Source organism: Equus caballus, chromosome 12 (assembly GCF_041296265.1).
Source record: "Equus caballus isolate H_3958 breed thoroughbred chromosome 12, TB-T2T, whole genome shotgun sequence".
NCBI classification, from domain to species: Eukaryota; Metazoa; Chordata; class Mammalia; order Perissodactyla; family Equidae; genus Equus; species Equus caballus.
In genome coordinates, this window is record NC_091695.1 from 47,393,162 (window position 1) to 47,462,904 (window position 69,743).

Here is a 69,743-nt window from a genome sequence, read left to right on the forward strand (position 1 = left end):
GCTCTGGGCCCAAGAGAGTCCACACCTGACCCTCCCTTCTCTACCTGCTCCTCTGACCTGCTCCACCCTCAACCCACCAGAACCATGGGCTGCTGTGGCTGTGGCTCCAGCTGTGGGGGCTGTGGCTCCAGCTGCTGTGTGCCAGCCTGTTCCTGCTCGAGCTGTGGCAAAGGGGGCTGTGTCTCCTGTGGGGGCTGCAAGGGGGGCTGTGTCTCCTGTGGGGGCTGCAAGGGGGGCTGTGTCTCCTGTGGGGGCTGCAATGGGGGCTGTGGCTCCGGTGGGGGCTGCAAAGGGGGCTGTGGCTCCTGTGGGGGCTGCAAGGGGGGCTGTGGCTCCTGTGGGGGCTCCAAGGGGGGCTGTGGCTCCTGTGGGGGCTCCAAAGGGGGCTGTGGCTCCTATGGAGGCTCTGGCTCCAGCTGTGGGGGCTGTGGCTCCAGCTGTGGGGGCTGCGGCTCCAGCTGCTGTGTGCCCGTGTGCTGCTGCAAGCCTGTGTGCTGCTGTGTGCCAGCCTGTTCCTGCTCCAGCTGTGGCAAAGGGGGCTGTGGCTCCTGTGGGGGCTGCAAGGGGGACTGTGGCTCATGTGGGGGCTGTAGCTCCTGTGGCTGCTCCCTGTCCAGCTGCTGTGTCCCCGTTTGCTGCCAGTGCAAGATCTGAGGCTCGGTCTTAGACCTCAGGTGAGCCCAGGCTCCCCTGGAAGTGGACAGAGCCCCACCCCCATCTTCCAGACCTGGGAGTCGTATTCCCTAAGTCCTGAGGAAGGAAATGAGCCCATCACAGTCCTTGACCTGTCCTGTGACCCCCCTTTCCATGGCTTACCACAGGGAGTCTCCATCTCGCCCCGGAGCTCCCAGAGCCCTGGAATCTTCTCCAACAAGCCCTTTGCCAGATCCAGCCCAGGAAGGGCCCATCCCTGTCCATGGGCTCCGACTGTTCCTCCCTCTTGTCCCCTCTCCCTCCAACCCCCCATCGAGCCTGCCCTGCAGCCAAGATCAGAACTGGGGGGGTGGGGGGAGGAGGGGCGGGATGGAGCGAAGCTGAGACTCTCAATGTCCAGCTGGCCCTGTGAGCCCTTTAAGTTAAAGTGCTCCGCACCCCAATCCTCGATGCCCTGTGGCTCTTCTCCGGTGCTCTTTGTCATTGGGTTCAGCTCGTCTGCTGTCTCCATCCCTGTTTCTGGAGCACCGACCATGTCTCTGGCTTGCTGCTCCACCCTAAAGACTCGGCCGTGAGCAAAACGCAGACCCTTGCCGGGTCTCGATCTGGGTGTGAGGGCTCCTCCAGGCCTCCAGCGGCCAGACGAGGTCGCTCCTGTTGTTTCCTGCATTTCCAGCAGCCGAGCCCCAGGCACCCAGCGGGCACACACCAGCACAAGGTCCCTGGTGCAGGTGGCGCAGGTGGAATTCTAACCTTGCCGTCTGACTAACCCTCCATCATGCCAGCACCGAAGGCCTCGATTTATAAGAGACACCAGAGGGCAAAGGACAGGCAGAGCATGGAGAGCGCACACTCTCCAGACTGGGGCAGCTGGCGTGCACACACACACCCCACGGCCTCTCCACTCGGGGACCCCGATGGCCGGGGAGGTGGCTGTGCTGGGTGCACAGGCTTGGTGTGGCTGCATTCTGGGCTTACCAGGAGGTACAGCATCCTGAGAGTGGGGCTGGGGGTTCAGCTTCCTTCCTGGGCCCCCAAGGCCTGCCTGGTCTGGGGAAGATCAGGTCCCTGGTAGCTGTTGGACATGGCCCTGGGACGCCCCATGCCTCCTCTGGGCTGACCACAGGCTCCCTTCCCTGCCCAGAGGCCGCATAGGTGCCACATGGCAAGAAACGCCTGGCATCCCCAGAGTTGCAAGGCTCCGAGGCCCCTCGTTGTGCTGGACACCAGCGGCTTGGAGAAGGTCCCAGGCTGAGACCTCAGCTCTGCCAAGGCCACTGCCCACGTAAGCCACCCCACCAAGAGGCAGCCAGAGGGGTCAGAGGGCCAGGAGCCCGTCTCCCCAAACCCCTCCTGGCTGCCCCCAGGCTGCCTGCTACTCGCGCCCACCCGGAGCCTCCACTCTCCTCTCAGGAGACCCACACAGTTCTGGGGTCACCAGGATAAAGACCTGCATTACCCCAGACTCATGCTCATCGTGGCTCCTTCTCTCTGACCCCAGAGCCGGCAAAGGGCAGGCGGGGCGGGGGCAGCGTCCGCAGGATCCCCAGAGAGCACCTCGGCAAGGCAGGGGACCCCCTCCCAGGCCCTCCCTGGCAGGCCTCTGCCCTTGGCCCTCTGAGTCCCAGGCTGTCAGCACCTCTGCCTCCTAGGGACCAGCTGCTGGCCCCAGAAAGGCCTGGCACCTTTCTGCCCAGCTGTGCTTGGCCAGGAGTGCTCCCTGCCGGCCGAAGGTGCCCACTCCTTTTGGAGCTAATTTAGTGTTTCCCTTAACACAGAAACACCATGACTAAAAAGTAGTTATAATGAGAGCTCACTTTTATTGTGTATTTGTCATGTGACAGGCCCTGAGTTAAATGTTTTATATAGTCTGTCCCAAATATATAATTTAAAAACAGGGGACCAAGATGTAAAGTCATTTGCCCCAAGCCACAGATCCAGTAAGTCCAGACCCAGGATCTAAACCAGTGTCCCCACAGCCTGATGCTGCCCTGCCTTGAATGTTGGCTCATTCACCCAGAAGGTGCAGATTATCTTAGAGCAAAAGTCCAGCATGAATATGACACCCAGAAAAGAAAGAAGGAGTAGAAGAGACAATGATGTCCTGGCACCTTGGTCCAGCAAAGGACACCACAGAGCTCAGCTTTTGCTGTGAGTTCCCTAGCAGCCAGGGCAAAAAAGGAAAGAGAAGCTACATAGGCCCTATCACCTGGGGGAGGGCACAAAGTGATTTACAGGACTACCTCTGTCCCATCTCAGAGTGAAGAGTCACATAGGGTGATGGGCCCCAAGATAGAGGATGCCCTCCAGGTCAGAGGGTCCCCACTGCTGCCTCCAGGAGACTCCAGGGACCAATTCTCAGGCCTGATTTGGCAGTTGTGCAGCCAAGTCTAAGAGCTCGATTAATTTGTGCAGTGACAGTGGATTTGAAATTAACGTTCAGAGAAAGCATGACTGGCCCAACGTGGAGCAAGGATGTGACTTACTGCATTCCCAACTGCGATGGTTAATTTTATGTGTCAACTTGGCTGGACCATGGTGCCAAGATATTTGGTCAAACTTTATTCTAGGTGTTTCTGTGAGGATGTTTTTGGATGAGATTAACATTTAAATTGGTGGATTTTGAGTAAAGCAGATGGCCCTCCATAATGTGGTGGGCCTCATCCAATCAGTTGAAGGCCTGAGTAGAACAAAAGACTGACCTCCCCCAGGCAAGAGGGAATTCTGCCAGCAGATGCCCTTTGGATTTCAGGTACAGCGCCGCTCCTTCCTGGATCTCCAGCAGACGGCTTTCGGACTCAGCCTGCAACTCTCTCCTGAGTCTCCAGCCAGCCAGCCTCCCATGTCAGATTTTAGACTCACCAAGCCTCCACAAGGGCATGGCAGTTCCTTAAAATAAATCTCCTTCTCTACAAACACGTCCTGCTGGTTCTGTTGCCCTGGCGAAGCCTCGCTAACATGCTGATCAGTGGCTGCAGGGACGCGACCCTCAGTCATGTCTGGTCCACAGCCAGCGGTCCCAGGCCCACCCCCCGGGGAGCCCCTTTAGCATGAAACCATGGTAGGACAATGAGGGCAGAGTTCAGCAAAGACCTCAACTAACCAGTCCTGGGAAAGGACCTCCCCCTCAGGAAGGTTCCAGCACTTAACCTGACGAGTCTGCACACATCCTGGGGACGACGCTGGGGCCTGGACCGAGCCGAGCCTTCGGCTGTGTGCATGGGCCTCCTTCTGGGAGAAGAGGCTGCCGGGCCCGCGGGGGAGGTGAGAGATCCTGTTAAACAATCAAAGCCCGCAGTAAAGGCAGGCGACCTCACTTCAAAGGCGCAGGGCCACGCGGTGAGACGTGGGAAACAGTCAGTCTGTCTGGTCCCCAGGAGTCCCGTCTCCCCCGCATCCCAGGCCTCTGTCTTCCTGGCCCTGCCCATCGGCCGGACCAGTCCCGTGACGTCCCAGGGAGGGGACTCCGGCCAGCCCTCCCCTGAGAAGATGGGGCATTTCCAACATGGAATCCATCATCAGAGGTCTGCTGGGTCTAGAAACTCAAGAAGATGCACAACCTGGAAAATCCCTCTGGCTTAAAAAAAAATCTAATTGCTGGGTGGGATAAGAAAAATCCTTTTAAATCCTTAGCTGAGCTTATAACCTGACCCTACCCCTAACCCTGCTCGCTTTTGCTGTGCTGTGTTCTCTTGTGTGGACATACAACATACTCACGCATTCTGAGACTTAGGTGTTACCAGCCATGTGGGGCGGGGGACAGAGGGGGCGTCTGGGGCTGCCCAGTGGACAGTGGGGGCTGAGGGCTCCTGCAGGGGGCCGAGACTCCCACGGCCTCCACACCCTCAGTGCGGGTGGCTGGAGAAGACCCCACTGTCTAAAGGAGCGAGCCAGGACATCTCTCTTTTCTGAGTCTGAGATATGGTGATCAGAATGTCCCTCTGAGAAGTGACAACCCTTACGCAGTTTGAGGCCCAATTTTACATGAGCTTTGTAGCCCAGAAGACCCCAAGTGAGAAAGTCACATCAAGTGGTCTTGGAGTGGTGGGGGCCAGAGCGGCCCAGCAGAGTCGAAGCCAAACTTCAGAGAAAGGACGTGTCCCCACCCTGGGCCTCCGGGTCTCCACCAGCGCCTGGTGCGCCTGAGCCGCCCGCAGAAAACCCCAGGCGAGAGGAAGAGGAAGGAAGTAGCGTGGGAGCGAGGCAGCGGACACGCCCGGAGACAAGGGTGGACCCCCGGACCTCGAATGTGCCACGAGAAAAGCTCGGTACACTATGTTACACAGAGGGGGTTCACCCACAGGCCTTCTCCTCAGAGAGGACACCTCCTCCCCTCCGAGTTTTAGGCAAACACGTGCGTGTTGCATATAATGGGCTATCCTCTCCGGTTCTTTAAAACGTTGACAGTTGTAAACAAAACTCATGCCATTGTCTGCTGGGGTTTTCAGTGTCTCTGTGCATAATTTATGAGGCAAATGCAACACGAAGGGGGGTGGAGGGGTGTGTATTTGGTAAGATTTCCACATTCCACTTGACATAAATGTTGATTGGAATTAGACAGTGAAAAGGTGAGTGGATAGACCACAAGGGCCAGAATGACCACTAAAAATGTATATACGAAGAATATTGTCTGTGAAAAGGTCCAAAGATTTGATAAAATTCTAGCCAGATGGACAAGATGAAAAAAAGAGCGGATCCCAGTGACCCACGTGGGGAGTGACGGGAGGGACATCCCGTCAGGCCCTGCAGGCAACGTGTCTGTCCACACACATCGGACAACTGAGATGAAGGGGACCAATTTCCCGAAAGGGGAGCCACCAAGCTCACTCGAGAAGAAATAGACAGGGTGAATATTCTTATATTTACCAAAGAAATTGAAATCACAGTAAAAAACAAAAAAAACCTTCCCTCACACACTAAAAAACCCCATGTCTGGATGGCATCGCGGGGGAATTATGCAGAACCTTTAAGGAAGAAATAATACGAACTGCACACAGCTGTTTCCAAAAAAATAGAAGAGCAAGGAGCATGTCCCAGCTCTCTTTGGGAGGCCCAGCATAATCTCGAAACCAGAACCAAGAAAGACACTCAAGAAGATTACAGACCTGTGTTCACTGTGAACACAGATACACAGCTCCTCAACGCCGAGTAAGTGTTTGCACAGCAAATGCAGCTCTTTTATCTGTACAGAAGATGTAAGATATAAATATTTGCCTATATATAAAATATTGCTCTATATTCTCTCTCTCCGTCCCTGCACCCATCCCCGGCCCACCTTCCCTGGGAAGCACCGGCGCCCCGCGTCCACCCAGCAGAGCCGCGCTCCGGCCGCCGCCAACCAGACAGGGTTGCAGTGCGTCTTGAGGGCCGACCGGCCGCTGTCACTTTTCATGAGGACCGTTGTTTTATATTTTCTTCTGCTGCGTGACTTGCATTTTGGAGAGGATGGCGGTTGAGGTTTTCCTCTGGTGCGTATAGGATTGAATCAGCGCCCTGCACCCCGGGAGCCCCAGCTGCATAGACCACAGGCAAGCTTTGCCTGGAGCGCAGGGGCACACGGGGTGCCTCGCCTGTTTCCTCGCTTTGGGGCGATGCCCAGAGGGGCTCGTTTCCCTCTGGACAGGAAGGGGCCGGAGGAGAAGTGCCCCCCACAGGGACTTTCTAAGAGTTCCCAGCGTGAGGGGAGGAGGGGACAGGTGCCTTGCCCATCCCCAACCCTCCTCCTGGGACAAGAAATGTGTGTGGGGGACAGAATCAGCCTGGGGAATGGACTGCTCTTGGCCCAACCCTCAGCGGCCCTGGGGCTGCGTAGCCCAGGGTTCTTCAGCAGGAAGGGGAAGGTGGTCTTCCATTTGGTGGCTGGGAGACAGTCCTGGATGCGGTGTGGACGGCTACAATGGAAAGTTGACCTTTTTTCAAAAAAAAGAAAAAAAACGCACAACACCAAAAGTGAACCCTCGGGTAAACTGTGGGCTTTGGGTGATAATGAGGTGTCACCGCAGGGCCACGTCCATCAGCATCAGTTGTAACAGGTGTCCCGTCTGATGGGCGTGCCCGTGTGGGGGAGACCCTGCCCGTGTGGGGTAGGGGGTACAGGGAACTGTCTCTACTTTCCGCCCAATTTTTCTGTAAACCTGAAACTGCTCTAAAAAATAAAGTCTATTTTAAAATAAATAAATGAATAAAGTCTGTTTTTCAACAGACTTGTCCTACTGTGGCGGCTGAGTGAAATATATGTGGGAAGGCAAAAGAAAATTAGAGTAGCCAAAACAATTTTGAAAGAAAGAAAGAAAGCTGGAGGAATGACGTCCCCTGACGTTCGGGCTTCGTGCACAGCTACAGGGCTCTGCACGGGGTGCCATCGGCAAAGGAGTGGACACACTGATCAGGGGAAAGAAGTGAGTCTGGACATGGACAAACCAAAATAACACCAACTGGTTTCTGACAAAGGCGCAGAGACAACCAAATGGAGAAGGGAGTCTTTTCCGACAAATGGCGTGGGAGCAATTGAAGAGCCAAATTAAAAAAAAAAAAAAAAAAACACCTTGACCTAAACCTCACATTTTTTACAAAATTAATTCTAAGTCCATCACAGATCTAAACGTAAAATATAAAACTAGAAAACGTTACGAATAGAACACAGGAGAAAATCTTTGTGACCTTGAGGAATAAAAACAAGTGTCTATAAGAAATAAACAATAATGTGAGTGGAATTTACATTTTGAACACAAAGGGTGAGATAACAAGATCCCACCGGATTGCCAGAGGAAGCGGGAAACGGACAGTGGGTCGTGGCTGCTGGAGGAGAGCCAGGTGAACCCAGGTGAAATGTTCCTTTGGAAGCCATATGTTTTCTGCACCATTTTCTTCACCAGACATTTAGCCTCTGGGGGCTCATGATTATCCCATATTCAAATTTCTCTTAATAATGAAGCTGCAGGAGAATTCTACTTTCAGCATGACAGATGGCATGGGGAGCTCCACTCCCACGGGAAGCTGGAGAACATCACTCAAAAAAAATACTAATGACCATTCGGTGTCTGGAAATGGTCCTAGGGCCATTTAAATGAAGAAACATTTATCCAATAAAATCTACTAGAACTTGATGAGAACGGTGAGAGTCGTGGTGTTGGAACCAAGATGTGTGCCCTCCCTCCCTCATCCTAGCTCCAGAGGATAGAGACTCCACTGCAGGCTGGTCAGCCAGAACACGGGGGTCCCTCTCCCCCCAGCCTCCAGTTGAGGGCTGTCTGCCCAGGCAGTGTGTCTGGTGGGCAGTGTGTCAGCCTTTCTCATCCGCCCCCAGCTGCCTGTTTCTGAAGCTCAATCTTGAGTGAGTGTGGCTGAGACAGAGGCTCCACCTTGGGCTCAGAGCATTGTTTCTTTATTGTCCTTCTAAAGTGGGAAGCATGGCTCCTGTCCCCAGCATCAGAGCTGTGGCTCAGAGATTTCTCCTGGGGGGCGAGGCAGGCAGTGGAAGAGAGAGCCCCAAATCCCTCTGCACAGGACCCGACTTCACTGGCGACAGAGTGTGGAGAAGGTCAAGCCTAAGGGTGCTCTCGAGAACAGTGCCAGCGACTGGGAGGAGACCAACAGATTCACTAGAGACATGGGGTAAACTCTGGGCTGGCTGGAGAGAACCGGAGAAAGAGACCGCTGGAAAGAGCCTTCCTGGGGTCGTGACAAATCTCAAACACTGGTCTCAGCAGTGGAGAATAATTAGTCCAACCCTAAGCCTCGCCCCTGCATGCTTGACAGAACGGCAGACAGAAACGAAACAAGAATACGGAAGACTTGAACCACACTATCGACCAACAGGCTCTGATCGGCATTTGTAGCACGCTCAGCCCAAGGACAGCAGAATGCTCATTCTTTTCAAGTGCACATGGGACGTTTACCAAGACAGACTGTATTCTGGGCCGGAAAACACATCTCAACAAATTTTAAAATTTTCAAGTCATACAAAGTATGTTATCTCACCATATGGAATTAAACTAGCTATTAATAACAGAAAGATCTTTTGAAAATACCCATGTATTGGGGCCGGCCCGGTGGCGCAGCGGTTAAGTGCAGACGTTCCACTTTGGCGGCCCGGGGTTCACCGGCCCGGATCCCGGGTGTGGACTTGGCACAGCTCAGAAGGCCATGCTGTGGTAGGCGTCCCGCATATAAAGTAGAGTAAGGTGGGCATGCATGGTAGCTCAGGGCCAGTCTTCCTCGGCAAAAAGAGGATTGCCAGCAGATGTTAGCTCAGGGCTAATCTTCCTCAAAAAAAACCCAAAAAAACCTGTGTATTTGGAAAGGAAATGACGTATTGCTAAGTAATCCACAGATCAAAGAGTAAGTCAGAAGGTAGGTTAGAAATTCTTTCAAACTGAAATAAAGTGAAACACATCCTCTCTGAATTTGCGTTTTCACAAATGTATAGAGCATTAAATGTCCACATAGAGAAGACCTTCTCAAATAAACGGCCTCAGTTTCCACCTGAAGGACCCCGAGAAAGCAAATTCAACTTAAAGAAAACAGAAGAAAGTAAATTTAAAAGATCAGAGTGGAAATCGGTGACATAGAAAACAGAAAAAAACAGAGAAAATCAACAAAATCAAAAGACGGTTCTTTGAGAAGATCAATGAAATTGACAAACTCTTAGTAGACTGATCAAGAAAAAGAGAGAAGACACGAACGACCAGTGCCAGGGGTGACAGGAGCACGTCACTACACACCCTGCAGACAGGAAAAGAACAGAGAGGGAATAAGGGGAACAACCTTACGTCGGCAAATCAGCAAAGTGGACAGAATGGGTGAAGGACACAACTTCCCAAAGTCCGCTTGAGAAGAAATGCGGAACCAGAGCAATCAGGATTTATTTAAAGGCTTAAAAAACTTCCCACAAAGAAAACTCTGGATGCCGATGGCTTCACGGTGATTCTACTGAACAAGCAGGGAAGAACTCACACCAATTCTGCACAAACGCTTCCAGAAAATTGAAGAGGAGAGAATTCTTCCAACTCATTCTAAAATAGACGCAGAAATGAAAAAGACCGAGAATAGCCAAACAGCTTCGGAAAAGAGGAGGACTTACGCCACTTGATTTCAAGGCTTATTATAAATCTGCGAAACCAAGACAGACCAGTGGTTCTCAGCTGGGGGTGACATTGTTCCATGGGGGACATTTGCGTGTGGTAGTTGCTATGAGCTGAAATTTATAAGTTGCACCCCCCAAAATTTATAAGTTGCCGTCTTAAACCCTAGCATCCCAGAATGTGACCGAATTTGGAGATGGGGTCTTTAAAGAGGTGATTAAGGTGAAATGAGGTCATTAGAGGGCCCTAATCCAGTGTGACGGGGGTCCTTATAAGAAAAGGAGATGAGGACACAGACACACAGAGGGACGACCGTGTGAGGACACAGGGAGAAGACAGCCTCTGCACGCCAAGGAGAGAGGCCTCAGGGGGAACCAGCCCTGTGACACCTGGATCTCAGATGTCCAGCCTCCAGACCACGAGAAAATAAATTTCTGTTGTTTAAACCGCGGGGTCTGCGGGACGCTGTTACGGCAGCCCTGGCAATGAATCCGGTAGTGTCCCCAGACATTTTCAGTTGTTACACTGGGGATGGGGCTGCAGGGGGAGCCGCTCCTGACGTCCAGCAGGCAGAGGCCAGGGATGCAGCTGAACACTTGACAATGTGCAGGGCAGCCCCCCAACAGCAAAGAGGTGTCTGGCCCCAAATGCTAATAGTATCAAGGTTGAGAAACCATGAGACAGATAAATAAATCCAGGGAAAGAAAATAGAGTCCAGAAATAAACTCAGATATAAATGGACAGCTAATAGTCTTCTCAACAGATGGAACGGCTGGATGTCCTCATACAGATGGTGAACTCTGGCTCATCCTTCACTCCATAGACCAAAATTACATCCGAGTGAATCATAGATCTAAATGTAACACATAGGAGAAAAGCTCTGTGACTTTGGGCTGGGCAAAAATGTCTTAGATATCATATCAATAAGCGAAAAATTTGATAAATTAGACTTCTTCAAAATTAAGAGATTATATATTCAGAAAGGCACTGTTAAGAGAATGAAGACATAAGCCACAGATGGGAAGAAAACATTTGAAAACAAATACAATTGTATGTATAAAAGATAAGGAATTCTCAAAAGTCAATAAAAACAACTAGATAGCAAAAATGGGCAAAAGATTTGAAAAGACCAAGGGAGATATAGAGATGGCAGAAAGCATACGAAAAGATGTCACCTAACCAATAATTGGGGAAATGTAAATTAAAACCACGATGGGGTCCCACCACGTCCCTTCTAGAATGGCGAGGACTAAAGAACAGACCATACCAAGTGCTGGAAGGATGGGAGCCCCGGAATCTCATGCACCACTGGCAGGAACGCAAAATGGGCCAGCAGCTTGGGACTACATAATTCAGTAGTTTCTTATGAAAATAGGCATGCACTTACCACATGACTCAGCAATCCTACTCAAAGACATTGATTCAAGTGAAATAAAGAGCCATGTTCACACAAAAACCTGCATGCAAACATTTATTTGTGATCACCCAAAGTCAGACACCGCCCGTCTCCTGGGAATGGCTAAACCGTGGCACGTCCACACACGGGAACGCCGCTTAGCTGTCTGAAGAAACCAGCTCTGGTGCGTGCAGCAATGCACGTGAATCTCAAACGCGTTATCACAAGAGAAGGAAACAGACTTGAAAGGTCACATGCTGTGCATTGGATTTGCCCAACTCCAAGAACTGTGATTTTTACAATATGTAAATTATAGCAATTTTTTTTTAATGGAAAAAGCAAGTCCAACCCCAAGAGCGGTCCCCCGGCCCTGCCAAGACGCGCCAGCTGGCTCTTATGGTTCTGCAGGCGTGTGGTATCTTTCCTGCTTTCTCAGGCCCCACACGTCCCTGACCGGATTGCGCTGGGCAAGGCCTTCGGGAAATCCTTAAGCCCCATCTTCGCCCCAGGGACGGAGCCTGCCTTGGCACCCCAGTCACCGGCCTGCAGCTTCCTTGAAGATGTGACATTAGATTCCAGAGCACAGCTGCTGGGGTCTTTGATCGATTACTCTCCCCACAGCAAAGCCAACAAGTAAACAGAAGATTTGACATCACGATGAATAAGTTTTACCTACAAGTCATATAAAGAACCCGACGCTGACACTGTGAAACAAATATTTTTTTCCGAGGACATAGGATATGTTAACAAAAGATTGGCCGTAAAGTAAGTATGGAAACATTTCAAAAGATTGAAGTCGTACAGAGAATATTTTCTCCTCACAGTGCAATTCCGCTACAATTCCGTGAAAAAAAAACTTAACTAGAAAATTCACATAGGTTTGGGTATTAAAAACTGTCATTATAAATATTCTATGGTTGAAAGAAATACAGTGTAATATGAAAAATATTTTTAACTGAAACTAGTAATGTTACTAACACATTCTTAGGCTGAAAGTAAGAAATTGTTACTATTTGACTGTTTTTACCCGTGAAAGCAGCAATTTCAAATGGTTCAAATATGATGAAAACATTACACATCAAAACTAGGAGTATGACTTTAATAGTACTGAAGGGAAAAGCACGTATGGCTTAAATGCAAGTAGACCTGACCCATGACAGCTTGATTTTGTCCTGAAAACCCTGATGCTAGTAGAAAAACCTGTAGACAAAATAATATTTCCATGAACTTTAATGTGCAAAATTATGATGTGCTCCATTTGGTATCATAGTTTGATATCAGAAACATTGTTTAATTGAACAATGAGAACAATTAGGAATGAACGCCATTTGTGCATAAAATGTAATGTCACAGAAGCACATTTTACCCCTTCATTTTTCTGCACCATTTCCCTCACCAATTTGTCACCCAGCCAATTTGTCACAGTTATCTCACCCTCAAACCGCACTTAAAAATAAAATGATAGCACAGAAAACAGCTGAAGGGCAAAATGGAAGCTCGGCTCAGCGGGAGCGCGGTTTGGAAGGCGCGTGCACGAGAGCTGGACAGACGGGCTGTCGACCACGCTCCCTCTCTGCCCTCTTGCCTTGTGCATGCACAAAACAAAGCATCTTAGGTTCACGCAAACGTGGCCCACAATTCAAATCTTATAATGTAATATCCTCTGACTAAACACTGTTGTGTTGAGTAAAAAAAAAAAAAGATGCATCTTTGTCTAAAGCCATAATGACATAATATCATTTCTTATATTTATTTATTTAATGTATTTGGGGATGAAGATGTCACTATACTGAATAAGAAGAAATGATTGCACTGAAGGTCGGACAGGTTTCCAGTAGATTCTATGGTGAAGAGTCATAAACCGAATAAACCAAACAGTCGTTATGTCTGTATTTGAACATGAGAAAAGATAAAAGTTAATGAGTTTCACAATGAAAGAGAAAGTCCTGGAGGTTGAAGAGCTCCAGGAAAAGCGGAAAACCTTCTGCAGATATCGGAGATGGGAGATATCGGAGATGGGAGCAAATAAACAGAACAACAAATAAAACAATAACTATTAAAGGAATTGAAGCTCAAATTAAAACCTTCCTACAAAGAAAACCAGGGCCACGCGGCTTCACCAGCTACCGCACCAAAAGTAAAGCGCAAATAAAAACCCTTCGAAGTAATTCAAGACTAACACAGCCTCGACACCAACACCTCACAGGAATGATGCGAGAAAGGGAAATTGCGAGTCTGCCACATTCCTGAACACAGAGGCAAAAGAAAAATCACAACAAACACAGCAGTGTTTTAAAATAATGGTACAAAATGAACACTTCAGATTTAGTCCAGGCATGCAAAGTTGTTTTAATATTAAGGGGGAAAAATCAAATAATATAATTTGTGACATTAACTTATTACAGGTGGAAAATCACATAATCAAATCAAAAGATGCAGAAACATCATTCCATAATATTCAATGTTAATTTAATAAAATTGAGCCAATTCCGCCGCCATGCATGCTCATAAAATGCAAATTAGCTCAAAAGCAATTGGTGACAGAAAGGGAATCTCGGTATGGCAAAAGAATTATGCTTATTCAGACACATCTTCCCCCAGCATATTAATGATTTAAAATGATTGAGGGGAGCATCTTCACAATGAAAGAGAAAGTCCTGGGGGTTGAAGAGCTCCAGGAAAAGCGGAAAACCTTCTGCAGGCGGCTTCTGGAAGCATAGCTCCCTGTGGGTTGCTTGCCTCCGAGGACCAGCTCGCACCCACCGTGTCAAGCTATCTGGAGAAGCTAAGGCACGAGTGAAAAAGCTGGGAAGACACTCTCCCCTGTGTTAACAAAAAAGTGCTGAAAATGTCTGCGCTCTGGGTCAGATGTTTAAATTTCGTGAAATCGGAGTGAATGCCTTTAAGGACCCAGTTGTCGAAATAAGAACTGCGAGCCAGGCCGAAGACGCCAAAGGGCCGGTTGACGGACGTGCTGGGTGGACGTGATCGTGCAACCGGACTTGGCTTCTGTTCCTTATTTCCTCCAGGCACACGGTTCCATAGGTTTTGAGTAATCTGCCCTCTAAACCTATTTTCCTGTTAGCTCTGTTATTTTCAGTCCACGATTTTGCAGAATGCAAAGTTTTTCATACTTATGGCATTATAGCAAAAATGTCAGTATTAGCATATTTTGAATAATAGGGAAGTTCCTGAAACTAATAAAGGATGTCTACAAATACCCAGAGCAAATATCACCTGAGCTTGCGCAGCCCGGAAAGATTTATATTTGAGAGAAGGATTATAAAAGGAAGTCCTGCGAACGTACCCTGATTCCACGCTGTAACTGAGGTTCTAGAAAATGCAGTAAGTCAAGAAAAGCAAGTACAATGCATGTGGATTAGAAGGAAGAAGTAAAAGTGTGGGGATTCGCGTGATCATATGCCATGATTGTGTCTGTAGAAAATCCAGAAGTCACAAAATAACGTCATGAGAATAAAAACAGTGTCAGTAGGGATACTGAACACAGGACCACTCCTGCAAAGGCTACTGCATTCATTTACCTCAGCAACAAACGCTTAGAAGAGAAAATATTTCCAACCATGACATTTATAATAGCCTAAAAATCAAATATCTAGAAATAAATCTAACAAGCGCGGTGCAAGACCTCTACAGAGAAAACCATAAAGCATTTTTGGGAGAAATTCAAGAAGGCTTAAATAAGTGGAAGGAATAGCACATTTAGTGGTTTGGAGAACTCAACAGTGTAAAAACGTAAATCCTTCCCAAATGTATCTATAGAGTTCATCAAAATCTCAATAGCTCTTTTTTCTACTTGACCCGTTGATTCTAAAATTAAATGAATATTGAAAGTAGAATAGTCAAGAAATTATTTGAGAAGAACAGTAAGAGAGGACTAGTAGGTATTGGGCTTTATTATAAAGCTGCAGAGATTAAGATTAAGATTATGATTAAGATTACAATTAATTAAGAGATTAAGATTGTGTGGTATCGGTGAAAGATGGACAAAGAGACCAGATAGAGAGCCTAGAAACAAACCCCTCATAAATGGACACTAGATGCATGACAGAGATGGCACTGCAAAATGATAAAGGACGGCTTTTCAAAAATTAGAGAAAGAGATGAAACTTAGCTCTGTCTTTCTCCATACAGGTGGATTATTTATCAAAATAGGAAGAGCAAAATGATAAAGATTGTAGAAGATAATACAGGGTAATAGCTTTTAAAAGTTGGTAAAATAGTAATTATTAATAAAGAAAAAGGTGGCCCTGAAGATACTTGCTTCATTGAGATGGAGTGTGTCATGTAAGGTAGACATGCCACCACCAGTGGGAAAAACATAGATTACAAATATACAGATGGCATTAGAGAGCCATGAAAGCAAGGTGGACGAGAGGAACTCAGATTTCAGGGAGGGACAACCGTTTTCTAGGCAGCCGACACAACCGGCCAAGTTTCTCTTGGGTCCCATTCTCAGGGAGGGCCAAGGATGGGACCCGGGTACTGGGGCTGTCCTGGGAAAGAGAAACCGTGGAGATTTTTGGTCTCGTGGGCTAGGTGATAGGTGGAATGTAGACAGGCTCAAGTGTAGAGCTGGTTTTGGTTGTTGGACCCTTGCTGAGTTCTGGGGGGGCACACACAGCTTGGTAATGGGGTGGGAACCCCTTAGAGGCTGAACAAAATCTCTCAAAGTCTCTCAGCACATAGGGGACAAAGTCCCACAGAGAGAGTGGGCCTGCCTCAAACGCTGGAGAGCACCACCCTCAGGACTTCTGGCAAGAACGTCGGGTTGTGTGGAGACAGAAGCTAAAGTGCTAAGTTCAAAGTCTCTGAAAGGAAACACGGAACCTCCTGACTCTTTTAGGGGTCGGGAGAAACGAGCTGTCAGATCTCCAGGCGTAGGCTCAGGAGGGTCCTGCCCCAATCAGGGACAAACCCAAAGCGGACTGAGTCTTACAAGACCCAAAACCCAATCCTAAACAAATTCGAACTAATTCCTCAAACAAACGAATCTGGTTGAAATGATCAGTCCCCCCACACTATCCACCCAACAGAAGAAAGAGGGAACCCCAGCTAGGAGAAAATTGTATAGTCTTCAGCCTCTATGGTTCTTTTATGCACAATGTATGGAATGCAATAAAAGATAAGCAGAGATGAAAAGAAGCAGACAGTGTACCCAATAATCAAGAGACAATTGGCCAGACACTAAAAGCCAATCCACTGATAATGTACTTGCTGGAGTTAGAAGATGTACGTGAAAGTAACCATTGGACCAGCCCTGGCGGCCTAGTGGTTAAGTTCGGCACACTCTGCTTTGGCGGCCCTAGGCTCAGTTCCCAGGCGTGGACCCACACCACTCCTCTAGCAGTGGCCACGTCATGGTAGCGGCTCACACACAACAAGAGGAAGGTTGGCAGTGGATTTTAGCTCAGGGCCAATCTTCCTCAGCAAAATAAATAAATAAATATTAAAAATACTAGAGAGAATAAAGGAAAAGATGAACAAAATGGGTGAGAAGATAAAGAATTTCAGCAGAAAACTGGAATCTCTATCAAGATCGAATAAACACTCTTGAACTGAAATTAAGAAGGCGTGGGGCGGGTTCAACCGCAGCCTGAACACAACAGAAGACAGAACTAGTGAACTCGAAGGGAGGTGACTAGGAAATATCAAAAACAAAGCACAAAGAGAAAAAACGCAAAATTCGCAACAGACTGTACCATAGGAGGGGAAAGAAGTCAAAATGTTCAACACACACAAAATTCAAGTCTGAGGAGAGAGAGAAGTAAGAACGAGGCAGGAGCAAGATTGAGACGAAACTGGTTGAGAGGACCAGTTTTGAGAATCTAAAGAAGAATCAATAAGTAGGAATTGAAAGCCACAGTGGCAGCCTCACCAACAACGGGGGCACATTGGAGTCAAACTGCTGAAGCCAAAGACAAAGAGAAAATCTTACAAGGAGCCAGAAAAAAAGACCTTCTTTCCGTAAGGGAAAAAGTCTTTGCTTTGACCCCTGTGTTGGTTCCGCTTCTGCAGAAACAGAACCTGAGGTGGGAAGACCCATGTGCACATAACTCCCCTGGAAATGGGGGGGTGGGGGGGGAGTGTGGGAGGTTGGCTGGAAGCGGGAGAATGGAAGGGCTGGGGTCTCAGGGAAGGCCTGGCTCAGGCCTCCTGGTGGGCGCTCTGGATCATCAATTATGTGTTTGTCTTCACTCGGACATGAGAGTTTGGCTTTGGAACTCCAGCAAGGAATGGTGGTGCGCTAAGGGCCCACCTTATGGGATGGGAGGTAAACTCTAGAAACATTGGGCTCTCTGTGCGTGCAGCCCCCACAGAACTGTCTCGTCTGTGGGCTCTTTCGAAGCTGGTGGATGAGCACAAAGAAATGGAAGGGGCAATGCAAGGGGATCGGAGGGCGGGGCACCTCCAGCGTGCCCTACAACCCCAGCCTCCCACCATACACAAGGATTAATTTGAGACGGATCATAGACCTGAAGGCGGGAGAAGAACCACAGAGCTGCCACAGCAAAATGAGGGGAAAACGTCAGGACCTTGGAGGCGGGAAAAAATAGAAAGTGAAAAATTAGCAGGCCATTAGTCATATTAGCAGAAACATTAATCATACAAGAAAAATTATAAATGGGACTTAAGGAAAAGTAATAACATAGGTTTATCAAAAGATGACGGGAAGAGAGTGGAAAGGCAGCCTGTCAAGTGGGAATAGATATATTTTCTTCAGTTGTCATGGCTCTTTCATCTGCAACAGTTTCTCAGTCTTCCTTGCCTTCCACGACCTTGACACTTCTGAAGGTTACAGGACAGTTATATTTTCAGTGTCCCTCCGTTTGGGTCTGTCTGTGCTTGATGCGGCCTTTCTGGCCAGGGCTCAGGCAGCTCAGCCTGGCACGGAGCTCCTGAAGCCTCGTCAGCTCCTCCTCAGTGATCAGAGCACGGGCAACTTCTCCCGTTCTAAGATGCGGTCTCCGACCCGGTTCCTGACGCCGGGCTCCTGAGTCCCTGGGAATTTCCTGGGAGATAGGACTGTCTTTTGTTCTAATGAGGTGACTCTGGATGGGCTCCTTGATGGGGGCTGGTCACCAGAAAGATCAAGCCGTGATTAGAATCTTGGAATTTTCATTCCCATCCACCATTCTCCGGAGAGGGGCTGCAGATGGAGTTAATGATGGATCGTGCCAACCTGAGCAAGCCTCCATAAAAATCCCCGGAGTATGAGGTTTGGAGAGTTTCTGGGCTGGTGAACAGGTGGAGGTGCCGGGAGAGTGGTGTGTCCAGAGAGGGCGTGGGAACCCTGCACCCCTCCCCGCACTCCTCGCCCCCGTGTCCTTTCTCCGGGTGTTCATCTGAATCCTTTATCATATCCTTTTACAATAAACTGGTGAGCAGTAAGTAAACTGTTTTCCTGAGTTCTGTGAGCCACAACTTAATGGGACCAAAGGAGGGGGTCATGGGAACTTCTGATCCATAACCGGCCCATCAGAAGTGCAGGCGACAACCTGGACTTGCAACGGGCACCTGTCAGCCAGTCTTGTGGGACTGAGCCCTTAACCTGTGGGGTCTGACGCTCTCTCCAGGTGGATGGTGTCAGGATAGAGCAAAATTGTACGCCACCCAGGTTGAGGCAGAGAAAACCCCACACACATCTGATGTCAGAAATGTTGTGCCTGTGCTGGTTGTGTCTGAATAAAGGAGACAAACAGGAGGAAGTGGGTTTTCTTTACAGGCTGGGATAACAAAATACCACAGACTCGGCGGCCGAAACCACAGAAATTTATTCTCACAGTTCGGGAGGCTGGACGTCCCGGATCAAGGTGCCGACAGATTCGGTTCCTGCTGTGAGCCCACTTCCTGGTTGACGGGCGGCCACCTTGTCGCTGGGTCCTCTTGTGGTGGAGAGCGCCTGCTCTGGTGTCCTGCCTCTTCTTGTCAGGATCCCACCCACCTGACCTCATCTGACCCTAACTACCTCCCTAAGGCCACATCTCCAAATGCCATCCCACTGGGCGCTGGGGCTTCAGCAGAGGAATTTTAGGCAACGCAGATGTTCAATCCGCCGCAGGCAGGAAAACCACAGAAGTGACGCTGTGTTCTTCTCGGTGCATCCTCTCAGGAGGCGGATAATTCTGATTGATCCCCTCCTGGTCGTGTTGACTTTGATCACTAGGTCGAGGTGGGGCCTCCCGGGCTCTCCTTCGGTAAGGTTACTCAATTTTCCCTTTGTAATTATAATTGTTCTTCAAGATAGTTCTTTGAAACTAAAGATCTCAGTATTCACGAAACCTCCAGTTTATTTACTCATTAATCTCAGGGTGGACTGGCGGTTTCCTGTTTTATTCAATGGGCTATAGTCTTTACTAACTTTGCTAACTTTGATGCTCAGATTGTCCTGGATTCGGTCAGTGGAGGGAGCTCCTGCGTCCTTTGGACGTGTCCTCGTTCCTTCGGCACTTCTTTGGTTCCCCGTACAAGATGGTCCAGGTCATCTTGTACTTTACAGTCCCAGCCCTGGACGTTCCCTGGAGTCAGCCATTTCCCCCAGGAGCCCAGTTGCTGTGAGCGTGAACGACATTTAGGAGCCAATATCCGGGCGCTGGGCGAGCTTGTTGCTGTTGGGGCCCTGCGGGTTGTAGACGCCCCCGCTGGAGAGGGCCAGAGGGGATGCGCGCTCCTCCAAGCCCGTCCAGCACCGCGGTGTGGGCTCGCTTTAGTACATTTCCTATTTGCCCAGTTCTTTTGTAACCAGCCTCCCGTCATGGTGACCGTCCCCGCCCGTGCAGACGCCCTCCTCGCCACACTCCACGCGGACCCCGTGGTGCCCTCCTTGCCCACCGCAGCTCGGGCCCTCCTCCCCACGGCCCGTCCCACTCTGCTCTGTGTGCGCTTTAGTTCACGATGAAATCAGCCATTTCCTCTTTACCTGTTTCCCTTCCCAGAGATAGTCTGTTCTACGCGTTGTGGTTATTTATGAATAAATATAAGGACAGTCTCCCCACGGAAATTACTTAAATCCACACAAAGATGTACGCATTCATCACTTTATTTTCATATGTATATGAAAAGATACGTTAACAGACGTTTGCTGTTCCTCCCTGATGACATTTATGAATGATACTTTTATAAATATACGTGTTTATTTGTATAAATACATATACATCATCCAGAAAGCTACTTGAGGCATCATTGAACACCTGAATAATTCTAATAAAGCAAATACTCATGGAACCACCACCAGCGTCAAAAAGTAGGCCCTCCTGGCTCCGTGGCCGAGTGGTTAAGTTCGCGCGCTCCGTTGTGGCGGCCCAGGGTTCGGATCGTGGGCGCGGACATGGCACCGCTCGTCAGGCCACCTTGAGGCGGCGTCCCACATCCCACAACCAGAAGGACCTGCAACTAAGATATACAGCTATGTATCAGGGGGGTTTGGGAAATAAAGCAGAGAAAACAAAAAAAAGATTGGCAACAGTTGTTAGCCCAGGTGCCAATCTTAAGAAGAAAAAAAAAAAAATAGGCTCTCCTCAGCACTAGAGGACCCCATGTGCACCCTGATTTGGCAAATGCATCCATGTGTCTCTATGTGTTGACTTCTGTTTGTGTCCTGCGGAGAAAAGCCCTAACCAATTGGTAATTGTGACTATATTGAAATTGGAGACTTCTGTTTGTAAAGATGCCGCTAAGAGAGTGAAGTTCAGAGCCTCGGGTGGGAGAAGTCATCCAGCACACAGGGACCCGCCAACGGGCAGGGACACCACGGAAGAGCTCCCACAAATCACGAAGACAGCAAGATAGAAAAGAGATAATCCAGGTAATAACATAGGCCTTTCACGAAAGAGGACGTCCACGTGGCAATGAACACGTGAGTCAGCCTCATGACTCATCAGGGAAGCATAGACTAAAACCTCAAGGACGCACCGCTATACCTTCTCCAGACGGCTACCACGAAGGATGGACGACAAGAAGCCCTGGAGAGGGTACGGAGCATGGACACGTGAGCTCTGCTCAAGGGGCAGAGCGGCACCCCTTCGGAAACCTGTTTGGCATTATCTAAAGGTGGAAGGTCTGCAAACCTTCCAACCCAGCCATTCCACTCCTGCATAAATGCCCAAGAGGAACGGGTGCCCACGTGCCCCAGGGGGCACGCACGGGGATGCTCCCAGAGTGCTCCCATAAATCCAGGTGGGAAACACCCGAATGTCTGCCGACAGGGGCACGAATATATAAACTGGGGTACATTCGTACAATGGGGTATTAGTCAGCGATGAGGACTCATGAGCCACAGCATACACAGTGTGGACGAGCTCTGCAGTGAGCCAAGAGGCCAGGCACCAGGCAGCAAGTGCCGTTTGAATCCGTTTATGAAAAGTTCCCCCAGCAGGAACGGTTTTCACAAATGATGGTGCTCCGGGATCCAAGCTCAGGTCATAAAAACATTCATAAACCACGGAAGCGACTGCAGAATGTCGGGGGTGGCGGGTCCCATTTGGGAAGTGAAGGGTCAGCAGAAGGGGCCACAGGGCTTCAGGGGTCTCGGCAACGTGCTCCTTCTTGACGTCTTATGGGTGTCTGCTTTGTCAAAATTCATCCAGCCGTACGATTTTTTGTTTAGTGTACTTTCCTGTGTGTTATGTTTCACATTCAAGAAGTTTTTATTAAAGAAATATTTTCTTTCCCACGGGTCATGAGGACATCCCATTATTTTGGGTGAAAAATCGTTTGTCAGACTGTCAGTCTGTGGGTTGCTGCTTTGAAGGGAATCTGTCTTTTTTCTCTGGCTGCTTTATGTGGGTTTTTTTTTCCCTCCTTGTCTTTGGTGTTTTGCATTTCACTGGGATTTGTCGTCATTTCTGCTGTTCGGGCTCCACTGGAGTTTTGGGATTAATGGATTCCATCCTGGTGGGAAGTGTTCAGACATTCTCTCTGAGGGCAGGGGGCAGGGGGGGACCACACTGAGGGCCAGAAGGTCAGGGATGAGCCGAGAGAGGCCAAGACACAGACCTGGAAGCCAGAGACCAATGCAGGAGGCTGTGCCCTCTGGCCTGCTGGGGTGAGGGGTACACCTGATCCCGTCATGGTCACCCCACCAGGGCAGCGCCCCTACCTCTCCTGAGCCTGATGGTGTGGCAGCCGGCACCTCTGGGGTGCAGCTGTGCACCCCACGCTGCCCGGGAGCAGATACAAACATCCTGAGCTGAGGGGGCCTTTGCTGGCTGCAAGGCGACAGCCACGTTTCTCCTGCTTGAGCCCTGAGGCCTCAGCTGGGCCGGGCAAGTCCCAGGGAAAACACAGAGGCCTCAACTCAGATGCATTTCATCCCTGGACCAGACCCGCAGTCAGCCAGCTGCTGGTGTCAAAGGCTTAAGGAAAAGAGCAAAAGACCAGTCCCCTCTAATTTCCCCAACGCCCACCACCCATCAGGCATAAGCAAGCTGCTTGGACTCCAGAGTGGGCCGAAGCTGATCTCTGATCCACGAACCCAGCTCCCCCAGGGACTGGGGAGGCTAAAAGTCGGGACCCTCTCCCGTCAGCCTCTCCCATCTTATGCCGACCCTCTCTCCTCCAAGAAGCCTTCCTTGGCTTGTTGGGGGCGCCCACCTGGGCCTGACTGTGGGAGTGTTGGAAGTGTCTACCACTGAGCTGGCCACAGACCTCCGCAGGGTGTCCAGGTGCTCTGTGCCCCTCCAGCGCCACCACACCCCCTCCCGGCTTCAGCCCTCCCTCTGTAGGGGCCACCTGGAAGGCTCACTGCTCCCCTCTGAGAGCTGGCAACTTGTGATAAATCTGTGCAACCCTGCGGGGCCCCAGCCCACCCCCTCCCCCCCCCACGCTGCCACTGCTGGGGTTCAGGGGCCAGCACCCCCGTGCACCCTGCCTCCTCCCCGGCCCCAGTCCCCAGCCCTCCAGCCTCTCCTTTGTAGGCTTCTGGTCAGGCCTGCGCCAGAGTCCTGCTCGCTCACCCCGTCTGTCTCCCCACCGCCCGGCCTGGAGGTCACTTGAAGCTTCCACACCCAGCTCAAGTCTTCTCTCCCCTCCACGCCCTGGGCCTGTATCCACGGGGGCGGCCTGTCCACATGAGGGGCTTCCAACACCGGTTTCCTGACATCCTCATCTGGGAAGCACTTTTCCAGATCCAGGGGTTGGTAACTACCCAGCACTGCTGCCCCCCCGTGAAGTCCCTGCCTCAACCTCCCCGTCTCTCACAGGGACTCCTGCCCTTCCAGCTCCCTGGTTACCCAGCACACAATGCCCAGGGACCTACTAGGATTATGGGCCCCGGACCCCTCAGCTGGCCTTCCTCAGCCTCCTCCTGTGCTCACCTGTGGGGATCCCATACCCACCCTCGCTCACCAACCTCGAAACCCTTCCCCAGCCCCGTCCTCAATTATCTCCTCTAAGCACAGCTTGAGAAAGCCACAGGGCCACAGGACGTGTTCCCCCAGAGAGTCACGACCACACAGCTCAGCTGGGCGGCCGCGCCTCTCCAGAGACCAGGCACACAGCCACAAAGCCACACAGCCACACAGCCCCACTGACCCACTTCCCCAATAAATTCACGCTTCCCCCTAGACTCCAAACACCTGAGTCCTCCACTGAGCCCCCCGCTTGCCCCCTCTCTCAGGGACATCAGAGGGCAGCCCCCAATTCCTGGCCCCACATCCACAGGCCGACCACTATTGCCCCGCCTCTGCCTCCCGCCTCGGGCTTGGATGAGGTCTCTCCTGCCGTCTGGATGCAGCCCGGGGCTCCTCCTGTGCCCTCCGCCCTTCTCCAGACACCATGTCACAATCATCGTCACTGTCACCTCTCCCTCTCCTCTGCTTCTCTCCGTCACCACTGACATGGACCCCAAACCCCGGGACTTGGCACTCTGCTCTGATGACTTCCCCATCTCCTTCCCACTTCATGACCAGCTTTTGGAAAGGGTTGACCACTTGCTGCCATGTCCCCATCCCTCTGTCACCACTTTTTATGCCTCCAATGAGTCCCTCCAAAGCACAACTTTCTGCCCCTTCCTTACTTCCTCCCCTGTACTACGGCCCCTTAATCCACTGGGCGCTTCTGGCTGCTCCCTCCTCAGGCACGCTCCTCCACAGCCCACATGCTCCTCCATGGCCCACGTGCTCCTCCATGGCCCATGCACTCCTCCGTGGCCCACACGCTCCTGGCTTTCCCATTTGGACGCCCCTCCTTCCCGCCGGCCTCCCCTACAGGTGGTGGTCCTCCGGTCCAGGACCGGCACTGCTCAGGTCAGCGGGGTCCCTGCAGAGTCGCCCGGCTGCTCTTCCGTCCTCTTCTCCACTTGGCGTCTCAGAGTCAAGATGGTCCCCTCCAGCTGCAGTCTTAGTCACTGCCCTAATACCCACCCAGCCGTGCAAGTCAGAGAAGCGGGGGTCCTTCCTGGCTCCTCCCCACTCGCCTCCAGTCCATCACCAAATTCTATCAACATTTAGTCCTGAGAACCTGCCAAGCGCCCTCCTCTGCAGCACCTCCTCACCCGCCCCCAGCCCACTCTCCACGGCTCCCACTTCTGGCAACAGCCTCTGTCCACTCTTGTCGCCTCCAAGCTGGCCCTGACACTCCAGGCAGCACCGTCTTCAAAATCCACCGAGCACACCAGGTCTCTCCCCTTCTGAGCACGTTCCTAGGCCTCGGGGTAAAGTGCGAGGCCATTCCTGTGGGATACGAAGTCCCCTCTGCACCTGCTCTGCACAGAACGTCCCTCGGTCCCCAGACCAGTCACAGTCCTCACACCGCAAGCTCTGCACACAGGCCCCACCACCTGAGGCCTTCTCGGCAGCCCCCCCGGCCCCTCCTTCAGCTTAATGTCCCCACTTGGCCTCCCTTGGTCCCAGGAAGCACTGCACTTTTCCTATCTTAAGGCTCATCAGACTTGTTTTCAGAGGCTGACCGTGCCCTGTGGCCCGGAGCTCTGTGAGCTGAGCTTGTCCCTGCTGGAGCATGGCTACCCGGTACCCAGCACACGCCGCCAGCCCGAGGGCTGGTCCGGACCCTGCAGCTGCAAGCTCCAGCTGCTACCTTATTTTGCCCTCTGCTGCTCTTCATGGCGACTCTGAGAAATGGAAAGTCCATTTCCCCATTTCATAGGTGAGGAAACAGCAGCAGTGATGCTGAGGAAGCTGCCCAGGCCCCAGGACCCCTGAGACGGACAGGGATTGGCCAGGACACTGTGCCCTGCCGGTGCTCCCTCCCGGCAAACGTGGTGGCCTTCTTGGTTCTAACCGTCAGCCATGGGCGGCTGTGCTCGTGCTGCCTCTGCGCCCATTCCTTTCTCTCCGAGGAGATGCCTGATGCCGGTCCTCGAGGGGACTCGTGCTTGGGGTACCCTCCTCCAAAAGCCCCCCAGTCCCGTCCCGTCTTGTGCAGTGGGCAGAAGACCATGTGGGTTACAGAGCACACTTTCCCTGGCAAAGGCAGCCGGGATGCAGCCCGTGGGGCCCTGGACCGCCAGACACTGCCTAAATGGGGTTCCCACACCTCCAGATTCCCCATGCCCTGTGCAGGCAGGGGCCACAAGGCTGGGCCGGAGCTAGACAGGTATTTTATTGAAAGTTCACAGATACAAGAGCTCTGAGCAGGGTCACAGCTTGGAGGAGGTGGGGGCGGGGAGGATGGAGCAAGTCCCCAGATGCTGGCAGCCGCCCCATCCTGGGGTGCTCCCACAGAAGCCCTTCTTGCTGGGTGTCAGGTCTGAGGGGCCCCAGGAGCCTGGGGGGGCACAGGAGGGTAGGGAAGGCAGCCACTGGAAGCCAGGGTGCAATAGCACAGGAAGAAACCCATGCTCCCCAGAAACAGGCCAGGAGGCAGAGGGGTGGCCAGCACAAAGCTCACAACCACCTTACTGTACAGAGCTTCTGACAGCCTCAGGCCCAGGTCACAGCTTCAGGGGGCCCCCAGGGCAGACGCCCTGCTCTGCCTCAACCGCACGGCATCCCTTATCATGTCAATCACGAGAATGAACAGGTCAGTGCTTCGTCTCCGCGGCCGGCGGGGCGTGTCGGGGCCTCAGTAGTCAGTGAGCGGGTACCGCAGGAAGATGAAGACCAGGATGAGACACGAGGCCGCCAGGGCAGAGCTGGTGATGTTGAACAGCCGGGCCGTCTTGGCGTCCTCCACCGCTCCATTCAGGTCATTGAGAAGCTTCTTGTCCCGAACCTGAAACCAGAAAGAGGAGGTGAGACCAGCGGCCAGAAGCGGGGAGCGAACGCCGGGGCCAGGCGGGATGGCGGGAGGGCAGAGAGCGGGTCAGAGTACAGCACGGAGCCCGCGTCAGTGCCCGACCCTGACACCTGTACTGTGGTTCTGTAAGAAAACGTCCCTGCTCTGGGGCAACACCCTGAGGACCGAGGGGCATAGGGACCCCATGTCTGAAACTTACTCTCAAACAGTTTATAAAATAAATAACATGTATGTATAGAGGGAGGGAAGGAAACGATGAATATGGTGACATATGGGTAAAGGGCACACGGGAATTCTTTGCGGGTTTTTTTTTTTTTGGAACTTTTCTGTAAGTCTGAAATTATTTAAAACAAAACAGATTCTTAACAATACTGCATTGTATACTTGAAAGTTGCTAAGAGAGTAGATCTTTCCAAAAAGAAAAAAAAGAAAGAAAAAAAATACAGAAGCCAGCCTGGTGGCCAAGTGGTTAAAGTTCCACATGTTCTACTTCAGTGGCCCAGGTTCGCAGGTTCGGATCCTGGGTGCGGACCTACTTACTCATCAGCCATGTTAAGACCCACCTACAAAGTAGAGGAAGACTGGACAGATGTTAGCTCAGGGACAATCTTCCTCAAGCAAAAGAAAGAGGAAGATTGGCAATGAATGTTAGCTCAGGGGGAATCTTCTTCACCAAAAAAAAAAAAAAAAAAAAGGTAATTATATGAGGTGATGGGGGTATTAACTTACCCTATTGTGGAAATCATTTTGCAACATATACGTGTATTGAATCATCACACTGTACACCTTAAACTTACACAATGTTATATGTCAATCATATCTCACTACAGCTGGAAAAATAAATAAAATAAAAGAGGAAGTTGGTCTCAGAGACAGTTATACAATGCGATGATGGAGCAACACAAATGTGTCCTAATTTGATCGGTCTCACCTCATTTATATTAACTGGGATTCCCTGAGAATGGACACTGCATAGACAGGATGGGCGGCGGTCCCCGTAGTCTCTGGGAAGGGATATTAAGGTGAAGGGAGTGGACTGGAGCCCAGGAAGTCCTGGGGAGACAGTGGACAGAGGTGGACCCATTTCCAAGATTCTCTGGCTGTGAAGAGACGTCCCTGAGGAGCATGGCACCCTCATCCAAGACACGTCTTAGGATTACCCTCTCCTTCCTCAGAGTCTCGAGTGCAGGTCTGAGCCTGCTGCAAGCAGAGAGCAAAGCCCAGGGGAGGAAGAGAAGGAGAAAGGAGAGAGCAGAAGAGGGGACCGAGGAAGTCTCTGCCTTCGTAGACTGGTGGAGGGTGAGCGGACAGAGGCGGGGGCTGGGTTGAAGGCAGGAAGGTGAACACAGGGGACTGGACCCACTGATGTCTGGCTGGCCCAACAGGTGGCTTAGGCAGATGGACTCCCGGGAGGCCCGAAGAGGAAGAACAGATGGACAGGAGAACAGACGGGTAGTTAATGTGGTGGGTACACAGGTGGCAGCAGGGTGCAAATGTGACCAGGTGGATGGATTTCCTGTGAGTGGATGGAGGAGGGGGAATGTGGAAGGCACAAAGGGAAGGAAGAGAAGAAAGAAGATGAAGAGGTGGATGTACAGCAGTGGATGGAGGGAGTGAGGAAGGGAAGGAGGGAGTGGAGGGGAGTGGAATAGAGGGGAGGGGAGGGATGGGGAGGGGAGTGGAGAGGAAAGGAGGAGAGTCGAGTGGAGTAGAGTAGAAGGGAGGGGAGGGGAGGGATGGGGAAGGGAGTAGAAGGGAGTAAAGTGGAGGGGAAGGAAGGGCAGTGATGCGGAGAGGAGTTGAGTGGAGTAGAGTGGAGAGGAGGGGAGGGCAGGCATAAGGAGGGAAGTGGAGGGGAGGGGAGGAGAAGGGAATGGAGAGGAGGGGCATGGAGTGGAGGGGAGAGGAGTGGGAAGACAAGTAGGAGGGATTGGGCAGGGAGAGGAGAAGTGGGTGGCTTGGAAGGTGGGTGGTGCAGGATGGGTAAACAGGATGGGAGAGGGAAGAAGCAGGAGTTGAGGAATCAGGGAACAGAGGAGGGAAGAAGAAAGCCACGCCCTTGTGAAGCTCCTATTTGAGTGATCTGGGAGAGAACTGACATCTCCACTGAATATTATCTTGCTTTCTGAGAGCGTGATGTATCATCCAATTGTTTAGGTCTCATTTGACATTTTTATTAAAATAAAGTATTAGAATTTTCTCCAGAAAGAGCTGTCAGATCTTTCGTTCGATTTAGTCTGAGTCTGTTTATGTGGTTGTTAGCGCTTTGCAAGTGATGTCTAAGTGATGTCTAAAACTACATTTCTAATTGATTTTTGCCCGGTGTACAAAACTTCAACTGACTTTTGTAGATAGATTTTTGTACCCAGCTAAACTGTCGTACTAATTAATTGTGATAAGTGACCAAGTTTTCTACGTCATAAATCATATCTGCCGCAATGATAACAGCTCTATTTCTTCCACCCAGGCCTTATTCCCAGCACAGTGGTTAAGGGAACAGGTTCCGGAGACACAGTGCCTGGAACTGAACCCCAGCTTTGCCAGTTACCAGCTGCATAACCGTGGGCAAGTATTCCCCTCTGTAACAGGAAGACGGCAACAGTACCTGCCTCAGAGGGGGTGGAAAGGAATGAATGAGTTGGTGGACATAAAGCATAGCACAGTGTCTGGTCCAAAGTGGGCTGTTACCTAACAGAGGCACAGGCTTCCAGAACAACGCTGAAGAGCGGTGATGCTAAGGGCAGCCTGGTCTCAGTCCTGATCTTGAATTCACTGCTAAGGATGATGTTCACTTTATTATCAGAAGTGTATTACTGTACTAAAATTGTCTTCATTGATTTTCTCATGTTAAAACAACCTTGAATTCCCAAAATAAACCCTGTGTCGTAATTCCTTCGTTGGATCCTTAGAATGAGGAAAGGAACGAGAGAGCGTAGTTAGATGTTTAAAGTGGATGGATGAGGGGAGGAAGGAAAACCAGCAGGCAGACAGGTTACTGAATGGATGGGGAACGGAGGCCAAGTGTAAAGGGAGAGGAGAAATGAAGAGATGACTTGATGGTGGGAAGAGATGACATGCATGAGGAGAAGGAGGGATGTACAGATGTACACTGGATGCATGGGACAGACAGAAAAATGGACACGGGAATGTGTGCTGGATGGGAGGGAAAGCTGGATGGACATATGAACATAAGCCGGACGGGTGGGACAGGTGCATAGATGGCACACGAAAGCATGCTGGACAACAGCACAGACAGATAGAAGAATATTTGAGAATGGGTGCTGCATGGGTAGAACGGGTGGTTGGAGGGATATAGAAATGTATGCCAGATGGGTGGGATGGGTGGATAGATGTGCATAGGAAAGTATAGGGTTGCAATAGGTACATAGGTGGATATAAGGATGTTGGATGAGTGAGACAGGCAGGTAGATGAATTTATGAATATATGCTGGACAGTGGTTAGGTGGATAGGTGGATACATAAGTGTATTTTGGATGGGTGGGACAGGAGGGCAAATGGATTTAGAAATAAAGGCTGGATTATTGGGACAGGCAGACAATGGATATGCGAAGGTAGGCTGGGTTGGTGGGAAAGATGCATAGATGGACATATAGATGTGTCAAGTGGATGGAACAGGTGGATAGATGGACATATGAATTATGTTGGGGGAGTGGGACAGGTAGATAAATGGAATGGAGGGAAAGTTGTTGGACAGATCGTAGTGTAGACCAATGCATGGTGGATGGATGGATCCATTAACTCAATCAATCCATCCATCTTTATTCAGTGCCTGCTCTGTGTAGTGGCTATTCCAGGTCCTACAGCATGGAGCACAACAAAGTCTCTGTCCTCATGGAGCTTACATTGTAGGAAGAGGACACAGAAAATAAACACTATGAATCAGTAACATATATAACGTGTTAAATGTGCTAAGGAGAAAGCTGAAGAGGAGAAGGAACTAGAGAGCATTGTAGGAGGCGCGGTTTTAGGTGGGGGGCTCAGGAAAGAGCCCACTGAGTGGGGGATATTTGAGTAAAGCCCAGAAAAGTGTGAGACTCCGTCATACGTCTCTCTGGGGAAAGCACGTTGCAGAGCGCGAAGCTCTGAAGTGGGGATGGGCCTGGTGCTCTGGGGAACAACCAACCAGGGACCAGTGTAGGGGCAGCGGGACCCAGAGGGCAAGGGGGCAGGGCTTAAGGTAGGGAGGAAACTGTCAAGGATCAGATCGTGTAGGGTTTTGTAGTAGAAAAAAATGACATGATCTGACATATTTTAACTCGGTAATTCTGGCTGCTGTGCAAAGAATAGATTGAAGAGGCAGAGACTGGAAAAAAGCAGAGAAGAGGCCAATGTAATAGTCCAGGCAACTGATGGGGTGGTTTGGACCAGGGGGGCAGCAGTGTCGGTGGTAAGATTGATCTGTTTCTGGGTATACTTTGAAGATAGAGCTCACCGCATTTGCTGAGATCAAACGCGGAGTGCGACAAAAAAGGGAATTTGAGATGATTTCAAGGCTTTTTGGTTCGATCAACTGAAACAAGTGAGTTGTAGAGGACTCCAGAAGGAGTGTGTTTGGGGCTGGTTCAGTAGTCTAATTTCTGACATGTTAAGCTAGAAATGTCTTCTAGACAAACAGCCGGACATTTTGAGCAGGTGGGTTTTATATGAGTCCAGAGTTCAGGGACAAGGTCTATGGCAGGGATATAAATTCGAGAGGCATCAGCATAAACATGGTACTTAAATCCATGAGACCGGGTGGGAGCACAGATGGAGGCAGTGTAGACAAAGAAAAGAAGAGGACCAAGGGCTGAGCCCTGAAGCTCAGTTAATGTCAAGATGTTAAAAGATCATGGAAGCAAAACGCAACTGGGGAAAAAGCCTGAGAAGAGCGAAGGAAGACAAAAGGAGCGGAAGGATGGTGGGTGGGTGAAATGGGCCGGAAGGTAGGAGGAACAAAGCAGAACGTGGAGGACTGGAGTGGATAAGTGGATGCAAGGCAGTGTGGGTGGAGAGGTGGTGGGTGATGTCAGGTGGGTAAAAAGGAGAGGAGGAAGGCAGGTGGGCAGATAGACTGATGGTCGGAGAGTTAGGTGAGGCAATGGAAGCAAGGAAAGGGAGGAAAATGGGGGATGTCCAGATGGATAAGTGGATGGACAGTTCTTTCATGAATGTGTATATTCACGGGATGGGTGAATTGATAGTGTGTGAAAGAAAGGGAGGGAGGAGGGGTAGACGGGTAGAGAAATGAATTGATACTGGCTCAATGGCTGACTATATGGGTGGATATAATACGTAATTGGAAGAAAGGGGTAGAAAGAAAAGGGAGGGATAATATATAAATGGATGAGTGAGCAACTCAATTTGGAGGTGAATGAATAGGAAGCATGAATATATGAAAGGGAGAGATGGGGAAATGGAAATGGATTGATGGTCAGATGGATGATGGGATGGATGGCGGGGTGGGTGGATTCATGGTTGTGAGAAGCAAAAAGGAAAGAGAGAAGGGATGAGGAATAGAAGTTTTAATGGATGAACGATGAGACGTATCGATAGAAGGGGTAGGTAGAGAGATAGAATGGAGCAGGTGGAGAGGAAAGATGCATGGTTGGATGAATGACCTGAGAGACAGATAGAAGGTGCAGGGAGATGGAAGAAGAGAGGATGAGTGGACGAGTAGATAGAAGGATGGTGACCAGAGAAGGAAGAGTGCAGTGATTAGAACCCAGGGCTCAAGAAACAAGCTTGATGGTGACCTCAGGGAAGTGACTTTGGATCTCTGTGCCTCAGTTTCCCCATCTGTAAACAAGAATATTAATTGCATCTATTTCATAGAGTTTTGGTTATTAAATAAAATATTGAATTACATCAAATAATAGGGAGTGTTTAGAACAGACCTAGAATATACGAAGAGCTCACTAAATATTTGTTACTGTTTTGTGGTTACTGTCATTTGCTGGCTTGTTGTTATTAGCACTATTACTATTAACGAATAAGGGGAGAAATGGATGAAGTCAGGGAAGAAAAGATTAGAAGGACAGCTGGGTGAACGGAGAGATGAACAGAGTAATGGATGAGGTTGTGGGCAGACAGTGGACAGAAAGGAGGAAGAAAGAAAAGACGGACAATGAATATGTAGAAATATGAATTTAGTCAATAAATGGATGAATGACTATAGGGATGGTTGAGTGTGGAAGTGAAATGGCAGAAGGAAAGAAGATAAATAGATGATGTTATGGAGAGAAAACGGATGGGTACACAGCTGGAACGGTGGCAGCCTGAGTGCGCGCATTGGTGGGTGGACCAAGTGAGCGGCGGTATGTTCCTCACACCCCAGCTCCTCCTACAGTCTTGCTCATCTCTAAGTGGCACCTCCATTCTTTCAACTGATCGGGAGAAATCCTCAGAGTAATCTTGGGATCTTCCCTACTTTCCCTCACCCTACGTCCAATCCATCAGGATAGTTGACTTTTCCTTCAAAATATATAACGGGTTTTTAGCTCCCCACTCCTGTCACTCTGGTCCAAGACCTGACGAACACAACAACCTTTAGTTTGGTCTCCCAGATCCTGCTCTCCAGCCCCTTGCATCCTTACCATCTGTTCTCCACAAAGCAAGAGTAATCCTTTTAAAGGCAAGCCACATAATATTGACTCTGTCTAAAATTCTTGAAAGATGTTCCATTTCACTCAAAATAAAACAAAATCCTCATTGTGGTTTACAAGGCGTCCGTGGCGTGGCCCCTCAGCTAACTCTCTGGTCCCATTTCCTACGCCCCGCCCCCTGTTCCAGCCACACTGGCCCCCCTGGACCTGACTCTGCCTCAGGGCTTTTGCAATGCCTGCTCCCTCCTCCTGAAATATTCTTCCCCAGATGCGCTTATGGCCACGGAATGAATTGATTCAGGCTTACACTCAAACATCAGCTCATCAAAGAGGCCTTCCTCCAACACCCGAGATGAAACAGCACCCCCACACCTCTCTGTCTGTGCTTCATTTATTCCTCATAACGACATCACCGCCTGACGTGCACAACTGTGAGTTTTATGACTATCTGACACCCTGCCAGAATGTCAGCTCCTTATGGGCAGAGACTGTGTGTTGCTTGTCACTTAGTAGGCATCGGACAAACATTTATTGCATGTGTAACAAGTGGATGAGTAATGGAAGGATGCTGGGAGCTTTGAATGAATTGACGATTAGGTGACTGACTAGACAGATTAACGAATGGATATGATGGTTACAAACATGTTAGGAGGGAGGAAGAGAAAGAGGGAGGACATGCATGATAGTCAAAGTGAGGGAAGATGAATGAATACGTAGACAGAGGGTGAATTGATGGATGGAGGTGGGTGAAGAGAGACAGGAGAGAAGAAAAGAGGAGATTAAACAAATCCACGGTGGGTGTGTGGGTAACCTAGATAGAAAGACATGGTGGATGGATTGTGTGGGTAGGTGGGCGATATCTGAAGGAACGGGGTGACAGTGTGTGCATAGAGGGATTCATAGGCGGCTAGAAGAATGTATGGGGTGGGAAAATGGGTAGAAGAAAAGAAAAGGTGAGAAGGTGAGTGTATTATGTATGTATGGATGGATGGATGGATGACCCACTAAACTAATAAGTAGTGTATATTGGTGAGTGAAAGCAATGGAAGAAAGAATAATGAATGGATATGAAGAGGAAATGGGGTACATGGAATATGAGATAGACAGATGGGTAAATGGGAAAAATAATGGGAAAGTTGGGAAGAAGAAAGAGTAGATAGATATATTTTCATCAATACGCTGATTAATAAATTGATAGATAGATAAGTAAAAGTGAGTAACGGAGGAAAGAAGAGAAGGCAGAGGAACTAGAAGGTGGGAAGATGGTTAAAGAGACATACAGCTTGGAAAAGGATGAACATGTGAATGAATTGATGTGTACATGTATCGATGGATGGATGACAGGGTAAAATCATACACAGGGCAGGTGATAGGTAGAGGCGATGGAGATAAGAAGGGAAAAGGAGAATGGGTTATGAAATAATAAAAGAAATGACTATGGGTATGGTACCACGCTAACAGGATTACATGCTATTAACTCAATTAATTAACTCAACATCACTTTGAGGTAGGCACATCTCCATCTTTACAAAGAGGAAAATTAGGCACAGATAGATGCAGTTACCCAACTGAAGTCTCAGGACGCAAACCCATGCTGTGAAGCAGAGCCACCATGAACGATTAGGTGTTTGGCTGTGTGGGATACACAGAAGGTGGAAGGGATGGAGAGAAGGAGGGAGAGAAGATAGAAGAATGGATGGATAGATAGTAGGTGAGTAGTTGGGTGGATGAATCATTGGAGGAGAAACTATTGGAAGAAGGGGAAAATGAGGAGGAAGGAGAGATGTATAAAAAGACCAATGGAAGGGTGGAAAGATGAATGGATGTGGATGATGTGTTGGGTATGGATGAATGACTTGGTGTGTTGATGGACGATATTCTGTAATGAGTTGAAAAGGCAAAGGGGATCAGGAGGGAAGGTAGGAGGAAAGGAAAGTGGATAGATGGATGAAGAGGCAGGTGAAAATATGAAGAGATTCAAAGCGAAAAAAATGGGTGAGTGTGTGGGCAGGTAGGTTCTGGATGAATGAAATCCATGGATTTAGCGAGCACAGATGGATAGATGAAAGGATGAACTGATGGATAGAAGGATGGAATGATGGATGGATGGATTGATGGATGGATGGATGGATGGATGGGTGGATGGATGGATGGATGAGTAAATTAATGAATTCAGCCTGCAGGGTGGAAGGAAGGGAGGGAAAGGGAAGAGAGAAGGGAAGATAAGAATGTGGATAAATGGGCATATGAGTAGTTGGATACATGAGTGGAGGAAATGGGAGAGAAAATAGAAAAAATGATAGTGGATAGAGTACATGGATGGACGGGATGAGTTGAGGAGTAATAGGCTGGAAGTGAGTAAAGATGAGAGATCATGATGAATGGATGAATGTGATTCAGCTAGAGGAACAGTGCAAAGAAGGGATGGTGGATGGCTTGAAGGATGAATAGGTTTATTGATGTGTAGGGTCAGAGGTGGACGGATGGCTGACAGGTAGAGTTGGTGAGTAAAATGTGGAAAGTTAGTGTGAAAATGAGGTTAGATGAATGGTTAACTGAAGTGATGTATAGGATAAGTGGGGATGGGATGAGGAGAAAGGGAGGAGGCAGCATAATGAACATGTATAAACACAGATGAATGGAGGGTTGGGTGGTTATTTGGATGGGTTGAAGGGAATAAAGGAGGATGGATTGATGGATAAGGGAGGAGGCATGGGTGGGTGGGTAGATGGTGGATGGATGGATGGATGGATGGATGATGGATGGATAAACGTGTGGGTGGATGAATGAGCGGATGGAAGGCAGATGATGGATGGATGGATGGATGGATGGATGGATGATGCTGATATTCAGAAATGAAGGAGTGGGCAAATACATACATACAAAAACTGATACAGTATCCTCCCTCCTAATCTATTCTTTCTGATTTCCCTGTCACTGGGAGGTCTCACAGCCTCCTGGGCTCAGATGGAGCAGCTGCCGCCATATCCTTGTTATATCTGCAGCTCTCTCCTGCCCCCCATCCCTGTCCTAGTTCAAGCCTCGTGCTCTCTCGCCTGGACCACCACACCAGGACCCTACCTCCTCTCCACCTCTGGGCCTCTCTTGTCCCTTTCCTCCACACTGGCTGCAGATTTTATAGCTCTAATCCCACCTTTCCCTTCCATGTCTTTCACACAATGAAATCCAAACCTCTCCCGCAGTTTCCCAAATCCTTCACTGCATGGCCTCAGTCTGCCTTTCCAGGACCATCTTCTGCTCCCCACAGAGGAGGGGGCCTTACCATTCCTCCCAAATTGCCCCACCCTCATGTCCCAGTTTATGTTCTTTTCTCCCTCTGGAACACCCATCCCCTCACTCATCTTTCAAGCCCAGGGAAACTGCTGCGTTCCCCCAGAAGTCTCCCACACTTGATCTCAACCTCACCCCACACCGGGAGTGAGCATTCTTTGCCTGAAACACTGTGGTGCTTATTCCATCTTGCCACGTGTCCTCTGTCCATCCATCCAACATTCTTTGACCCCTATGTTGGTCAGCCCTGCCTTGGGCACAGATGACATCAAGATGAAGGGACGGATCTGGCCAGGTGGGCAGCCGTGACTGAGGCAGGGAGGCGTCTGTGATGGGGACAGGGGCTCAGCCAAAGGGAGTCAGTGAAGACTTCTCAGAAGAGAGACCGGAATCTCACAAAAGTCCTCAGGCTGAGGGAGCAGCACGTTGCACACCTAGATTTGCTCACAGAGTGGCTGGGGCAGGCGGCGTTTGGCAAGGCCAGGAATAGGGTTGAAAATGGATCTCGAAGGGCCTTAAATGCCAAGATGAGGAGTCTGGCCTTCCTCCAGCTAACCACGGGGAGCCGGAGGTCATTAGGAGCAGCTCGTGCAGACGGCATGAATGGAGAATTGGTGTTCTGTCTGTGCCTTCCTTCCCCAGACGCTACACTGAGCAAATGAGGCTTCCGTCTGTGCACGGCAGACCCAGCCTGCACTGAATTGAACTCGCCTGTGTGGGTGGAGGAGCTGGATGGACAGATGGGGACAGGCAGGGCCACAAGGTCCATTTCACACCCACGGAATGCCAGCCTCTGCACTGCTCACGTGTGCTTACTTGAACGTTGTTTTGTTTCTATTTGTTTTGTGAACGGATGAAGGAACGGGCTCAGTGAAGTGAGGCGGCTCTTAAGGGACCAAGCTGGGAATTTAGCCAACACCTTCTGACCCCAAGTCCGTCAGGTGCCCTTGGAAGTGCCCAGGACTGGCTTTGACGGTGTACGGTGCAGCAGGCCAGGAGACATACAGCTGGGTGGACAGATGGACGAATTCCCAGGCACGGGAGCCTGAGCCAGCCCGTCTGTCCCCCTCTCTGTCCAGGGCAGACGCAGCTCACCTTGTGTGCCCCTCGCAGGTAACCCTGAGCATTTCCGCCCTCAGCTGCCTCCTAGGGAGGACATGGGGGAGCAGCCCCAGTGGTGTCTCATAGTGAGCTCCCTTTGGCCCCTCAGAAGCACCACCTCCTCCCCACCCCCCACCCCAGCACAAATCCTGCACCATTCAGAAAGCTGTGACCTACCTACAACCCGCACCAGATGGGCCGCCCTGAGCCAGCCGGCTGCCCACAGGCGAGCCAAGGGGAGGAGGGGGCGGCTTCCGCCAGGAGCCCATGCAGACAGAGCCATGTCCACAGGCTGTTGGCAGGGTATGGCAAGAGGGCACCAGGGGAGGCAGAGTCCCGCCAGCTGCCCCGGCAACTGTGCCCTCTGCTCGGCACTGGCCCCGTGGCATCAGAGCTGTGGTTGGCCTGGGGCCCTTCACCCTCCAATTCCCAGGGACCCCTCCCTTTTGCTGCCTCTGCAGCACACACATGCACATACAAGCGCACACACACACACACACACACACACCACTCACATATGTACACTAATGCACTCACACATACACACATGCAATTACATGCACACACATTCATACACATGCAATTACACTCATGTACACACTTGCACCCACACGCACACTTGTAAACATGCAACACACACCTATACGCATGCACACACATACGCACATACACTCATGTGCTCACACATTAACACATGCAATTACATGCATGCACACTCACACCTATACACTCGTGTACACGCACTCATGTGCACATGTACATTCATACACACTCACCTATATGCACAAACACATGCTCACACACAATACATTCACACATATGCACACACACCTATATGCACACACACGTACACAGACTCATACCCACACACTCACACCTATATGCATGCACACACTCATACTCATCACACACATCTATATGCACGCACACTCCTGCACACATAGAATGCACAACTCATACTCATGCACAATCACAACTATAAGCACACGCACCCTCATGCACACACACATACACACACTCATTCACACAACACAGTTGCCTCGTGGCAGAGCCCCAGGCCTAACTACACAGGCCTGAAGGCGAAGGCACAAATGGCAGTCAGTGATGCTGATGCAGACACTGAGTCAGGAGGATGGGAGAGCCAGGTGGCCAGGGCATGCGATGCCAGGACAGGGGCGGGGCTCAGCGGGCAAAGATGCGCAGAGGCAGAGCTGTCTGAGCATCTTTCCTCCCCGGCCAGCCTTTCCAGCCCAGCCCCTCCTCTCCCTCCAGCCCCACGTTCTGCGCCCACCTTGCTGGGCAGCTGCAATCAGTGAGACGTGCCTGGCCCTTGATGCTCAAATCTAGAGGAAGTGATCATCTGGCAGAGGTGAGCCAAGCCCTCCCGGGGTGTCGGGGAGGAGGGTGGGCAGGGCCTTGAGTCTACTCCCCCTCTTCCTGCCGCTTGGGCTCCCACAGCCTGGGGCTCTCGGTCTTTAAACATTTGCACGGATCTCCCAACCCCAAACGTGATCCCAGCCTCCCCTGCAATCTCGATCCACTTCTCTCCACTTTGCCCGTGGGAGATGGCGCCGTGCTCTGCTCCCGCCAGCTCCTCTCACAGCGGTGAGGGGCTTCTGGAAGTGGTACCCGCTCAGGGTGTAGGGTCAGGGGTGTAGGAGACATGCTATGCCTGTCTCCCTGGGCCCCTCGGCCACCCGGGGACAGACTCTCTAGAAGCCGTGTGTGACAGGGAAGGCAGAGAGCAGTGACTGGTGATGAGACATCCTGTCGGTTGTGGCCTCCCTGAGGGCCTGCCTGGCAGCGGGTCCCCCTTGAGGGCCTTGGATAAGCAGGTCTCCAGGGGTCCCTGACTTCACCCCTCCTCCTGTCAACAAGGGAGGGACTCCAAGACCCCTGCATCTCTGTTCTTACTCCATCCCTATATACCGAGGGGCAGCTGCGTGCAGGCCTAGATGATTCCCACATCCCACGGCCAGACGACAGGACACTGAGTCCTGGGTCCCCACCCTACGGACTAAGCCTACTGGGCAGAGGACCTGGCCTGAGGACCCTGAGCCCTATCAAGACACCCTGGAAGCTTCCCCGACTCAGGACGGAGAAGGGGAGCCACTCTCTGCTGGCCCAGAGCCGGCCACCCTCCCTGTCTCTCCGGATCCCGTGAGCAGGTCTCCCACCTGCCAGCGCCCTGGATCCTCCTGCCCCCTGCTCCCCCTGCCGCCCGCCCCACGCCCCCTGCTCACTTTGAGGGAGTAGGCCAGGGCGATGAAGCCCAGGCAGCAGAAGTTGAGGTAGACGAAGTTGAAGATGGACCACAGGTAGTAGTCATTCACCTCGGTGGTGTCTGGGTAGACCTCGATGACTGTTGTGGGATTTGTCATCGTCTTCTTCTCCGCTAGGTGCTTGCAGGCCTGGGGGCCGCCGGTGGCTCGCACGCTGTCCGTCTTGCTGCTCTTGGACTCCATGGGGAACAGAGTGGGCGCCATGGGGGGCGAGGCTGAGGGCTCAGGGGCGGGGGCCGCTGGAGCCTGCAGAGCGGGGGGTTTGGACACACAGGCAAAGCAGCCCTTGGGCGAACCTGCCGGGGGCCTCGGAATCCAGAAGGCCCCGTCCAGGGGGACTCGGGCTTCCTGGGCGCCGTCCGTGGTGCTGGCCGGGGCTCCCAGCTGGGCTGGGCACTGGCCTGGGCCCTGGGCCTGGAGGGAGGGGGAGAGGAAGAATGAGCTGGGCCCTGCCCGCCCTGCAGGACCCACCCTGGTGCCCTGCAGCATCTCCCCTGCAGGCCCATAAACAGCCCAAAGGAGATGGAAATCCCCGCGGAGGCAGCCAGCTGCCAGCCTGCACCTGCCTCCCCCACCCGCCCCAGCCGCCGCCAATGCCAAAGCCCTTCACAGCAGCCTTGGCAGGAATACCGGGGGCTTTTCATCACTTTGCCATCTGCGCACAAACATTCACCCACTGACACACAACAGCAACATCCCCCCACTCCCCCAACAACACCTCAACTGACACGTTGTTGCAATTAACAGCACACCAGCACCCCAAACACCCAGCACACACCGGGCACGCAGACCCCCAATGACACTGCCTCAGCCGTCAGAATGGGCAGAGCTCTCTGGAGCACCAGGTCTCGGACACCCGCTGACACCTCCACTCGGCTCTCCAGACCCCGGGCACACCCCGTGCGCTCAGAGATGCCCCCAGGTAAACAACCGTGCACTGTGACACGCAGCGTGTAGACACACAGCGACGCAGGCTCGGACACAATCGCCCGAGAACGAACACGGCGGCTGCAGGGGCTCCAAACTCGCGCGCATCGCCCCCGCCCCCAACCTGGCCCGGAGCGGCGCCGGGACCCCAAGTGCGCGCACTCGCCGGGAGCCACCCACCCGGTGCCCCACACGGACGCGTAATAACAATGTGCGAAACGAATGCTTCTCCAAGAGGCACCAAGGCGCCCGCGCCCTGCGCCACCCCAGGGGTCTGCGGCCGAGCCCCGCGGCTCCCTTCCCGGCCCGGGTCTGTCGCAGCCGCCCGGACGGCGCGCTGTCACCTACTGGCGACTCCTTGGCGGGCGGGCCCGACCCCTGCGCCTCCGTCCGCGCGTCCTTCCGCCGTCCCGCGGGTCGCTGTCTGTCCCGCCGCTCCGCGTCCCAGCGACCCGAGCTCGGTGCGGGGAGTGCGCGGGGCGGCAGGCGGGGAGGGGCGCGCGGCTGGCGGCTCCGCTGCCTCCCCAGCTGCCTGCGCTCCCTCCGCAGCGCCAGGCCGGCCGCGCGGCTGCAGCCGGAGCCTGACTCACGGCGGCCTCGGCGGCGGGCGCAGCCACCCCCCACCCCCGCCTCCTCCGGCCGGCAGGGTGGGGGCTGCAGGCGCCGGCCGGAAGCCGCGACCCTCAGGAGTTGCAGGGCCGGCCAGGGCTGGGTCCCCTTACAGCGCCCGACTCCCGTGCCCGCGCCACCCCACGCCTCCCGGGACCCCGGACACTCCCTGCCCTCTCCCTCTTGCTGAGCCCCCAGGCCCTGTCGGAGCCGGTGCCCTGGCTGAGTCCTCCCATCTGTCTCTCCAGAGAGACCCTTTCTCCTTTCGCGCTCCCCCTGGGCTCCACCCCAGCTCCCAGGACGGCTGTCCGAGACCCCTCCGCTCGGCGCTGCCCCTTCCACGCCTGCTGAGTCTCGTCCCCCGACCCGCGCTGTGGCATCTCAGTCCTTGCCTCTCCACGAAGTTCCAGTCCCGGTGGGCGTCTGAACCTCACCAAGCCCCACTGCCCACAGGCCCAGATGCCCCCAGTCCATCCGGCTCACCAAGCCGGTCCTCCGGCCTAGCCCAGCCCCTGTCTGCTCCGCTGCACCTGCACACCCCTGCCTGGAACCAAGCCCCTTGCAGGTCGATTCCTTCTTAAGTCTCTGGCCCTCACAGCCCCCAGCTCCCCGATGGCAGCCCCTTTCCCAGCAGGGTGCACTTCAGCAGGCCCCCACCCGGGCACCCACCTCTGCACAATCGTGCCCCTCACCCAGGCCCCAGCCCTGGGAGTGACCTCACAGCCACATCCTCCTGCGCCCACCAAGACCAGGCCTTCCCTGACCCTCAGGGGCTCCCAGAATACCCCATTGTTTCTGAACCCACCCCCTCAGAGCTCCTGCCCCCTTCCCCAAATCTGATCCCCACACTCCCCGGGCCTGGGACCCCTGAGCCCACTCTCACTAATCCAGTCCCTGCCAAAATCCGGTCTCCGAGGCTGTGACCTCTCGCGGGTTGGTCCCCTCTGCCTATGGGGCCAGCTGTCCTTCTTCAAGCCCCTAAGGCCACTGGCCTCCTTGGAGCTCCATCCATGCCTCTCTGCGAGCCCTGCCTGGCCCACCTGGGCCCCGTGCCCTGCCCCCCAAGTCGCTTCCCCTCACTGACCCTGCCCTGCCTGCCTGGGCCCTCTGGCCTCCATCCACCACACCTCCCTCCCATTCTCTCTCTCACACTTGCCCCCAACTGACCTCCCTTCCTGCAAAAATCCCAAGGCGTCCCCTCCGCCACGGAGAAACCCAGCCCTCTCTGCCGCCCTCTGAGCCCCCCGCCTCACCATGCAGGTGCCCTCTCTGAGCTGGGGCCCCTTCACCACTGAGCCCAGACTGCCCCCTTCCCCCAAGACCCCGGAAGCTGCCCTGAAGTACGGCGGGCCCCGTCTCCTCCCTCGTCTCCCTCGGAGCCCCAGCCCTCCTCAGAGGCCCTGGCTCTGCTCCGGCCCTTCCTCCACGAAGCCCCCTTTCCCTCTGACCCTGCCAACCCGCCTCCCCTCTCTCCACCACCCTCTCTCCTCCGAGCCTGCTCCTCCTCCTCCTTCTCAGGGACCCCTTCTCTCAGAGTCCTTGCCTGTCGGACCCGGGTCCCCTCTAAACCCCCTTCTCTCCCGAACCTCTGTGGCTCTGAGCCTGAGCCCCTCCCAAACCTGTCCCTGGACAGGCCCCACCCCCTCGCCAAGCCCCTCCCTCCCGGCCCAGTCCCCACCCCCACCCCTCATCCACTACCCCCCATCCCCCACTGACCCTGGCACAGCCTCATCCAAGGTTGTCCGGCAGCCCGATGTCGGCCTTAAAGGTTGTTGATAAATAAGACCCTCTGCTGAGTGGGAGGGCTTCCCCAGCACAAACCCCGCCCCCAGGCCCTGACCACGCCCTGGGCAGAGACCGGCCCACGCGAGTGAGGGCGGCGGGTGGTGGCCCCGGGAGACGGGGTTCAGTTCCCCTTCCCCCAAAACCCACTGCCCACTCCCCAAGGGCCTGACTCGGGGTGCCAGGACCCCGGTCCTTGGGCTGAGCCTGACCTCAGGTGCCCTCCCAGCCTATGTTTGGCCTTGGAGCCACACCACCCAGTCTCCTGGCCGTCTGAGCTGGGCTTCCTGGTCCAGGCACTGCTACAGGCCCTGCCCCCCAGGACTGCTCTGGGCAGAGGGCTGCAGGGGGCAGCCAACAGTGTGGTCTGCACAGAGGCCAGCTGGTCCTCGGATAGCAGGAGAGGGGCACCCAGCCCACAGGGGCCTGCTCCAGGGTGCAGGGTGGAGTCAGGCCCCTCCCTGCAGACCACCATGGGGCTGCCTCTCTCCGAGGCCCCTGGGAGCCCACGTGAACAGGTGCTTCAGCTCTGGCTGGCCTCCACCCTGGACTCGGGGTGGCTTCTGAGAACTCAGCCGGGGACCGGCTGTCCTCCAGGCAGGCGCTTGGGGCAGGCAACACCCCGTGGTGTTGCAGAGCGGGGCCGAGCCAGCCAGGACAGAAGCCAAAATTTGGAGCTGCCACATGCCAGTGCTGTGCTGGGTTCCTTGCAGGTGCCCGTCAGGTCCACGGCCAGGAGGCCACTGTTGTGACCCACCTTCTGGAGACAGAGATGCTAGGTGCAGGGTCAGGGCACGGAGGCTGGATCTGAGGCCGGAGTCAGAGTCCGGGGTCTGGAGAATCCCGACCAGTCGGACGGAACCCTTCTGAGGGCTCCCCCAGCACCAGCCCTGGGCTCTGGGCAGGAGCATTGATGTTCTGATGGCCCCGATTAGGGGCGGGGGGCTGGGCCTGCACTAATCCACATGGCATCTGGGGTGTCTAGGGTGTCCGGCTGTGCTCGTCCCCAAGTTCCAGAAGAGGGAACAGAGGTGTCCTCTGGGAGACCTGACCACGCCTCCCAGCTGAAAGAGGGTCACAGTGTGCACAAGGAGCAGAATCAGGGACAAGGATGTGAAGTTGTGGAGCCTGAGTGCCACAGACCTGGGGGGGCACGTGGCCCTGGGACGCACTGGCCTCAGTGGGTGGGAGACTGAGGGAGGAGAGCCCAGGGCTGCAAACAGGCCCAGGGGTGGGGGTGGGGGTGGGGGATGGGGTGAGCCGCTGTCTCCTTCCTGGCCACTCTGCCCTCGGGGCCTCTCAGTGCACAAAGGCTGTGATGACACTCTGCCCGGAAACCCTGCCAGGCCCTGCAGAGCCCTGCCCGCTGCCTGCTCGTATTTCAGGCCCAGAGAACACTGGGCGCGTGTTTACGAGCCTCCTTGCAATTCTGGGTAAATGTTCTTTGAGAAGGCGCCCGCTGGACTCAGCTCTGGGGTGCAGCCCCTGGACCCCCCAGGGTCAGGTCAATGACTGCCACAGCCCTGCAGGCGGAGAAGGCCTCAGGATGATGACAAATCGCACAGTCGCCAGGCCCCTACATCTGCAGGAGTCGGGCTCCAAGGAGTCCGAGCTACTGACCCCCGAGGGAATCCCGCCCCATCAAGGGCTCACAGACTCCCATTCATCCCGTCAGTGCTCCAGACTGTCCTCTGTGCTGGCAGATGCCCCTGACCTCCCTGAAACAGGCCAGCCCAGCCAGGAAGTCACCGCGACCTGAGGGGACTCCTAACTCGGACCCCTGCCCGCTGTGGTCAGGGTGGGTGATCCAGCATCAGCCTGGCTTTTGCACACAGAGAGGCTGCTTCCAGGGGCTGCCAGGGAGGCCCCGTCAGGAGGCAGGCTGCCTTCCCAGGCCCGAGTACAGTGCCCAGGGGGATCTGGAACACTGGGGCCCCTGCCTGGCCCCACCTCTGAAAATCGTGCCTCCGTGCAGGCTCACTCTAGAAACCCTGTGCCGGGGCCCACCCTGCCACCTCTGGCCAAGGCCACATCCTGCTGGTCACAGCTGCAGGTCTCCATCCAAGCCAGCCCTCCCCGGCAGTGTCTCGGCCACGAGGCCCGGCAGTAAGCTGGAGCCTGCTGGGTCCCGTGCATAGAGCAGGGGGGCTGGTCTCTGAGCCAGCCCAGGGCACCCCCAGAGGCTTAACCCCCTCCGTCGGGCTGAGTCAGCCCTCCGAAATGACGGCATCGTGCCAGTCACACCAGCTCCTTCCCCATGTCCGGATTTAGAACTATCGCCCCCCCCAATCCCCTTCCCCCCGCCACCACCGGCCCCAAGCACAAAACACGCCAACACACAGGCAGAGGCTCAAACCACTGTATTTTCATGTCAACTTTGGCTCTCGGCTGCTAAGGAGGGCAGCAGCCACAGAGAAGACGGGCACCAACCCCCCGCCCTCCCCCCCCAACCCCTGGGCCAGTGAATGCCCTCCTGGACAGGGTCAAGCCCCAGGATGACCCCCACAGGCCTCACAAGGCTGGCTTTTGTTCCCTCCCCGCCTTTCAGTTCCTTCCTACTCATCCTCAGGCCTCAGGCAGCCCGTTCCTCCATGGGCCCGGGACAAAGAGATGTGCAGGGGCAGCAGCGCCAGCCCTGGGCCTCAAGCTGGACGGAGGGGCAGCCAAGAGGACAGCCTGGCACACAGCGGGGGCTCAGCCCAGAGGCCCTGCCTAGGCAGCTAGGCCCCCGGGGCACAGGCCAGGGAGGGGACTACCTGGGGGCAGGGGGCCTGGGACACACCACTGACTGGCTGCCAAGCCAAGCTGGGTCTTTCAAGTTAGTGAAACGGCTCTGTGCACAGGAGCAGCCCACCGCTCTGTCCGGGGCCCCCATCCGTCCACCAGACAGACAGACAGACGGGCAGGCGGCACTTCTGAAACCAGAAAAGGGAAAACCACAAAACAAAACAGCGGCCCGTTGGGCTGGCGGCCTCCAGAGCCAGGCTGCGAGAGGGCAAGTGTGAGTGTGCAAGTGTGTGTGGCAGGGCGGGCCGGGAGGGCGGGGGGGGCGGCCAGCCTCCTCCTACTGGACTCTCCTCCGTTCTCTGCCAGCGGGCAGGGGACCGGCTAGAGTCTGGCGGCCTCAGCCAGGCCCACCCGGTTCTGGTCGCGGTCAAACACGGTGTAGTAGCGGCCGATGAAGACGTCGCCCAGGATCCAGAGAGGCCCGCCGGGTGGGGGGATGTCCATGCCCATGAACCCGCTCAGGCAGATGGTCTTCCCGGCCTGGGACACCTGGAACAGCCACGGCGGTCACCACTCAGCACCCCACCCTGCCCAGGCCCCTGCCCGGGCGTCCAGCCCCGCTGCCCCACTCACCTTGAGGGTGTAGTCTTCTGAGGACAACTTATAGCTCTGGTCCCCCAGCTTCACGGTGACCTCAGGCAGGCTGGACACCTTCTCACAGGGGATCATGTACTGAAAGAGGGAGGACAAGGCAGCATGTGCGTAGGGACAGCAGCCTGGGGGCGCCTGCCCGCCCACGCACCTGGTCCCCCTCAGCCGCTCACCTCGCCCTGGATCAGCGGCACGGCCCCGATGGCCTTCTGTAGCTCGCGCACCTCCTCCACGGGGCCCACGATGAGCGAGGTGCCCGTGTCCACGATGGCCTCGCAGCCCCCCTTGCACAGCGTCAAGCTCTCGCCCACTTCCACCCTGTGGGGGAGGGGGTGTGAGTCGCCCCGTGGGCCCTGGGGGGGCCGGGCTACCTCCCAGGGCCACCTGGAACCCCGCCCGCAGCCCCGTGCCCACTCCTTCCTTGGGCCTCGGCTGGGAGCAGCGCCAGGCGAAGGGGCTCGAGAGGTTGAGAGCAGGTGGACAGCCACCAGGTGGCTGTGCAGAGAGGGCACTGGCCACCGGCCGGGGTAGAGTGTGCCTAGGTGCCAGGAGGTGGGGAGGGGTGCGAGGGGTACGCGGGGCCAGCAGGCCCCACCACCGCCCCCACCCGATCCCACCTGGCCTGTGGGCCAACCACTGCCCCCCACATGCTGCAGCCCCTGCTCCCTGCAGAGCCGTGGGAGGGCTCCACATCCAGTGCTCACCCTTCCATGTGGATCTGCCAATAGGCCATGCGGGTGACGTTGTAGTAGGACAGGGAGCCCTTGTAGTACTTGGAGTCGATGCCGCCCAGCATCAGCTCACCTCCTGGCTGTGCCGCTGGGTCCCTGGAGGAAAGAGGAGGGGGAAGTCAGGTGACCCCTCAAGCAAAGGAGCCCCCCGCCCATGCCTGCACCGTGCATCCAGCCTGAGGACTGGGTGGGACAGGCATAGGCTGGGACAGGAAATGAGAAGTAAGGTGAGGCAATCTCAGGAGGCCTCCTAGAGCAGGGGCCTTCCTGGGTCCGCAGGGGTGGAAGGATTCAGAAGGGGCAGAGGAAAGGACGGGACTTCCTTCTCCCCCAGGGGAGGGGCTCCAATTCCTTTCCCTGTGTGGACTGTAGGCCAAGCTTGATCCCCAGCAGAAGAGATCCTGGTCTCCCAGCTGAGGATGGCCAAGGTCAGGCCAGTGGGCAGATGGTGAAGAGAATGCTAGGGGCCCAAGGAGAGGGAACCTCATCTGCCTAGAAAAAACCCAAAGAGGGCTTCCAGGAGGCAGCATCGGGCAACCCTGAAAAATTGAGCCACCTGGTTTCTGCCCCAGGACCTTTGCACCTGCTGCTCCCAAGGATGCCCTACTTCCAAATCCTTGCACAACTTGCTCCCCTTCAGACCTCGGCTTCCCTACTCAGAGCCCAAGCTGGCGGGTGACCCTCCCCACCTCAACGCTCTCATCTGGACTTAATTTTTCATCTCAGTATCATCTTCTTGGCCTGTCCCCACACTCAGAAGCACCAGGCTGAAGCACCCTATCCTCCTGCCACCACTGTGGTGCCCACCCCATCTGCGGCCTCTGCCTCTCGTCACCTCCGAAATCCACATGTGGAAACCAGATCACGCCTCCAGTTCCTCACCCTGCCCGCCAAACCTGCCCCTGCGAGCTGGCCAGTCCTCACTTCCTCACCCCACCTCCACCTCCTGCCTGAGGCCGTCACCCAGGAGTCACGGCACTGGGCTGTCCGTCCCCAACCCCAGGCCTGGGTGACCTCCTGGGTCTGCTTCACCTCGTCTGCCTCCCCAGGGCCCAAAGGCTCACGGGGAAATGACCCCTCATCTGCGTCCCCCCATCAGCGGCTGCTGGGGAGTCTTCACTGCTGACCAGGCAATGGGACAAAGAGCAGCATCCACGCAGAGGCCAGGCTGAGGGCGGCGCTGGGCAAGAGGGCAGGGCTCCGGGCTGGAACTCTGCCCGAAGGGCCCAGGCTGGACCCCAAATATAAAGGAGTCCTGCAAAGTGATGGGCCCAGAGAGGGGGCATGCGGGGCAGAGTGACCAGGAGCGGCTCGGGACAGCGGGCCGCCAGCTCCCACTCTGCCGAGAGCCCCATCCCTCGGCACACCCGCATCACTCCTCCATCTGGGGCTCCCTCTCGGGACCAGCAGCACCGTCCTGAGGAGACGGAGGCTGGAGGAGCGAGGCCCCTTCCCAAGGTCACCCGGCCATGGGTCATCTACCCTTCCACACGGGGGCAGAGCGGCCGCTGGGATGGCACCCCCTTCTCCCCAGAAGGAAAGGGCAGCTGGTACCTACGGGGGCGGCCAGGGGAGGCCACTGTCCACATGGTCACTGGGACCCCAGGGCTTCCCGAGCAGCATCGTCCTGTGCCCTCTCTGCTCAACGCCTGGCACTCAAGACCCATCGTGGGTCCCCTCCCATGGGGAGGGCCCAGCCCCACTGCCTCCAGAGCTCCTGTCACAGATTGGGGCTCACAGCCTTGCCCCCTCTGGGACGACAGCAACCACGGAGCCAGGACCACATCTGCCCATCACCAGACCTGGGGAAGGTCGGGCAGAGAGATGCAGGAGGAGGAATCGCCATGACCCCTGACCCGGCTCTGGTTCAAAGGACAGAGGCCCAACCACCAAGATCCCGGACCCTCAGCCCGAGCACCTCCCGCTGGGCGTCCCTGGCAAGACGCAGTCTCCTAGAAGGCTGCCTGCCCACCTGTAAAAGGGCAGAGAACAGGTGGCAGGAACTGAGGCCCTGTGCCCAGAAGGAGGACACAGGGAGGCAGGCGCAGGACTGCGACCGGGTGGCTGCTGCCAGAGCCCCCGTCACCCCTGCATTTCGGCAAAGCCGAGCCCAGGAGGGCCGGGAGGAGGGGCCCAGACGCCTCCTGTCCCACCTGTTCAGGTAGAAGGAGAAGATGTTTTTGTCCACCAGCTTCTGCTCCATCAGGTTGTCAAAGACGGGCAGCACGTTGTTCACCGAGATGCGGGGGTAGGCCATGCCCAGGATGCCGTCAAACTTGGCCGCAATGAAGGTGATGCCCGGCTGCTTGGTGGCCTCCCCAAAGGTCTGCCTCTCCACCTTGACGCCGCGCACGGTCGACAAAGCCATGTTACAGGGCACCTGTGGGCCGAGTGGGGGTCAGTGGGCCACGCGCACCACTGAGCTCGACCCCTGGGCCACCCAGGTGAGCCGTGGCCTCCGTCTCTGTGCACACAGCCACAGCTACAAAACCCAGCTCAGTCTCCGCCCATCGCCTTGCACCTGGGGCCTCGAGATGGGCAGAGGACCCAGAAGAAAGGGCTGGTGGCACTGGACCGAACACAGCCAGGGTCGAGGCCGTGGGGACGGGGCTTCGGAGGCCTGTACTCTGCGAAAACTTTTTAACAAGAGACGGGAACGGGGCGAGCACAGAGGGCTGGCTCCTCGCTGAGCTCCGGCTGTCTCACCCCAGCCCCTCCCCACCTTGGCCTGTCCCTGCCCTTGGGCTCAGCTGGGGAGACTGGAGAACCCCATGACCCTCCGGCTCAGAGGACTGGGACTCAGGCCACACAACCCTCTCCCCCATCGCTGTCCCCTCCCCCAACTTGGGCAGAGGCTGCAGGGAGATAAAGGGGGGCCAGCAGGATGTGGGAAAGAAGTGGCTGTTTGGGGCTGACACCAGGAGGAGGGGGGCGTGTTGGGCAACATCCTGTCTCAGGCCCAGAGAGCGGGGAGGCGGAGCCCCCCAGATAAACCGATAGACTCAGCAGGCAGACGCAGAGTGAGTGTGAGTGTGCGTGCGTGTGTGTGTGTGTGTGTGTGTGTGTGTCGGGGCTGGGCAGGGCGGTGGGGCGGGGGGGGGGGGGGCGCTGCGGGTAGTCTCCTGACCCGCTGGGACCATCAGAGGTCAGACACGGCCCCAGCTGGAAGAAGGGTCTTTTCTCCTGGACCCTGGACCCCTGGCCCTGCTGAAGGCTCTGCTGCCTTCCTGTCCTGCCTGGGGCTGGGGGCTGGGAGCTGGGGCCTGGGAGGGGACCTTCATCCACTCTGCTCCTCGCCCCCCAGAACTCTCAGTCCAGGCCCTCCTGCGGCCCCGGCACCAGGCAGCTCCCCACCAAGTGCTCGCGGGCAGAGCACTCAAGGGCCGGCTCACCCGGCCTGGGGGAGGACAGCTCGTTCTGCATGTGGCCCCAAAGACCTTCCACCTCAGGCACGGACAGCCATCCCGGCTGCTCCCTCTCCCTCCCAGTGTTCCCTGTAGGTGCCCTCTGTCAGCAGCCCAAGAGGGACTCCTGGCACATCTCTGGCCTCCCTGAGCCTCCCCAATTGGAGGGACCCGGCCAGGCCCGGCCCCTAACCCAGGCCCCCATCCTTAGGCCTGGCCCTGAGCACCCAGTCGGCACCTCAAACCCAACATATCAGAATGGCACCCCATCGCCCAGAGGCTCCTCTGTCAGCTGCCGGCTAGGAGCCTGGAAGGGGGCCTCCTGGGTCATCACTCACCAGGTCCTGGTCCCAGATCTGCATCCCCAATCTCAGTGACTACGCGGGTGTCAAAACCCTCACCTCGCTGGCGGTTGCCCACCCCACAGTCTCCTTCCAACCCTCTTTGCCATGCCCCGGCCTGCACACACGGCCACATCTGCCCCCATCTCCTTCCCTGCTCTGTTTCTTCACTGCCCAGCGCACTGGGCTCCTTCTCACCTCCCGGCCTCTGCTCCAGCCGGCCTCCCGTGTGCCTCACTCAGCTGCCTGCTGCTGGACGCCCAAAAGCCAATAGCCCCCTGGGGAGCTGGCCAAGACCCCTGCCCTGCCTGGGGAGGAGCTGGGCATCACTCTTGTCCCATCACATCGGGGGAGAATGCCCCACCACAATAAGCGCCCCAACCTGGAAGGACCCCCCCGATGGACTCACCGACACGGTGTCCTGGCTCAGGTACCCGGAGAGGCTGCCCGAGCCGTAGTGGATGTCGAAGGTGGTGCCGTTTTTCACGTAGGTGCTGGACTTGCCGCTATTGTACTTATGGTGGATCCCTGCGCCAGATGGGGGCCCGTCAGCCTGCCACCCCACCACGGCCAGGAGCCCCCCAGCCAGGTCCCCAGTCATCCACTGAAGAGCCCACCTGCCAAATCCCCAGGGGGGGGATCCACCCTGACCCCCAGCCTTGGTGTTGGCCCAGTGAGTGGTCCAGCCCACGGCCTGCTCCACCCTTGGTCACCACGGTCCCAGGCCGGATGAAAGCCATGCGGGCAGGAACAGGTTCACCCGGAAAGTGGGTGCTCTGGGCACGGTGGAGGGGCCAGGCCCTCTAGTGTGGCCGAGAGGTGGGAGCAGCGCATTGCCCAAGAGCTGAGGAGGCCGGGCCCGCTGAAGGTTGCGGTCTGCCCTCCTCGGTGGCAGCCAGCCCACAGCTATGCTGCAGAACGAGGACACAGGCGGAGGCTGGGCTGCAGGTCCCCATGCCCGCAGGGACAGGGTGCCCGTGATGTGACGTGGACGGGGGCTGTGCGCCCCCATGCCGGGGGCACCCCTCTCCCTGCCTGCTCCTGTGTCCACGGGCAGGCAGGCGCTGGGCCCGGCCTCTGGGTCTCTCTGGCCACCGGGGAGAGGGGTGCACGGGGCAGGGCAGACAGGGCTGTGACTTACAGCAGGCGATGTCCAGCAGTTTGCAGTGGACCGAGGGCACCCACAGGTTGGAGGAGCCGGTGTCGAAGACGACGGTGAAGCACTGCGGGGGTGTCCCGATGCCGATCTCCCCATAGTACTGGGCCTGGTGCGGGGCACGGGCTGTCAGGGCGGGGGAGGGGCCCACCTCTCCACCGGCCCGAGAGAAGGCCACCACTATCCTGGGAGCCAGGCCTTGGAAGCCCAGGCCAGAGGATGGGTGCCAGGGTCCAGACCTGCTGTCACGGCCACCCCATCCTCCCCCACCGGCCAGCCCCTGCCCTCGATCCCACGGAGCTTCAGGCTCCCGGGCACCTGGGCACAGCGCCAGGCCTGCTGACCACATTAAGGGAAGACTCTCATTTGAAAGACAAAACCTGTGGTCAGGCTCCACCCTCGATAAGAGCCTCAGGAGTGGGAAGTGCCTGGAAGGGGAGAGACTCCCTCCCCAGAATAGGGCCAAGTCAGGGCCTGACTCTGGGGCCTAGTTCCTACACTGTCCCTGCCTCACAGGGTCAAGCCTGGGGGGCTCCCAGGGAGAGGGGGTCCAGGTGGCCGAGGGGAGACGGTACACCGTGGACGCTGATAGTGCTGGCTCAGAGCCCTTCACAGCCCAGCCACTCTGCCATCACTGCTCTGAGCCTCGGTTTCCCCACCCATACACAACGGGAGCAGAGGCAACCTGGGGGAGGCCAGGGGCAAAGGCGAGCCCGAGAGGGGCACGTGCCCCGAGCCTCAAAGCGGAACCCCATCCTCAGCCCTCTCAGAGGTCAGAGGCTGTGGGCCATCTTGAGTTTGGGGCCGCCTGGGCAACCCCTTGCCCGGGAGGGAGCCTCGGCCACCGCTGCTGCAGGAGTCTGGCTCCTTTCTCTCCGGTCATTTCTCTCTGGCCACTTGGCTGCAGGAACCACCAACAGCTACTGACTCATGATCCAACAGTGTCCAGATTTCGGGTGGGGGGAGGGGGATGACTCAGCAAATCTCCGTGGGGTGGGGGGGGGGTGCACAATAAAGACAGGAACGGGTCAGCCAAGCCCCAGGCAGACAGACCCCCTCCACCAGGCTGGTCACATGCCTGGGAGGCCACAGCTTCCCGACACGGCTGGGGCTCCAGCCAGAGGGCACAGCCACCTGTCCCAACCTCGGGTGGACCAGAGGCTGGATGGCAGCAAGGGGCTGGCTCCCTGACATTCGAGGGCAGGAGATGCAGAGAGGATGTCCTCTGGACATCTCCAGAGGTGCCAGGCTGGGGCCCAGGACCTGTCCCCAGAGCTGGGACCAGGCTGACCCCGCCCCGGTTTGCACTGTGGCTTCCACGATATTCCAGCTTGGAGCCTATTTCCCACACAGGGAGCAGAGTGCATGATCAGGGCTGGCTGGCAACCAAAGAGGAACAAGGTAAAGGACAAGGACTGTCATGGGTGGCCCCAGGCCTTCTGGCAGGACAGGCGAGGACACAGAAGCTCCAGAGAAGTTAGTCACATTGGAGTAGGCAGGCCCAGGAGGACCCCCCCAGAGCCCCCCACCCCACACCCCTTCAGGGTGGGCCTGGGTCTGATTCAAGGCTCCTCCACGCCCACCTGATGGCCCTGGGCCCAGCTCCCTCATCTGTGGAGAGTGACACCGTCCCTGACTCCTCACGGGCTGGTCGGAGGATGAGACACCTGCCCAGCTCTGAGCTGACAGTCAGTGACACCCAGAGGGAGATGTCACAGAGGTGCCAAGGACACCCCCACCCTCTCTCACAACCTTGGCAGGACCAGGACTGGAACCAGTAGGGGGACCTGGAGCTGTGCAAACCTTGTAGGTCAGAACCCTCAATCTGGGCGGCGGTGGGACACTCAGGGAGATGGGCCTGGCTGAGCAGAAGGCGCCCCCCCCCCCCCCCGCCAGCTGAAGCACTCAAAACCACTGGCCCCCGAAAACAGAACTTCACTAAATATACACCGGCTCACACACAGCTTGTCTTAAAGGCCAGCCGCCATCTGAAGCAGTGTCTGCTGCCAACCGGCCCCCACCCGCCCCCCCCCCCCCCCCCCCCCGCGCCGAGCTGACACCCTCCCCACTCACGTCCATGTAGTTCTTGAGCATCTCCGGAACGGGCCCCCCGGTCATCATGGCGGGCACCCCCAGGGTGTATTTCGAAATGGGGCCCTTCGCGATCAGGTCTTCCACGGGACCCCCCACCTCCGAAATGGTCCGGCGGATGGACTTGAACTTGTACAGCGGGATTCTGTCGAGAGAGCGGTCAGGGCTTGCTAGGGGGGGCTGGCCTCCACCTCCCACCTGGACCACTCCCACACCCCACGTCCAAGATAAGGAGGAGTGTGCCCGCTCCTCCCCCGCCCCAGCCACCAGGGGCTCAGAAAGACCCCTCCCCCATGGTCTGGGGCACCACTCTGGTCTCTTCTGTGACAGTGGCGGGTGGGGTCTGTTAGGGCACTGAGTGTCACCTGTCACTCCTGCCCAAAGTCCTCCGAGCCGTCCCATTCACCTGGCCCTCTGGCCACATCTGTTGCTCTCACCGAGACCCCACGAAGAGAGTCCTCAGCTCCCTGGGTGCCTGCCTCTTGGCCATCAGATGGGACTTCAATGCCACCCCCTCTGAGCAGCCCTCCCTGACCACCCCCACTTGCCCTTCACACGACCTGTCTTCCTTCCGGTGCCCTCCCAGTGCCCTCGCCCCCGCCACCATGAACTGTGTCACTTCCTGCTTACCTGTCCTTCCTTTCCCATCCCACACAGACCCCGGGGGACATGGACTGCACCCAGAGTGTGGGGTTCTGCTTCCAGGCCTGCCCGCCTCCAGCACATATGCCCAGCTGGGGCGGCCTTGGTGCTCTGACCCAGCAGGAGAGAGCAGGGGGCTGAGGTCAGGGGTGCTGGTCCTGTCGTGGACAGGGTGCCACCATCAGAAAGCGGCCTGAGGGAGGGGTCCCCTGTGTCTGAGCTTGCTCCCTGCTCCCACGGTCCAGGAGGTGAGACAGGAGAGCACACCTGGGCAAACTCAACCACTTGGATGAAATGTCTTTCCAGCCCTGGGGATCTGAGAGTTCAAGGTCACGGCTGGCTTTTCCAGGCAAGCCAAGGGCATGCTCCAGGAAGACAGGACTCTTGCCTAAGAGCTGGTAGGCTAGAGACCCTGACCCTGAGATCAGGTTGTTCCCAGGAGAGGGACACACCCTCCAGTAACCAAGGAAACAGGTGCCATCATTCCCATATGAGCCCAGAGGAGGGGTGAGGGGCCCTGCTCAGTGCCCCACCCAAAAAGTCCCAGGTCCCTTCCCCACTGCCATGTTTCCCTGGAGGAAAGCCTGTGTGTGGGGCCGGGGCAGGCTCAGGCATACAGCTGTTCCCCACATGGCTCCAGGGGGCACTATTGGCCCCCAAGCCACTGCCCACAGTGAGACCCACACAGGACAGCCCTTTGGCAGGACTCAGTCTCACTTGGACAGCAGCCATCTCCTGCAGCCCTATGACCTCACCCACCTGCCCATGGGCAAAAGGCCCACAGCAGAGGTGGAAGAACGCCTGCTCAGGGCTGGCACAAAGGCCCTGGGGCCAGGGTGGGGGCAGGGACAAAAGGAGGTGGGCCCACTGCTGGGAGAACAGGCTGCCATGCAAGGTGGGAGGGTGGAGGTGGAGGCGCCAATCATCAGCCCAGCTGGCACAGCCCTGGTCCAGGCCTGGCAGTCAGTGGCCTCATCTGGCACAGGGGGACAGGCTCCTGGGCCTGAGGAGGGTGTGGTCCTCACTGGGGCGGGTAGCGTGGGTGGTGAGGCAGCCCAGGGCCTGGTGTCCCCCTCTTAGGCTAACTCCCACCTCTCTCGCAGACTTGCGGGCCTCCCAGGGACCGGGGTTCTCCTGGGGGAGGGCCCGTGGTAAGATCCCATGGGACAAACCAGGCGAGTCCCCGCCCAGCTCACAGCTGGTACAGAGGTGCCCCAAGCGAGAAAATGACTTGCATAGGTTCAGGGGGCCCCGGAGCCTACAGCAGCGTCTCCCGACTTCCACTCGTTGGCCCTAAGTGCAGGCACCCCACCCTACACGTCCCGGGGAGGCTGGGTCAGCCCGACTCAGCCATCCTCCCTCCTACCTTCTCCTGTCCCCTCAAGGCCGACCCCACGGCGGTAGAGAGTGGGGGGCTCCCGGGGGCCTTGGGCGAGCCTTGCACCTGCAGAGCTCCCCCGCCCCGCCCGACAGCGGGCCTTGCAGGCTGCGCGCGGGGCGGCGACGGCGTTCCAGCGACGGGGGAGCACGGGGGCGCGGGGCGCACCGGGTTGCACGGGGTCCCCGGGGCGCCGGATGGCTGGCCTCACCTGACGAGCGCGGCGGCGGGCGCGGCCAGCAGGCCGAGGACGAGCAGCAACAGGCTGGGGGGCTGCATGGCGGCGGCGGCGGCGGCGGCCCGGTCACAGCGGAGCGCCCGGGAGGTCGCGCTTATAGCTGGGATGACGGCGCAGTCAGGCCGGGTCAGCTGACACGCTTGTTTGCAACCCGGTGGCTCACGTGGGCCCCGGCGCCGTGCGCGGGGGCGGGGTCTGGGCGGGGCCACGATGACCGCGCCCCGCTCGGGCCCGCGCACGGCGCTCGGGGGCGCGCCGATCGTCCTCACGGGGCGGGAACCCGCCCGGGACGCGAGAAGGGCGGGTTCCGACGTGGGGCTGCGTGTGCAGCGCGGGCGGTCACCCAGCCTGAGCCGAAGGGGACCGGGACCAGGGCCCTCTGGACGCCCCCAGCCGGGCGCTCCCCCGGGAGCCGCGGCTCCTTCCCCTTCCAGGTGCGCGGGGTGCCCTTTGCAGTGCTCCCTGCGCCGTCCTCCAGCCATCGCACCTGTTGCTCCTCCACCTGCTTCCCCCCCATCCCGCCCACCGGGCGCCCGTTCCCCCAAGCCTCTTGCCTCCCACTCTTCTCTCGCCTGGGAATCTCCCAGGTACGCTCTCTGGAAGCTTCAGCTGCCCAGATGGTCCTCATCTTCCCTCTCCAAGTGTCCACAGCCTCCCCCCGACCCCCATTTCCACCCCTGAGAGCAGCACCTGGCCTGGACCTCCTAACTCGGACCCAGAACCGCCCGCCTGTAACGCGGCACCGTCTCCTCCAGGCCCTGACTCCCAAGGGTGCTGTGCTGCGGGACCAGAGGAGCAACCAGCCCTCCTTGCTTCTCCAGCCCCTGGGTCAGTTTTACCAGCCTCGTGGAGGCGTCGGGAGTGTGAATCCCTTGGTCAGGCTGGTGCTCAGCCCTGCCGAGGCCACAGTGACCCACAGCTGCCCCCCGGGACGCTGCATTCCATCTTCCTGCGGGGCATGCTGTCAAGAGCTGAGCTGGTGCTGCCGAGGGAGAGAGCCAGGTGCATCCCCAGCCCAGTCCTACACATCCAGGGGCAGCTGTTCCAGAGGAAAGGAGTTTGCTCAGGTCATTTCGGAGAAGATGCATGTCAAGAAGGGAATGAGGCGGGGGAATGTGCGAGAAAGTGACCAGTGCGGCGGGAGGCTTCTCTGGGGAGGTGACACTTGGGTAGGACGTGAACAAAGAGGACTTTTCCCTGGGTGGGTTCACCCAGGGCACATTTTCCCGAGTGGTCCTCCCAGCTCCCGGACTTCACAGAAGGCAAACCAAGGTTCTGCGGCTCAAGCAGGCAGAGTTGGAATTCCCATCTTCTGTTACCACCGAATAAATCACGAGCCTGACCTGGGCCACCCCCACCCCTGCCCCACGGCTGGTCAGCCTGATGGCCACAGATGAATGAGTGGCCTCACCCTGCCTCCACGCCCAGCTGGTCCACGAATGTCTGCTGGTTCATTTGATGCATGTCTAGATACGTGGACCCGAGTCCTGAGAAGAGCAGACAAACCTCCCTGCCTTTGAAATCGGAGCCGGCTCCTCGGGCTCCAAGGCCCTCCTCAGTGCAGGCCCAGAGGAGGACCCCACGCCCTGGCGTTTTCACCTCCTGCCGGCTGGCCGGTATCTCGGAGAGGTCAGCCGGGCCCTGGGTGGGCTGGACTCCAGCACGCAGTGGAAGGTGTCCCAGTCGCTGTCCCCCACGGTCACTATGCTCATCCCGGTGTCCAGCAGTGGACAAGATAGTGTGTGTCCCGTGATGCTCAGTTGTAGGCCCGTGAGAAAATGCATCTTCAGAGTGTTGCACCTGCTGCTTCCACAGGGGCCTTGATGAGGCCTGCAAGGCCTCGGGAGAGTGTGGGTGGGAGGCAGTGTGGATGGTCAAAGGGGTCAGGGGCCTGACATGGCAGTCAGCTGCGTCTGGCTGGAGCTGGCAGGGTGTGTGCTGCGCTGGTGTGGGACTGAGATCCTTGGGCTTTCCCCTGAGGACGACAGGGAGCTGCTGAGAAGGGCCCCTCTAGTGGCCCAAAGGCTGGAGAGGTCCCATCCACCTTCAGAGGCCCCTGTCGGTCCATTCAGTCCAGAGTGGAGCCGTTCTCTCTGTGTCATTCCTACGATTTCCCAGCACCCTCCAGTGGCCTCGCTCAGTGCCTGGCACATGGTGGGTGCTTGACGATTACGGTTGGGAGAGAGAAACGACGCACAGGGTCCCAGAGAGAGTGACCCCTGAGGCGAATGAGTGGAGGTCGAGGGGAGTGGCTTCTCATCCCCTCTCACCGCCTGACTCACAGGGCAGACCCTCCCTGTCTGGGCCTCTGCTTTCCCTCCTGGAGAGCCAGGGGCGGGGCCGGACAGCCTATAGACCCTAGACCCCCACCGCGAGGAGGTGGTGCCGCTCAGTGGCGCTCAGCAGTTCCTGGCTCCCTTCTCTGCACCTTCCCTCTCAAACTCTCCAAGATGCCCTGATTCTTTCTCTCTCCAACAGCCAGGAGAGGCTTGGGATGGAAAGGAAGGGGAAGAGGCCGCGCCCTGGGGCCTTGCAGCTGGCTCCCCAAAGAGGAGCTGGGGCATCCCTCCCAGGTGGGCAGCGCCACAGGCTGTGACTGCAGAGGCTGGGACCCAGGCTGGGCTGGGCTTCCACCAGCACCAGACCAAGCCTGGGGTCCCCGCAGGCCTTGAGAAACCCTATAGCTTTGGCTGGTCACCTCGGGGGTCTCTACTCTGTCGCAGGGCCAAGGCCCCCTCCGAGTCACTAACTCCATCAGAGTCCACTCGTGGTGTGGTTGGTGCAGGGGTGCCAGAGAGGGCCCTGTACCCTGCACCCTGCCAGATGTGGGGCAAGGCCAGGAAGAGGTACCCTCCAGGCCAGAGGCAGTGGGCCCAGCCCAGAACTGCAGGGCCTGGATATGCTCAACTGTACACTGGCTGAGGGGCCCCGAAGGCAGACCTGGTGGGAACAGGGCTCTCCAGTGAGCTCAGCAGATGTGGGAGTCCCGGAGGTCTGAGCTGAGCAAGGATCCCAGGGCATGGCTCCTGTGTCTCTGGCTCCTCGTGGGTGGGGGCCAGGGTCTGCAGACTGTCTGGTCCAACCCTTGGGTCGCCAGGAGGGAGAGTCGAGGCCCAGATGGGGAGAATCTGCCCGGGTGAGTTGGGGGATGAGAAGAAATTAGAAGCCAGTTGACTTGACCTCTACTCTTAGGCCTCGTGGGTCAGCATCTCTGGGACCCCGTGCATCCATTTATGCTTCCCACACGTAATCATTGAGGACCAACCATGGGCCAGGCACTGCTCTGGGTGCTAGGAAATCATGGGAACAACACCGGAATTCCTGCCCTTGTGGATTCGTACTCTAGACAGAGAGACAGATGTAGACTAAGACAGGCAGCTGACACAGGACATTGGCAGAGACGATGCTCAGGGGGAAACAGGGCAGCCGAGGGGCCCAGGGAGTGACAGGAAGGAGGGTGTTGCAATAGGAGGGGGCTGTGTCTGCAGACTCTGAGGGGAAGATAGGTCAGCAAACTGGGCAGGAGCAGAGGCCTGTCAGCCAGCTGAGCAGAGCACAAGCAGAAGGGGAGGACAAGGTCAGGGGTCAGGGGTCAGAGAGAGCTACCCTGCCAGGTCACTCAAATGTCAATCCCTGGGAATACCCCAGTTTGTCTCTGAGGGGGGTGAGCTGGAGGACCCTGATCGGCATTGCTCTGGCACCATGCCGAGAGCCCAGGGGGAACAGGTGAAAGTAAGAGATGGGCTGGGAGGCTGGAACCACCATCCAGGTGGGAGGCCTGGACCGGAGCAGTGGCCGAGGGGGTGGTGAGAAGCACTCAGATGCAGGAGGCACCTTTGAGGCAGGGCCAGTAGGGTTTCTCAATGGATCAGACAAATGGTGTGTGATGGAGGGGTGAGTACTGACTCAGGGTCTGTCCAAAGTAGCTGGAAGGATGGCATGTTATTGGCCAAGACGGAAATGGGTGCAGGAGGAGGGGTCTGGGGAGGAAGACCAGGGCTCAGTTTTGGGTGTGCCACGTTGAGATGATGCCCACGGGACAGGCCCACGGGCACTGTTGAGTGGCAGCAGCTGTTCGAGTTGGGAGTTGAGGCAGAGATCAAGCTGAGATAGAAACTGGAGAGTCATCAACATTCAAAGGATTTAAATAATGAGGCTGGATACAATCAAGGGCTGAGTGTAGACAGAGCCTGGAAGAGGTTCCCCAGAGCCTTCCAACTTCAAGAGGTTAGACAATCGAGGGGGAACCAGCAGAGGAGACTGAGAAAGAGCAGGCGGAGTGAGCAGGAGAGACTGCAAGCCAAGGGAGAGAGCTGTTCAAGGAGGGTGCAGCCCGCCGGGTCAGACGCCCCGCCGATGGACCGGGTGGAAGGTGGGGCTCTGCACCCACCACTGGCTTTAACAACTTGAACTTGAGGAGAGCAGTTTCAGGGAAGTGGTAGGCCTGAAGTCTGGGAGAGAATGGCTCTTATAAAGACCCAGTAATCAAGACTGTGTGGGATCGGTGCAAAGGAGGCCGATAGACAGAACAGAGGGGAGCCCCCCACACGGAGGGCAGGAGGGAATGGTGGTCTTCTCAGTGACGGGAACTGGAGGGGAGGCCCCGGATCCCTCCCTCACGCCATACACAGCTGTCAAGTCCCAGGTGGATTCGAGAGAGGAATGTCAACGGTAAATCCTTTAGGGGAAAGAAAAGAAAGGAGACCATCTTTATGATCTAGGAAGCAACGAAGATTTGTTATTTAAACAGGAAACACATGCAAAAACCCTCATCTTGTGAAAAAGACAGAAAGACACTGTTAAGAGAGTGAGAAGACAAGCCCCAGACTGGAAAACACATATCTGAGAAGGGATCCGATACACTATTATTATATCGAAATATGTGAAGACTTCAGTCTTTACGACTCAACCACAAGAAAATGAACAACCCAGTTAAAAAGTGGGCAAAGATCTGAACAGACACCTCACCAAAGAAGAAATACAGAGGGCAAAAAAGCACAGGAAAAGACGCTCATGTCATCAGGGAATTGCAAATTAAAACAACAATGAGACACCACTACACACCTATTAGAATGGCTAAGATCCAAAACACGGGCAACACCAAATGCTGACGAGGATGTGGAGGTAGAGGAATGCTCATCATTCTGGAGGGAATGCAAAATAGCACCGCCACTTTGGAAGACAGGTTGGCGGTTTCTTACAAAACTAAACATCTTCCAACCACAGGATCCAGCAGACACCCTCCTTGGTGTTTACCCAAAGGAGCTGGAAACTTACATCCACACGAAAACCTGCACACGGATGTTTACAGCAGCTCTACCTGTAATTGCCAAATCTGGAAGCAGCCGAGATGCTCTTCAGCAGGTGAATTGATAAATAAACTGCGATACATCCAGACAATGAATATTACTCAGTGCTTAAAAAAGAAATGGGCCGTCAAGCCATGAGAAGACATGGAGGAACCAAAATGTATATTATGAAGTGGAAGAAGCCCGTCTGAAAGGGCCACAGACTGCATGATTCGAACTGCACAGCATTCTGGAAAAGGCAAGACTGTGGAGACCATGAAAGGGTCAGTGGTTGCCGACGCTGGGGGGGAAAGGGGGGGAAGAAAGAGCAGACCCAGCACAGGGGGCTGTTAGGACAGTGACCTACTCTGTGTGGTGTGTAATGGCCGATCCAGGACATTAAGGTTCCTCATGACCCATAGAATGTACAAGACAAGGAGTGAAGCCTAATGGAAACTGTAGACTCAGTTAATAATAATGTATCAGTATTGGCTCACCGATGGTAACAAATGTCCCACACTAACCAAAGATCTTAATCATTGGGGACACTGCGTGTGTGAGGGGTGCGTTAATGGGGACCGAACTGTCTTTCAGTTTTTCTTCATATGTATACTTGTTCTAAAACTTAAGGTCTACTAACAGAAAAAAAGGAGCGTTCGTCTTTTTTAGGGAAAAAATGATAAATTAGACTATGCTAAGATGAATAACTTCTGTTCCTCAACATACACCATGCTAAGTGAAAAATCAGGCCAAGAGAGGGAAAAGGTGTTTTTATTACACGTAGCTGACAAGCAACTAACATCTCATGTATAAAAACAACAAACCGATAAAAAGATAGACAACGCAATAGAAAAAACACAAAGACAAATGATTTGACAGACACTTCACACATGCAGAAAGGAAACCCAGAATCCAATAAACACATGAGAAGGTGCTTATCTTCACTGGTCACCAGGAAAATGCAAACACAAATTGAAATGCAGGTCGATGCCCTGCACGCCTGGCCCAACGGCTTCCGTGGCAATGCTGGAAAACACCCAGATTGGTGGGAACGTGGAGCAGCTGGTCTTTGCTGGCTGGTGAGATGGTGTGTTGGAACTTTGGAAAACCACGTGGCCCTGACCACTGAAGCTGGTCCCAAGCTGTCCTTGACCAGCGACACCACTTCTAGGTGCATGTCCAACAGAAATGCACCTGGTCACCAGCTGGGTAGCAGAATGTGCCTGCAGCACTGTTGATGACAGTCGCAGATGGAAAGTTCCCCAAAGCCTCTACAGCTTTGTGCCTGAGACTGTAAAAGGGATGAATAACTTGTGTCAAATTCACACAATGGGAGGCTCCATGGCCTTGAGAACGAGCAAACTCCCACCAGGCACAAACAGAATGAATCTGGGAACGTGGTGCTGGGGGCTGCAGCCGGGCCCGGGGTCCTCCTCTCCTCCTCCCCTCCATCCCCTCAGTTAGGGAGGGGGGAAGGTTGGGGGCTCCTAACTGGCCTGCCCTCTCTGCTCTGTGCCTCTCCCTGCCCCCGGCCTCGGTCTCACCCGGAGGCTCTGAGCCCCCATGGCCCCCAGTGTGAAACCTGGGAGGAAACTGTCCTGGCCACTCCCTTCTGCTAGGTTCTGACCCTCCGGCCTCTGATGTCCTGGAGGGAAAGGGGGGTCCTCAGGTCCTTTGTGCAGCCCTGGAGCTGAAGGGAACGGGCCAAGGGCAGAACTGGGGCGAGGGGCTGCTGGGATGGGGCAGGAAGCGGCTTCTCACCAGACTCTCCCCTGAGGTGGGTGGGGGAGCAGCTAAGATGCTGAGTCACCCTGCTGGGACATAGTCCCTGCCTGCCCTCCCCTGGGGCCTGAGTCACTCCCCCCAACCCCCCCAGGCTCTCTGGAGGAACGTGGAGGTGCAGCTCCCAGGGGCCGCAGCCGCAGGCTCAGGCTCTTAGTTCTGCAAGAGCTGCGGAGGAGGCCATGTGACGGAATTAGCCTGGGGTCAGCTGACCTTGGACGGGCCAAAGCTGGTGGGGGAAGGGTGGGAGCTGTGAGTGGCTGGCACAGTTAGGGTAGGGGGGGTTCCCGGCACAGGTGGAGGGAGCAGGGGAGGGGTTCCCCAGGCACAGGTGCAGGGAGCAAGGAGGTGATCCCAGTCAACACAAAGTTGACAGAAGGGAAGCCATATTGTAGAAAAGAAACCATATTGTAAGTTTGAATGACCTCTGCTTATCTAACCCAATCTTGCTCTGGAGATTTTAGGGCCCCTCCGGGCTGCTGTAAATTGATAACTTTCTTCTTTGGAGTTCCTTAGGAATATGGTGACCCCCAGGCAGAGAATTCTATGCTGATGGCTATCGTCAATGACAACTGAAAGATGAGAGTATAGGCCGTTGCTCCGGTCTCTGATGCGTATCTAGTAAAACAAAAGACTATGAGGAACTGAGACCAGACGTCTGTCCCACCCGGAGCTCAGATCGAGGCCCCACTGGATTAGGTCTGCTTTTCAGGGACTATGAAAATTTGGGTTTTCTATACTTATTATCTTTCTGGTCTGATACTTGATCAGAAAATGTGCTTTTAGATGTTCCAAAGCTGTTGAACAAGACACAAAATTCTAATAATGCAAAGATGTCAACGTGAAGCCGGGAATAAGAGAACATTTCCAAATGAGCGCTAAACACTTTCATTCCTCGAACCCCGATCTACGCCCCAGGGGTTCAGCAGGAAGTAGCTGCATCGGTCATCACCCTGGATCTGAGGAATACCAAAGAAAAGGAGGGACTGAAACAGGCAGAGTTAGCTATTGATGATTAAGGAACTAGGAACTAAAGTTGTTTTTCCTTTTTGCAATTACTGATTATAGCTTTTAGCTGTTTAACCGGCCCATTTTAACTGTGCTGTGTAGGCAATATGCTATCTGACTCCCACTAGGCTCCTGTAGATAACGTCTCTCTGGAGCCTGGGTCACTGTGGTAAACGGTGTGTGAGGAATTAGAACACTTTGTCCACTTCAGGCCAGTCGAGACCACCAACCCATCAACCGGACCACCGCAGATGTCCGATAGGTGACCTTTTGACATCAAGAGGCTAAAATCTCCACCCTCAGGTCATGTTCACACAGCCATTTTGTGAGCAAGGGTCGAAGAAGCATGGAGTCTGACTACGCTTGCGGAGATCATCAATGACCTCACCTCTCCTCACCTCCGATCACCCATCTCCACATTTCAGACCACCTTGCCCCCCATCCCATAAATATCCCTGAGTCCCTATTTTCGAGGAAGCGAATTTGCGACTCATGCTTTCGCTTCCTCACGTGGCTGCCTTGTGAGTAAACACCCTCTCTGCTGCAGTCTCTTCGTCTCGGTGTTTGGCTTTCCAGGCAGCAGGCAAAAACGAACCTGGCACAGTGACAGAGGGAGCAGGGAGGCGGTTCCCCGGGCACAGATGGAGGGAGCAGGGGAGGTGCACGCTTGGGCACAGGTATTCAGATTTACTCCTGGTCCAGGGCATGGGGGTCCTGGGTGCCCTCCAGGGGGAAGACCTGGCTTGGCTGAGGTGCGTCCTGCCCTTACGCTCCCCCCACCAGAGTCAGCCACCCCCCCAATTCTCCTCCCCTCACCCAAGGCCTCCACCCTGGCCGCTGCCACTGCCTTGTGTCCAGCTCTCTGCATGATGGGAGAAACAGTTACCACGGCCGACGACGGCTAGAAGCCTACCCTGTGCATCCTCTCCCACTGGGCCTTTGCTTCTCTCCTGTGTGGGAGACCAGGTTCTGGACCAGCAATGAGCTGTGGGTGGGGGCCCAGCTGCTTGTGGGGAGGGGTGTCTCTGGGGAGTCTGGACGAGTCCAGGTGCTACAGAGGAGAGTTGCATTTTTCAGTCTGGTGGGTAGACCAGAGGAGCTTTTAAGCCAGTATGCCCCAAAACACACACACACACACACACACACACACACACACACACACACATGCTACTTGATTGTGCTGAGCTGTTCAGAATCCTAGATTATGAGATGGAGACGAGACTCAGACGTGTTGAGAACACAACGGTGTCTTGGAGCCTCAGTCCATGTGCTGATGACGAGGAGACCAGGGTCCCAGTGGCTCTGAAGCCCTCTGGAAGAGGCACTCCAGCCCCCAGGGTCGAGCCCTGAACCGTGGCCTTCCTCCATCATGGCTTCCCTGGGGAGGTGGGGTGGGGGGCTGGCAGCCACAGGGGCCTTGGGGGATCCCAGGAGCCCACACGTCTGGAACCTGCCTCAGCACAGGCCTCTGTGCCTGGCACCTGAATGTGCAGGGCCGGTGGGCTGGCCCTGCAGGGAGAGGTGTCCCCAAGGCAGAGGCACTTGGAGATGGGAGGCAAGGTCAGAGCAAGGCCAGGGAGGGACAGAGATGTGGGAGTCAGCTGGCCGGGGGCTGGCTGAGGCATGTGCATGAAATGGAGGATGAGCAGGCAGAGTAGGAAGAGGCGGGGCAAGGCCTGAATCCTGGAGCCCCACATTTGAGCGGCCCACGATGCACGGTGGAGCCTGGAGCTGGAGGGTGGGAGCAGACTGACAGGACGGAGGGGTAGATTCCCCAGGGAGGCTGAGCGGAGGGCCTGGGGAGTGGCTAGACTGCAGGAGGCTTGCAGGGCTGTGGGAAGCCACTAGTGCTGGGTCGGGTGGGCTGGGCAGGGTGGCTCAGCTGGGACGGTCGCTGCGGTTGTTAGATTGCTCTGCCGACCCTGCTGGGCTTGCCCGGCCCATGCTGCTTGTGTGCTGTGCCGGCTTTGTGAGTGTCAGCAAGAATTGAGCAATGTCCGTGGCTTCTCCTGAGTATTCTCGGCCCTCCAAGCGTCCCACCAACAAAGGTGTGACTTGTGCCTCAGCAGCTGGAGGCCGACGAGGTGGAGGGGCATGCCCACACCTCTGCATTCACCTCCACCCCCAGCTGTGGCCAGTGACCACCCACCAGGCAGCCGACCACGGCTGACCTCCCTCGACAGCCGCACACTGGGCCAGCCACTCTTGGGGGACCCGGACTTCCTGCCAATTAGGGGCCCAGGCCATCTCTCCTCAGTGCCCCTCGGTCCTCCCAGAGATGGCCCCGCAGCAGAGCAATGGGGAACGGGGTGCCCACGTCGCTGTCCCCCAGAGGGCAAGGCCGTGGCGACCCCATCCCAGCCTCACGGTGGCAGGTGCACAGGTGGGTGGGAGCCCTATCCCAGCGGAGCCCAGGCATGGCTCGCCCACCACTCCCCAGAGAACCTGCTCTGCCTCGGCTGAGCCGTCCCTTCCCGGAACAGACCTTATCGCTCTTCCTGCAGCACTCACCCACCCTCCGCCCACGGCCAGAAGGGCCACACAGGGCCTGTTCCCAGGGGTGGGCCCGTGGCTGGCGGCCAATAACCACCTGCCATCGAGGATGCCAGCTCCTCTGTGGCACCCGGCCCCTCCCAGGCAGCTAGACAAACGGGTCTGGGGCTGCAACGCCCCCTCTCTTTGGAGCAGTGACTCACAAGGGCAGGGAGAGTGGGTGGGGGCAGCTGGCCCCCGTGTCCATGAATAAGGCCCTGATTCCTCCGAGACTCAGCTCCCTGAGCCCCTGGATCTCAGGTGGTGGGGGGACTGTTCGAGGTGACTCTGGCACAGCTGATCTGGGGACTAAGGGGCAGGGAGGATGGGCCTTGGCTGCCCAAAAGCAAAGCTCGAGGCCACTACTTTCAATTGCAGAGGGACCCAAGCCGGGCAGTGGGAGCTGTGGCTGCAGACGACCATCGTGCGTGTGACCCGGGTTGTCCCTGCGCTTCCCCACTGCACTGCTGGTGGGGAGCATGGCTTTGGAGAGACTTCTCCCAGGGTTCGAGACCTCTCCAGGCCTCAGTCTCTCATCTGTAAAATGGGTTCCTGACTCTGCAGGACAGACTCTGTCCTGCAGGCAGGGAGCACAGCCGCAAGTGCTCTTGGCCGCTGCAGGAAGCCAAGGGGCCTCTGCCTCCTCCGGCCACAGGCTGAAGGGAGGACCCTCAGAGGACCCACCGAGGGTGAGAGAGGCACGGGGGCCAGGTCAGAGCACTCAGGAACTCCAAGACCAGGGAGGCTGGCTTCCAGGAGAAGAGCAGCGGGGGTGGAGAGAGTTTTGCTGGTGGAGGTGGAGGCCCCAAGGAAGCGCGCCTGGGCAGGGCAGGTGAATTCTGCACGCAGCTCCTGCTGGCTTGGCTAGAACCCAGGGCGCACAGATGGAGTGGGAGGGGTGAGGCTGCAGATTTGGAGGCTGTTTGTGTAGGTCGAGGAATATTGTGACAAGCCTCGAATGCTGAGTTAAGGCTATGCGGGGGGTGGGGGCGGGGGGTGTTAACTGTTGGGAAACAGGCCCCCTTCTGGGCCCTGGCACATGGCTCACTGGTCTGCACTGAGTTTCCAGGATTGTCCCCCTACCTGGGGGTACTTTTCAAAGGAGGCCCTGGAGGAGGGCAGGGCTTAACCCACAGGAGGAGGCTCAGGCCCTGGGAGGAGGCAGGGGGCTCCCAGGGCCCCGTGGGGACCACTGGCTGCTCTTCCACGTAGGCTGGGTCCTGGGCATCTCCCATCTTGGGAGGACCTTGTGCCAGTTACAGAGTGGACTCTGCACCCGTGGCCCCGAAGTCTCCAGGGTGACTGCCCGGCACTGTCCTCATCCTCAAGTCACAGTCAGAGCACCTGGCCTCACCCCACCAGGGATGGAACCTCCACAGCAGGGAGGCATTTGTGCGCCCCTGCCCCCAGGGCCACCAGGGATGCTGTGATGAACAGAACAGGCGCAAACCCCTGCTCTCCAGCAGCAGGCAGACCTGGAGGGCGGGGGTGACTTTAGGAACAGACGAGGGAAAAGGGGCATGGGGGCACTAGCGGGGGGCACGTCGCATCTTACACAGGACAACAGGACAATGATACAGGGAGCAAGCGAATCTCCTGACCATCGGCGACAAGCATTCGGGAAAAGGGACAGGGCGGAGAGTGGAAGGGGGCCCAGCTCCCAGGGCCTGAACTCTGAGTGTCATGAGGACTTTGCAGGGCTGAGAAGCAAAGGGGACAGGGTGCACCCCAACAGGGTCGGGGGAAGTGAGGAACCTGGTCAGGAGACGGGGCAAGAGGACGGAGGTGACTGGCGTGGGGTGGGGAGGCAGGGGGCTGCTGGCTGACCTGCAGGGAGGAGAGGCAGGATTCGCTGGAGGGTGGATGAGGGCAGAGAGAGGGGCAAGGAGGCCCCAGCAAGAGGAGGCCATGGGAGGAGCGCCTCTGAGGGCCAGAGCGCCAGAGCTCCAGCGGGTGCCCACGGGCAGCTGGACGCAAGGTCTGGGGCTCAGGAGCAGCCCAGGCCAGGCTGTGCACATGGGGCAGCAGGACCTCGCTGGGTGAAGTGTGGATACAGGGGATCAAGGAGGAGCCAGAAGAGGAGATAGAGGCGGAGCGGCCAGTGAAGGAACAAAAGGAGGAGAGAGGGTTCTAGAAGCCAAGAACAGGAAGTGGCCACCACAAGAGCCAGCCACGGGACCAGTCAACACTCTGACACCTCAAACAGGCCGAGGCTGGGAACCGCTGCCGGACTCTGCGGTGTGGCCCTGGGGACCTGGCCGAGAGCTCCGTGTGGCTCAGCAGAGATGGGAAGGAAGAAGGAAAAGGGAGCAAAGAGGGAAATGAGCGATGCAGGAGAGAGGGGGCCCCTCCTGACCCTGGAGAGGGGTCCCCAGGGAGAGCCCTGTGGGGAAGACGGAGTCCAGGGCAGGACAGAGCAGAGGCAGAGGAGACCACCGGGTGGCTGCGGGGTCCCTGGGCACCTGGTACAGGGGAAGGACCCTGGCGCTGGCCCTGCCTTGGGGCAGCTGGAAAGGCCACTCCTCCCCCAGTGCCCTGTCCTGTGCAAGTGACCACTGGGCCTCAGGCCTGCTGACCTCTGGGCGCGTGACAGAGGCCCTGCCTGCAGTCAGCAGGCCCAGCGGCAATTTCCTTCCCTTCTGGAGCCTCCTGCCGTCTGCCTGCCCCGTCCGTCAGGGTCATCATGCGCCCAGCCCAGCCCTTCCTCCCCCCGCTGTCCCCCCGGCTGCGGCGCCCTCCTGCACGCAGGTCTGTGCCCCTGGGCAGGACCGAGGCTCCCAAAGGCCCTTTCCAAGTGGCCACAGCCCGTGGTCCTGCTGCTCCGGCCTGGTCCA

At 55.8% G+C, this 69,743-nt stretch overlaps 2 protein-coding genes across 6 annotated transcripts; both read right to left on the minus strand.

Annotated features, from left to right (window-relative positions):
• Positions 1-25,689: 25,689 nt before the first annotated feature.
• IFITM10 (interferon induced transmembrane protein 10) lies at positions 25,690-43,206 on the minus strand. Of its 5 annotated transcripts, none has more exons than NM_001433659.1 (3): positions 40,898-41,137; positions 39,584-40,036; positions 25,690-26,322 (listed from the first exon to the last, which is right to left on the minus strand). In NM_001433659.1, exons 2-3 carry the CDS (start codon positions 39,824-39,826, stop codon positions 26,173-26,175), a joined length of 393 nt encoding a protein of 130 aa, NP_001420588.1. In that variant the 5' UTR covers positions 39,827-40,036; positions 40,898-41,137; the 3' UTR covers positions 25,690-26,172. The 5 variants fall into 5 exon arrangements, with proteins under 5 accessions (NP_001420588.1, XP_070084708.1, XP_070084710.1 ...); XM_070228607.1 differs by lacking the exon at positions 40,898-41,137 and adding an exon at positions 42,875-43,206 and having other exon boundaries at positions 25,691-26,322; XM_070228609.1 differs by lacking the exon at positions 40,898-41,137 and adding an exon at positions 42,702-42,750 and having other exon boundaries at positions 25,691-26,322.
• Positions 43,207-45,285: 2,079 nt separating this feature from the next.
• Positions 45,286-56,585, minus strand: CTSD (cathepsin D). The gene is made up of 9 exons (XM_070230245.1): positions 56,273-56,585; positions 54,024-54,186; positions 51,936-52,059; positions 51,204-51,322; positions 49,203-49,429; positions 47,023-47,145; positions 46,492-46,636; positions 46,301-46,399; positions 45,286-46,216 (listed from the first exon to the last, which is right to left on the minus strand). The coding sequence occupies exons 1-9, from the start codon at positions 56,338-56,340 to the stop codon at positions 46,049-46,051; spliced, it is 1,236 nt and encodes a 411-aa protein (XP_070086346.1). The 5' UTR covers positions 56,341-56,585; the 3' UTR covers positions 45,286-46,048.
• Positions 56,586-69,743: the final 13,158 nt, after the last annotated feature.

Bases quoted from the DNA above. Each gene is read 5' to 3' on its own strand.
- IFITM10 (NM_001433659.1), bottom strand. From the start codon at position 39,826: ATGGCGCCCACTCTGTTCCCCATGGAGTCCAAGAGCAGCAAGACGGAC. The intron at 26,323-39,583 runs GTGAGCAGGGGG...TTCTGGTTTCAG, and splicing joins CCCTGGCCTACTCCCTCAAA to GTTCGGGACAAGAAGCTTCT.
- CTSD (XM_070230245.1), bottom strand. From the start codon at position 56,340: ATGCAGCCCCCCAGCCTGTTGCTGCTCGTCCTCGGCCTGCTGGCCGCG. The intron at 51,323-51,935 runs GTAAGTCACAGC...CATCTGGCGCAG, and splicing joins ACTGCTGGACATCGCCTGCT to GGATCCACCATAAGTACAAT. The intron at 46,217-46,300 runs GTGAGTGGGGCA...TGGCTGTTCCAG, and splicing joins CAGAAGACTACACCCTCAAG to GTGTCCCAGGCCGGGAAGAC.